The sequence below is a fragment of the Camellia sinensis genome, chromosome 13 (genome assembly GCF_055761805.1).
Source record: "Camellia sinensis isolate YWXY chromosome 13, ASM5576180v1, whole genome shotgun sequence".
Taxonomy (NCBI): Eukaryota; Viridiplantae; Streptophyta; class Magnoliopsida; order Ericales; family Theaceae; genus Camellia; species Camellia sinensis.
Genome location: NC_138973.1, coordinates 18,920,627 through 18,992,715, shown reverse-complemented (window position 1 = coordinate 18,992,715; position 72,089 = coordinate 18,920,627). Strand labels below are relative to the sequence as shown.

At 37.8% G+C, this 72,089-nt stretch overlaps 4 protein-coding genes across 10 annotated transcripts; 3 read left to right on the top strand and 1 right to left on the bottom strand.

Moving 5' to 3' along the window:
* The first annotated feature begins 30,260 nt into the window (after positions 1 to 30,260).
* Positions 30,261 to 35,482, top strand: LOC114306718 (serine/threonine-protein kinase AFC3). 3 transcript variants are annotated; one of them, XM_028252009.2, is made up of 13 exons: positions 30,261 to 30,308; positions 30,479 to 30,638; positions 30,745 to 30,862; positions 31,639 to 31,665; positions 31,753 to 31,906; positions 31,993 to 32,041; positions 32,443 to 32,557; positions 32,739 to 32,830; positions 32,925 to 33,072; positions 33,961 to 34,025; positions 34,113 to 34,210; positions 34,354 to 34,459; positions 35,124 to 35,482. In XM_028252009.2, exons 2-13 carry the CDS (start codon positions 30,543 to 30,545, stop codon positions 35,262 to 35,264), a joined length of 1,209 nt encoding a protein of 402 aa, XP_028107810.2. In that variant the 5' UTR covers positions 30,261 to 30,308; positions 30,479 to 30,542; the 3' UTR covers positions 35,265 to 35,482. The 3 variants fall into 3 exon arrangements, with proteins under 3 accessions (XP_028107810.2, XP_028107804.2, XP_082759596.1); XM_028252003.2 differs by having other exon boundaries at positions 30,266 to 30,378; XM_082903470.1 differs by lacking the exons at positions 32,739 to 32,830; positions 32,925 to 33,072 and having other exon boundaries at positions 30,266 to 30,378.
* A 2,175-nt stretch (positions 35,483 to 37,657) lies between these two features.
* Positions 37,658 to 71,801, top strand: LOC114306760 (uncharacterized). Of its 4 annotated transcripts, none has more exons than XM_082903472.1 (4): positions 37,663 to 37,899; positions 39,188 to 39,282; positions 39,388 to 39,673; positions 44,751 to 45,483. In XM_082903472.1, the coding sequence occupies exons 3-4, from the start codon at positions 39,474 to 39,476 to the stop codon at positions 45,184 to 45,186; spliced, it is 636 nt and encodes a 211-aa protein (XP_082759598.1). In that variant the 5' UTR covers positions 37,663 to 37,899; positions 39,188 to 39,282; positions 39,388 to 39,473; the 3' UTR covers positions 45,187 to 45,483. The 4 variants fall into 4 exon arrangements, with proteins under 4 accessions (XP_082759597.1, XP_082759598.1, XP_082759599.1 ...); XM_082903473.1 differs by lacking the exons at positions 39,388 to 39,673; positions 44,751 to 45,483 and adding exons at positions 62,836 to 63,236; positions 71,165 to 71,801 and having other exon boundaries at positions 37,752 to 37,899; XM_082903471.1 differs by having other exon boundaries at positions 37,658 to 37,899; positions 39,188 to 39,673; positions 44,751 to 45,523.
* LOC145806455 (FRIGIDA-like protein 4b) lies at positions 45,751 to 47,253 on the top strand. Its single transcript, XM_082903477.1, has 2 exons — positions 45,751 to 45,960; positions 46,360 to 47,253. The coding sequence occupies exons 1-2, from the start codon at positions 45,949 to 45,951 to the stop codon at positions 46,966 to 46,968; spliced, it is 621 nt and encodes a 206-aa protein (XP_082759603.1). The 5' UTR covers positions 45,751 to 45,948; the 3' UTR covers positions 46,969 to 47,253.
* On the bottom strand, positions 47,373 to 51,080 carry LOC114306747 (putative pentatricopeptide repeat-containing protein At3g15130). Of its 2 annotated transcripts, none has more exons than XM_082903469.1 (2): positions 48,579 to 51,080; positions 47,373 to 47,794 (listed from the first exon to the last, which is right to left on the bottom strand). In XM_082903469.1, the coding sequence occupies exon 1, from the start codon at positions 50,759 to 50,761 to the stop codon at positions 48,704 to 48,706; it is 2,058 nt and encodes a 685-aa protein (XP_082759595.1). In that variant the 5' UTR covers positions 50,762 to 51,080; the 3' UTR covers positions 47,373 to 47,794; positions 48,579 to 48,703. The 2 variants fall into 2 exon arrangements, with proteins under 2 accessions (XP_082759595.1, XP_028107834.2); XM_028252033.2 differs by having other exon boundaries at positions 47,442 to 47,794; positions 48,551 to 51,080.
* Positions 71,802 to 72,089: the final 288 nt, after the last annotated feature.

The window sequence follows — 72,089 nt, the reverse complement described above, 5'->3', positions numbered from 1 at the left end:
GAGAGTTCATGATGTATTTTGTTGGAGGAGTTGTGGGAATTGCTTCAAACACTTTGAGACCCAACGAAAGGGAGAGAAAAACTGAGAGAGAGATAGAGAGTTCAATCTACTTGACTGCTGGAGAAGAAAAAGGGTGCTGGACATTCAACAAAGAGTCCAAATTTTGAAGGCAGAACAAGAGAAAAGAAAGAAAAATTAACCAAATATGCTGGAAATAAAGTTTAAGATATGAGATCATGCTTGATTTCTTGTAATATTTATATTACCCTTGAAATTAAAGATAAGTTTGGAATCAACATCATGTAATTGGAAGAAATTAACAAATTGATAAAGAAATTGATCTAGGTTTTGGTTATTTGGTTATGGAAGTTAAATTGAGAATCAATTATGTTAAGTTTGATTTTTGTAGTCTTGCATGAATTTGAGTTCTATTTCTGCATGCATAAACAAATTTTGTAAGTTTTAATACTCTAATTGTACATGCATCATGGATTTTGAAGAATTTGAACTAATTCAATCTCATTTTTTTGAAGAGAAAAAGGAAAAGCTTTGAAAATTAGGAATTTGTTTGATTTTGATCTTTAATCCATGCATATAAATTAATTTAAAAGTTTTATTCAATTTAAACACATTTTAGAACATCTATGATTATAAATTAAGTTTTTGGTTAAAAATTGAGTCAAGCTGAATTTCTAAGAAATTGATTTGTGTAATTCATAGTTAAGTTGATTTTTGTTATTAATAATAAAATTGGGTTCTATTTTTACGAATATCATGAAATTTTCAAGAGTTTGGAAAGTTTAATTTATATTTTAAAATTTGTGAGTTTGATATAAAGAAAATAAATTAAATCTAAATTTGGACAATTGGAGCAGGATTTTGAATAAATGGCTTCGAATTGGAAGTATTTTCATTGCTACAATGTTTTTCCAAGTTTTTGTACCAAAAACACAAGTTTTGAGGCTTTAAATATCAACCTTGAAGCTCGAACACAATTGTGGAAATTCCAGAATTGGTATTGTCCGCTCGAGCGTGAAAATCGAGCTTCCAGGAGTTTTGCAAATTTTACAGTCCGCTCGAGCGACCAAAGCGGCGCTCGAGCGAGAACCCTATTTTCAGCAATTTTTGATTAATTCTTTTAGATGTATAATTGCATCCTTATGACATTCTAAGTATTCTTAGGCACCAATTGGACTCACATAGTCATGGGATGAGCTAGAAATACATAAAGAGAGTTGAATTAAAATGACATGAATATTGAATGGTATTTCTATTGTGTTTTTGTTTTATGATTCGTTTAGGTGGACGTCCGAGGCCTTATATCGACTTAACCCACTGTGAGTAATAACCTTATAAAGATATGTTCAAATTATCTTTACTTGCGAAAATGTTATTACTATCAAAATGAATATGTGATTGTTTGAATGAATTCTTAAAATGATTTGATAATTGATAGTATGATTTATTGAAATGTTATGTCATTTAATGAATGAAGTTCTGTTTTGAAACTGTATTGTGGCATCCATTGAATGTAGGCCCTTGCCTGGGGGTAATAGTACCATGGCTAGACCCTTGCCTGGGGGTAACAATACCATGACTTTTGGATTGTTTGACATACGGTTCGTTATTACTGAAATGTTATTACTTCATGGATGTACCACATAAATTGACATTGAAAGATCTTGATGATGAAGTTAATGAAATAATGAAATGCTATCGCATAATGGTTTTTATTATTGTAAGGGATTTGATATGGAAAATGTTTTGTTATAAATTTGATATAATATGGCAATGCCTTATTTTGAAAATGATTTAAGAATCGTTTCGAAATTGTAAAACAGTTTTTGTATTACCGTTGAATTTCATTCATTTAGCTTCTTTATTTTGTTATTACTCGCTGGGTTTTAACTCACTATTTATATATATATATATGTAGGTGAGCAAACTGAGCAACAAAGATAGAGAAAGTCTCGGAGTCTACCCGTGTCAACCTTTTGAAGAGCTTCCGGAATGGAGCAAGTTAGGCTCGAGTAGAGCCAAGAAAATCAGCCCTTAGCTTTGTCAGAGCTTTGAATTTTGCTGAGTTTTAAATGTATGTGTGTGAGTTATATAAGATTTGTATATAAATTATTATTGTGCTTAAATGTTTTAATTATTTTAGTCATTGCGTATGCACAAGCTCAATGGACATTGTTATTTTTGTTTTGCTTCCGCTTTAGGCCCCAATATAATTTAAATATTTTGAAATTTTGTCTTTGAGGCCGAAAGTAATCTCGGATTACTGGCCGGTTACGATATTAAACTTATAGGGCGGGTTTGGATCATGATAATGGATCTGCTGTAAGATTTGTGTAACAGCTTTACTGTAAAAGGATGGATCTGCTGTGGTGGGACAGTTTTTAAGATAATTCCAAAGACTATAGTAGTTTGTACCCTAAAAATTATAAAGGCTTGCAGCCCCAAATAAATTGTGTAACTAAATTAAAAAATATTTTTCAAGATGAGTTCTATAAAATATTTATCTCTTCTGTCTGTTATATGTGTTGTTTGTTATTACGTTTATATATTTTTTTGAGTTACTTCTATTGTTGGATTTGTTCTTATTTGTTATCATCCTTGTTTTTTGTTTGTATGTGATTTATGCTTTTGTGTGTACGCGCATATATATTTCATTTTCATTTGCTTATACCCTTGTTTTGTATTCATTCTTATTTGTTCATTGTATGGTATCAAAAATATTATCTGAAAATGGGAATATTGTTTATGTTTGACATGACATTCTTAAAAATGTGTTAATAAAATTTGATATTGTTCATTGAAACAAATTATCTTTTATATATAGATTGATTAGCATTGTGTTAATTTTTCTTGTTCTAGCTACGCAATAGAATGTATATTTTCAACCATGAAATTTGTTAAGATGAAGCTGCATAACAGGATGTAAGATGATTTTCTGATTAGTTACTTAATAGCATTATATATGAAATATATTACTTGAGGGTTTTGATGTTAAGCCTGGAATAGAATGATGTTTTTTATATTATTATAAAGTGTTGACTAGAGCACACTGTTTTTATATGGTGAACTTTTAGTAGTTGAAGTCTAGTTATAGTTATTGTTTTTTTAAGTTAGTGCAGACGAAAAATTATGTTGGATTATATTTTTTGAATTAAACTATGTTGACAAATGTACGGGAGCCAAATGTCTGACGTTATCCGTACTCTTCGTGCCCAAGCTACGCTTCCCTTCGATTGACTTGAGAACACAATGATGGCGAGCTACCCGGCGATGTACTGTCGGAAAACCCCTCCAACGGTCAAGTTAGCATACTCAGGGAGAGGGAGAAAAGAGAGGGGACAAAGTGGTAAGTGAGCTCCGATTAGAAGATGTTACAGACTTGAGTATGGAGGTGTAGTGTTGTTTACGTAGTTTTTGCGCGTGCTTTTGCGCCCATTCCCTTATTGACGCATGGACCTGCTCTCCTCTCACATTCCCTCACATGTCAGCGCTAATACAACTAAACGCCACCTAACGAAACTGCCAAACGGTATCGACGCGTACGAACAGCAGAATCTCCTTCCTGCAGTCATGCCGCACTGCGTAGTATTCCCCACCGAGCTATTCTTAGTGCAGCGCCACGCCATCGACTTATGACCGTACTACTTGTCTGGTTTCTTTGATGGTTCCTCATCGTGGGCTCAACCAAGCTTCCTCAGTCATGACCGAGCTACTACTCAGTCGATCTGATCTTCCGAGGACTAAACCTGTCTAACTCAACAGAATGCACATCTCCACCGGGTTAGTGGTCTATAGTTATTCCAACTTCACCAGACTGACCCTTTGGTCCGGCGCGCACCCAATGTCCGACCGAGCAAGGACACTTTGGCCCAACTTAGCTCGGCCCAACATAGCTCGACCCAATGTTAGGTTATGAATCTCCTTCTCAATTGTCCCTTAATTTTGTTCGCCCTAACGGGAACGGGATTACATTCAGAGGCCGAGCTTATTCCCTTGCTCAGTCATCGCCACCTAGCTGCACGCTTAGCCATCTGTGCTACCAGACTAGTTCACCACCTTCAACCAGGCTAGTTAGTACGCTCGGTCAAATAGCTCACCTAGTTGACGTTTTGGGTTTCCAACCTGTCTTCTCAAGATTGCAACAGTCCTATCATAGACACATGGCGTTCATTGATTGGCCTCGTGTCGCTCATCCTGCTGTCACGCGTCGTCTCTTTAGTTTCAAATTTTGCCGTCTCTTCTCCTCTAATACATATATCACTTGCCCCTTCTTATTTCTTCCTCCACTGTTCATCTTCTTCTCAGACAACCCAGCAACATAGAGCATCCAGCTTTCGATTTCCATTCATTGTACTCAGATGAGAGTCGATTCTGTTCCATCGCTATCGTAGGGGCTCCATCCCACAGATTGGAGCTACGATCCGTGCCCTAACCTGTAAGTTTCCAACCCCTTCCTATTTCATCATGAATTTCTCGTGTTCTTAAACTATAACTCCCATAGATGAGTCTAGAGCGTGATAACAGTAGGCTTCATAGCTTCAAATGAAGTTAGGCTAGGATTTTTGTCCCATTTTCTTTTTTTATGACATAAAATGTCTCTACCCTACGACCTCGACACTGTTCACCATCTTCTGTGATGAGCATGTGTGAATCTGAGATCGACCGGGCTACAAAACTTCATTTGATCCAAAATCATGATTTAACTGAGCAAGTTCCCTGTTTGTAGAACCTAGGGGAAGAACCGAGCTAATAAACGCGTTGGGCCGCTCGACTGGGCTAATATCTGATCCGTTTGAGCGATTGAGCTGTTGAGTTTACCCATCGAGACCAGGGTGCTATTGCGCCCAAAGTGACCAAGCTAAAGTTGAGCTCGTTTGTATGCCCGCGCTATCACCAACACAAGGGCTCTCAAAGACCGAGCAGCGACCGTGCAAAACTTTGCAAACTTAATACTGTCGTGCTGAATAAGCCAGCCTCCAATGGAGTGCTACTGCTTCCTTGTTAATACGCCGGGCGCGCTGGCCGTGTTCCGAGAAGAGTACGGCATTTCGCCCGATGTGCATCTAGAGCTCGGCGAGGAGGATATAAACCCATGGGGTAGGCTGGAGTCCTGCCCCTTCATCGTGCTAAGCATAGTTGAAGGAGGGTTGCTGTCACGACCTAACCCCAGAGGCTTAGGGCTGGAATCGCAACTTACTAATTTATTTGAAACAATTTAAATGGCGCAGGCGGAGACAAATAAAAATAATTAAACAGAAAATTTACTTTATTTGACTATTTTAATAAGAGAAAATACATTTATAGGGCTTTTATTTATTTATGTTTTTCTTATGCATCAATCGGCCTTCAGTAAAAGCAAATAAAAATAAAAATAAAATGAAGAAAAGGAAAAAAAAAAACAACAATAATGGATCAGCATCAATTCTTGTTCAGGTTCCATTACATGAGGTTACGGGTCTTCCTTACATCTCATCACCTGAAAGGGTAACGGCTATAAGTATACAGGAGAGTGAGAAATATTATGCCAAGAGTATGGGGAACACAAAATCACCATGGATAATTAGTTAAGCTAAAACATTTACATTAATTTGAATAGACAAATTATTCAAAGTGACAGAAACTGAAATACGAAAATTATGTAAATAAATAACAATAACCACGGTACAGAACAGAACAGAGGTCACAGAAGTGACAGTCAAAATAGAGGTCAATGGATCCATGACAAATAGAGGACTACAAAGTGACCAAACAGAGGCCAATGGTTATTTAAGTCCCCCAAGACGTGAGACTCCCGTGGTGGTACTTATAAAACATAATTGTTTATAAGGTCATAGTCAAATACTTTCTAAAATTTAAATAAACATATCTATGGGTTTCATTTTAAATAAATAGAGTTCAGAAATTAATCCACGTAATTGAAATATTAATATAATTTATAAAATATAATTGTATAAAATAAATTATGATAAATCAAACATACGTAAAATATATTATGGTGACTCAAGATATAATGTAACTCACCTAAAGATTGAGTCTTACTATTTCTTTCATATTTTTCCTATCTTTTCGAGACTCTCTCATATACAGTACCTTTGCTGATTTTCCTTCGTTTTAGTATCTTCAAATTTGTTGCTTTGGCTTGCTTATATACATAAGGCCTGTATCTTCACCATAATGACTAGATCAAAATTATGTATATTTTGTATAGGTGGCATAATCCTCCAAGGCCAACTTTCATCCTAATAAATTCACACAGATTTGTTATCTTGTTTAGATAACTATCCTATTATTATTATTATTATTATTATTATTATTATTATTATTACTTTTATATTTATTCGTTTCTATTTATTTATTTAACTTTTGGTATCATTTTACTTTGAACCATTTCTTCTAATAATTATATATGTTATTTATTTTTAATATATTGTCACATACAACCATAATTATATATATATATATATATATATATGTAGCTATAAATATTTATGTGGTATTTCATTAAACTTTCAGGGCATCACATTTCTCTCATCCTAAATATAATTTTGTCTCCAAACTTGACGTACCTTAATTTTCGAAGAGGTGTGGGTATTTGGCTTGCATTTGACTTTCCGTTTCCCACGTAGCTTCTTCGATACGATGATTTCACCATAAGACTTTACCAACGGTATGGTCTTGTTTCAAAGAACTTGATCACGACGATCAAGAATCTGCACTGGTTGCTCTTCATAAGAGAGATCCTCTTGAACTTCTAGGTTCTCATAATCAACAACATGTTCTGGATCTCGAAGATACCGTCGAAGCATTGAAACGTGAAACACATTGTGGACATTGGATAATTCGGGTGGTAATGCAAGGCAATAGGCTACAAGACCAATCCTTTCCAGTATCTCGAATGGCCCGATGTAACGTGGGTTTAACTTTCCTCGCTTTCCAAATCGGATAACTCCTCTTGTTGGTGAGATCTTAAGGAACACATGATCTCCTATTTGAAATTCCAAGTCCCGTCTCCGTGTATCTGCATAGCTTTTCTAGCGGTTCTGAGCAGTGCGAATTCGCTGTTAGATGAGTTGAATTTTCTCACTTGTGACTTGCACGATCTCGGGGCCTAGTAGTTTCCTGTCCCCAACTTTCGTCTAACACAGAGGTGATCGACATCTCCTTCCATACAGAGCTTCGTACGGTGCCATTCCAATGCTTGCTTGGTAGCTATTATTATAGGCGAATTACACTAAAGGTAGGTGCTCATCTCAGTTACCTTTGAGGTCCAACACGCATACACATAACATGTCTTCCAACGTCTAGATTGTTCTTTCTGATTGCCCATCAGTTTGTGGGTGATAAGCCGTGCTAAACTTCAGTGTAGCTCCCAAAGCTTCTTGCAATTTGTTCCAGAAGTGAGACACGAAGCGGGGGTCTCGGTCAGACACGATTGAAACTAGGGTGCCATGCAAACAAATAATTTCCTTGATGTATAAGGTGGCAAACTTATTAAAGGAGTACATGATTTTAATTGGCAAAAAATGCGCCGACTTCGTCAATCGGTCTACTATAACCCATATTGCATTATTCTTCGAAAATGACTGTGGTAACCTGACCACGAAGTCCATAGTAATGTGCTCTCATTTTCATTCAGGAATAGGAAGTGGTTGCAGCAGTCCTGCAGGTCTCTGATGTTCTACTTTAACACACTGACAATGCAAACATTTAGAGACATGGCTTGCTATGTCTCTTTTCATTCCTGTCCACCAGTAGTGTTCCTTCAGATCCTGGTACATCTTTGTGTTGCCAGGTTAGACTGCAAATCTCGAGCTATGAGCTTGTACTCTTTTGCTTCTCGTACTTTTTCTTCAAAAGTTTATCTTCACATTGGCGCGCTTTAATTTTTTCAATCAATGTAGGTTCCACGGTTATGTTAGCAAGCAGTCCATTGATCTTGCAGGAAACGAGAGTACATGCCAAACTTCTGGTCATCTTTCGGCTCAATGCCTCTGCCACCATATTAGCTTTGCCTGGATGGTGATGGATCTCTACATCATAGTTTTTCATAAATTCTAGTCATCGTCGTTGCCTCATATTCAATTCCTTCTATGTAAATAGAGATTTGAGATTCTTGTGATCAGTGTAAACCTCGCAGGTTGTACCATAGAGATAATGACGCCAGATCTTGAGGGCGAAGATCACCGTAGCCAATTCTAGATGATGAGTTGGGTAGTTCTTCTCGTGAGTCTTTAGTTGTCGCGAAGCGTAAGCAATGACTTTTCCGTTTTGCATAAGAAAGCAACCCAAACCATTGTATGAGGCATCACTATAAATTAAGAACCCATCAGCTCCTGTAGGGAGTGCTAGTATAGAAGCTGACACAAGTCGACTTTTTAATTCTTGGAAGCAACGCTCTTGTTTGTCAATCCATTCAAAGAGTGTGTTCTTCTGAGTTAGCTGGGTCAAAAGTGATGTTATTTTCGAGAAATCTTGCACGAAATGTTCATAATAACTAGCTAGACCCAAGAAACTTCAAATTTCTGACACATTAGTAGGTCGTGACCAGTCCACGATTGCTGCAACTTTTGGGGGGTCAACCGAGATGCCGTCATTGTTAATGACGCGACCGAGAAAGTGTACACTAGTGATCTAGAATTCGTATTTCTTCAACTTGGCATAAAGCTTGTGATCACGTAGTGTTTGGAGAATCGTTCGTAAGTACTGCTTATGGGCCTCTGGTGACTTGGAGTATATGAGAATGTCATCAATAAAGACGATGACGAACTCATCAAGATAGGGTTTGAACACTCGGTTCATGAGGTCCATGAAAGCTGCTGGAGCATTTGTGACGCCAAATGGCATAATGAGAAACTCGTAGTGCCCATAACGGGTTCTAAATGCAGTCTTTTCGATACTTTTTGTTTTGACTTTTAGTTGATGGTAGCTAGTACGCAAGTCAATTTTTTAGAATACTTGGGAGCCTTGTAGTTGATCGAACAAGTCATCGATTCGTGGCAGGGGTATCAATTCTTGATAGTGTCTTTGTTCAGCTCCCGGTAATCAACACATAACCTCATCGTGCCATCTTTTTTCTTTACGAACAATACTGGGGCTCCCCAAGGTGAGGTACTATGTCAAATGAAGCCTTTGTCCAGTAGTTCCTAGAGTTGAGTCTTCAGTTCTTTCAATTCTGTCATCGACATGCGATAAAGTGCTTTTGATATTAGTTGTGTGCCAGGTTGGGTTTCAATGCTGAATTCAATTTCCCGATCAACCGGGATACCAGGTAAATCTTTAGGAAAGACATCCGGGAATTCTCGAACCATAGGGATTACATCAACGATGGGGGCCTCTTTTTGTGTATCGATCACATAACAGATATAACTACAATAACCCTTTCTTAGAAGTCGTTGGGCTGTCATGGAGGATATAATACAAGGAGGGTTGGAAACTCCAGTCCCATTAAAGACAAGTTTGAGTTGGTTTGGTAACCTGAGGGAGACCTTTTTGGCTTTACAATCAATAGAGGCGTGGTTGGCAACCAACCAATCTATCCCTAAGATCACATCAAAGTTCCCAATGCGGACGGGAATCAAGTCTACGTATAAGGTTTTGCCTTTTAAGGATATAGTACATGATCTGTACACCTCAGTACTATAGGTAGACTTACTAGAAGGAAAAGACACAGACAATATATATCCTAAGGGTTCGGGTGTTGATGCCAACTTAGCAACAAAGCGTGGTGCAACGAAAGAATGAGTTAACCTAAAGTCAATTAGGACATGAGCTAAATGACCATAGATAGAAAGTATACCTAACACAAAGTTTTCGGTAACTTCTGGTTTTCCAAGTACCAAGGCAAAAGTCCTTCTTTGGCGTTTTTGGTCATTCTTTTCTCCTCCAGGTCTTGCGGGTTTTCTAACTGGGCCAGAGGGGTTGGCTGTAAGATTGGTCAGCTTTGGACAATCCCTTAGCAAGTGGCCAACTTGACCGCATTTAAAGCATGCTCCCGTGTCTCGATAGCATTGTCCCCAATGAGCCTTCCCACAAGTATGACAAGTTAGAATAGTGCTACCTCGGGGGTTGGTAGGACCTTGATTGCTTGAACTGGATATGTCTGCATTTACCTTTTTGGGAGACGCAACGCCAGGTCTTATGTTGTCTCTTTCCCATAATCACTTCTTTTGGCTTGGTTCCCTAGAATGCGAGGCTTTAATCCCCTTTTCTGCAATGTATGCTCGGTCTACCACTTCCATATAGGTTGGCAGTTTCAAAACCTTAAGCCTATCTTTGATTTCAGTATCCAATCCTGCTTCGAATTTTCTTGCTTTTTTGAGTTTCGATGGGGATGACATATGTCGCAAACTGAGCGAGTTGTGTAAACTTGCTCTCGTATTTGGCCACCGTGATAGTTCCTTGCTTTAGATGTATAAATTCCTACTCCTTCTGTTCCCACAACAAATCTAGGAAGTATTTTGCATAGAATACTTCCAAGAATCTTGCCCAAGTCACAATTTCTTATTTATCTAGAGTGAGAAACCATTATTCCTATGCATTATCTTTAAAGGTGAAAGTAACGAAAGTAACCTTCTGTCTTTCAGTACAGGGTAGGGCGCGAAAAATCTTTTCCTTGTCTTTAACCTAAGTGTCTGCTACCATTGGATTTGGGTCGCTGATGAATGTGGTGGCTTTCAGATCCTGGAACTGTTTTATGATAACCGGCTCTTCTCGCTATTCCGGCATCCCATTGTTGATGTTAGTCTGCAAGGCTTGCAAAAAGCTAGTAACCGCTCTTTCTATGATTCTTTTCATCGATTCAGTACCACTAACTGATGACTCACTTCCGTTACCATGATTGGCCATTCTACAAAGTAATAAACGAGGCATTATATCCATAACGCAACATATATATAAGCATATATAGTGTAATACATATAAAATACCAACTTTACTATTTTTACAATTAATATTACATCATTGTTCAAAAGTCAAAATATGTTAGTGTCTCATCCTTGTAGTACAAAAAAAAAAAAAAAACAACAACAACAAAAAAAAAAAAAAGGGATTAGAACACATCATGGTTAGCGTACAAAAAAAAGGTTTTCTTCTACCAAATCTAGAGTGGTGGGTCAAACGGGTCAAACAACCACGGGAAGTAGTGTTGCATAAAAAGCTCAAATTCCCATCCTAATTGGACCACACCAAAACACATCCATGTTGACTGGACTGTGAAAATGGGAACAGACTGTATGTATCCCAAAAATGCTTGATCAACAATACAGTCGGGTGTCTCAATATATGATAGGTCATTATTAAAATCAACATTTTGAATATTAATAATTTCCAACGGGTTAGGGACAGTGGTCAAAATGTAGTCCTCAGGGTACACATTTTTCCTTCTTGCCACAAAATTTGGAGGCAAAGGGCCTATAATGTAGTGCGGGCTTTCATATCCCGGGGCAATGCCTAGGACACGAGTGGGTTCGAGAAAGCGTCCGCGCGTATAGGCATGGCTCTACCACCAAAGTAAGTATGGGACATCAGTAGGATCAGTCTGTATATAGATTGGCCGACCCATCAATTGGGTAAGGCCTGGATGTAGTCTCTTAATTATATCCTCCGAGTCTCCCCATCCTTCAGGTGAGGCAGGGGCGGGGTGCTCTGCTAAAATATCTTCCAAGTTAATGGCCCCAAGCTCCTCCCAAAATGCCTCATCAAGGCTAATCTTGGTTATTCTTACATCACCAGAATAAACATGAGATTTTACATAAAAGGACTAACGTCGTAGGTTATGTAGTTCTAGGTGTATATGCATACATATATATATATATATATATATTTTTTTTTTTTGTTAAAACCGTTGCTCTGATACCACTTTTGTTACGACCCAACCCCTGGGGCTTAGGGCTAGAATTGCAACTTACTAATTTATTTGTAGTAAGGCGCAGGTGAAGGCAAATAAAAATAATTGAACGGAAAATTTACTTCATTCTACTATTTTAATAAGAGAAAATATATTTATAGGGCTTTTACTTATTTATGTTTTTATTATGTATCGACCGGCCCTCAGTTAAAGCAAATAAAAATAAAAGGAAGAAAAGGAAAAAAAAAACAATAATGGATCAACATCAATTCTTGTTCAGGTTCTATTACATGAGGTTACGAGTCTTCCTTACATCTCATCTCCTGAAAAGGTAACAGCTATAAGCACACAACAGATTGAGAAATATTATGCCAAGAGTATGGGGAACACAAAATCACCATGGATAGTTAGTTAAGCTAAAATATTTACATAACTTAATTTGAATAGACAAATTATTCAAAGTGGCAGAAACTGAAATACGAAAATTATGTAAATAAATAACCATAATCACGGTACAGAACAGAACAGAACAGAGGTCAATGAATCCATGACAAATAGAGGACCACAAAGTGGCCAAACAAAGGCCAATGGTTATTTAAACCCCGTTTGGGAACCCTCACATTTAGTTAAAAAGTCAAAAAGTTACTAAAAAAGTCAAAAAGCCAACAATCCATACCAAAAAGTCAAAGATTCTCTTTTCTCTCTACTTTTTGCACATCTTTTCGTAAAAAGTCAAAAAGTTATCCCAAACATATTAGTTTTTTTTAGCTCATATTTTAGCCAAATAGCCAAAAAGTTACTAAGTTAGCCTGTTCCCAAACGAGGCCTTAAGTCCTCCAAGGCATGGGACTCCTGTGGTGGTACTTACAAAACATAATTGTTTATAAGGTCATAGTCAAATACTTTCTAAAATTTAAACAAACATATCTATGAGTTTCATTGTAAATAAATAGAGTTCAGAAATTAATTCACATAATTGAAATATTAATATAATTTATAAAATATAATTGTATAAAATAAATTATGGTAAGTCAAAACATACGTAAAATATATTATGGTGACTCAAGGTATAATATAACTCACCTTAAGACTGAGTCTTACTATTTTCTTCATATTTTTCCTATCGTACCTTTGTTGATTTTCCTTCATTTTAGTATCTTCAAATTTGTTGCTTTGGCTTGCTTATATACACAAGGCCCGTATCTTCACCATAATGACCAGATCAAAATTATATATATTTTGTACAGGTGGCGTAATCCTCCAAGGCCACCTTTCATCCTAATAAATTCACACAGATTTTGTTATCTTGTTTAGATAACTATCGTTTCTATTTATTATTAGTATTAGTATTACTTTTATATTTATTCATTTCTATTTATTTATTTAACTTTTGGTGTCATTTTAGTTTGAACCATTTCTTCTAATAATTATATATGTTATTTATTTTTAATATATTGTCACATACAACCATAATTATATATATATATATATATATGTAACTATAAATATTTATGTGGTATTTCATTAAACTTTTAGGGTATCACAGTTGCGCTTCCCAGTGCAATCCCTAATGTGCGAGTTTTTGAGGCACACTGGACTAGCCCCCACACAAGTGTCCACAAACACTTTTAGGATTATAAATGGAGTGGCCGAGCTAAACAATCGGCTAGGGCTACAATTGGGTATGGCCGAAATACTACATCAATACACGCTCGATCGAATAAAAGACGGTTATAATTATTATTTGAAAATAAGACCGGCAGGGAACGATTAGTGACCGACATGCCAGACAAGGACATGCATGATGGTGATTTCTTCTGGGTGTCCGGTAACTATGAAACAGCTAACGTGCTCGGTTGGTACATCAGCAAGGACTTCGGTTCTTCTTGTAAGCCGACCTTTTTGACTGATTGATTTTGTCAATATTAATTGAGCCGAGCTACTTGTCTTCTTTTTGCAGCTATCGAAGAGTTACAAGCCAATTATCAATATCCGAACGAAAAGGCGATTAGGGTCGCGCTGAGATATAGGCATCGAGATTGCTATGAGCTTCTTGGTTACGTACCGACCTACCGTTATTTAGCTCCCCGCAAGAGCAAGGTCATAGATTTTCTGCGAGCGCCTTCTCCGCCTCTCGACCTACCACTTCTAGATGTTCCCCTCATTCGCTTAACCAAGGAGCAGGAGATGGCAAAGAGAGTCGAATTAAGAACCTCATCACCGCCACTTTAACCAAGCTACCGAGCTACTGAGTATCCCTCCTCCAGCTCTAGCGAGTTCAGGGACCGCGATTGCCCTGGCTTCTACTGTCGCTCCACATGCTGAGTCTCGCCATGCTAGTAAGCAGGCCCGTTCAATTGATCCTTTTGTCAAGCTCGTGGCCAAGCTAATCATCGAGCAGCCAGTGCAGGATGCTGAGCCCACACCTCCGTGGAAGCTAGAGTTCAAGCACCGGGGTAAAGAGATCCCGGCCAACGCATCAGTCAAGGAGGACAAGGGGTATCTTTTGGCTTTTGACTTATCAAAAGCATTGTTGCTGCTGAGCAACGTGACCGAGAGCGATCGTGTTCCTGACACCCGGCTCGTGAAATTAGCGATCAAGTCCATGACTAGCGTATGATTCAAAATTTTATCAAGTCTCTGCTTGGTTTACTTCTTTGCTTGGGCTAACTTTCTTCTTACTTCTTGCAGTCCATTCAAAAACAATATCTCATCATGGACTGCATTGTTAATTTGCGTCATAAAGTGACCGAGCTGAATAACGCCGGCAAGAACGCTTCAGTCGAGCTCAGCCAAGCTAAGGCCTCTCTCGACATCGCCAATGCTGACAATGCCAGGCTTCTTGGCCAGCTTAGTAGGGCCGAGCAAGAGAGGGACGCTTTGAAAGTTGAGCTAGAAAAGGAGAAAAAAGCAAGGCAGAAGGCCGTAGACGAGGCCAATAACCTCGGCTTCAAGGAGGCCGAAGAGAACTACACCAAACAAGTTGAAACCACCAAGGACATCTTCTTCAAGTCCGGTTAGAAGGCTGCTTATGAAAAACTTGGCCAAGGATCTGAAACCGAGGTGTTCACCTCTCTTCCCCCCGCCTTCTTGCCGGTCTATACGGTGCCTTATGCTAATGAAGTCTTCAACTCTTTGCAAGAGGAGGCTGAGGAGGAGGCCGGCCAGAAGGAGATCAGCGACAAAGAAAGGACTGCTGTGGTCGATCTGGAGACTGCCACAGAGGGAGCCGGAGACAAATTCGCCTACTTCTCCCCCCTAGCTTAGATTTATGCTCTTTCTTGTTTTCTTTTGGAAGTCTTTTGTAACCGGGTTGCTTGCCCTAACTCTTGTACTTACAATCTCAATCAATGAAATTTTTTCCAACTTGTCTCTTGTATTCTTGCCATGTATGTTGTGTTTCTTCCTTCAACTGCGCAATACGTGCTGGACAAAGTATCCATTAATTTAACCGGGCAAAGCATCTCGGTCATGATAAAAATGGAACAAAACATCAACATTCTTGGCCGGGAAAAACGGTTCACTAAGTGTTAGTCGGGCAAAAGTCCTCGGCGAAAAGCCTAGGGCTGTACAATTCATCAACTCTAGAGACCGAACAAAATCATCTCGGCTAAAAGCCTAGAGTCGAACAATTCGTCAACTCTCTAAGCTGGGCAAAATCACCTCGATTAAAACCCTGGAGTTGAACAATTTATTAACTCTGATGGCCGAGCTGAATCATCTCGGCTAAAAGTTTAGAATTGAACAAGCCATCAACTCTCCGAGCCGGGCAGAACCACCTTGGCTGAAAGCCTAGAGTTGAACAATTCATCAACTCTCATGGCCGAGCAAAATCATCTCGGCTAAAAACCTAGAGTTGAACATTTCATCAACTCTAATGGCCGAGCAAAATCATCTCGGCTAAAAGCCTAGAGTTGAACATTTCATCAACTTTCTGAACCGGGTAAAATCACCTCGATTGAAAGCCTAGAGTTGAACAATTCATCAACTCTCATGGCCGAACAAAATCATCTCGGCTAAAAGCCTAGAGTCGAACATTTCATCAACTCTAATGCTTGGCTAAAAGTCCAAAGTTGAACATTTCATCAACTCTCTAAGCCGGGCAAAATCACCTCAGTTGAAAGCCTAGAGTTAAACATTTCATCAACTCTAATGGCCGAGCAAAATCATCTCGGCTAAAGCCTAGAGTTGAACATTTCATCAACTCTTTCGACTGGGTAAAATCACCTCAGCTGGAAGACAGTTGCTTTTTGTTCTTTGCAATCCATTAACCACGACAAATTTTCTATGTACAATAATTCATTTCGATTACATGTAGCTTTCATAAATTCACATGGTGGCTGAAAGAATTACATTGGTAAATAGAGGGGAATGCTTGTCCCTTATAAAAAAATTACATGCAAAGATTAAAACTAAAATAATACAACTTTAGATTGGCTGCGTTCCATAGCTGGGGTATAGTTGTGCCATCCAAGTCTTCCAGATGGTATGCCATTTTGCCCGCCAAACTAGTTATCTTGTAAGGCCCTTCCCAGTTTGCCCCTGGCTTCCCTTCGCCCGGCACAAGAGTGTTGCCCATCACCTTCCTTACGACCCAATCCCCGACCTTGAACGGTCTGGGATGAACTGTTTTGTTACACTTTTTGGACAGTTCTTGTTGATATGCTGCGAAATGGATTAGCACATTTTCTCGGCGTTTTTCTGTAAGGTCCAATTCTAGGGCAATGGCTTCGGCGTTTAAGTCGGGCTCAAAATTTTTACTGCGGATGGTGGGCATACCAATCTCCAATAGGATGACTGCCTTCATGCCATATGCCAAAGCGAAAGGTGTCTCCCCAGTCGAGCGTCTTGGTGTTGTTCGGTAAGCCCAAAGGGCATTGGAAGTTCCTCGGCCTACTTTCCTTTGGCTTTCTCTAACATTTTCTTCGGCCCATCTAGAATGGTCTTGTTTGATGTTTCGGCTTGTCCGTTGGACTGAGGGTAGGCCGGTGTGGAATTATAAAATTCTATCTTTAGTTCCTCACAAAATTCTCTGAACAACCGTCCATCAAATTGGGTGCCATTGTTAGAGATCAAAGCCTTGAGGACTTTAAACCGCGTTGTCACGTTTTGCTAGACAAACCTTTTCACATCCTTTTCTTTAATTGATGCCAAGGGCTCGGCTTCAATCCATTTGGTGAAGTAGTCTATCGCCGTTATGAAGAACTTACGGTTGCCTGGCGCGATTGGGAGTGGTCTCATTAAGCCCCCACATTGCGAAAGGCCAAGGGCTCATGAGATGAAGGAGCTCTCTAGCCGGCTGATGAATTTGGTGGGCGAACTTCTGGCACTTCTCGCATTTTCTCACATATTTCTGTGCATTTGCTTGTATGTACGGCCACCAATATCCTTACGAAATAGTGCGGTAGGCTAAAGATCTCCCGCCGATGTAGCTTCCGCACATTCCTTTGTGAATCTCGTAAAGAAAAACATCGACTCTGTTTGGGTGAACGCACTTGAGGTATGGACCGGTGAATGACTTCTTATACAAAGCACCGGATGGAAAAAGCCAAAACCGCTTAGACTTCAACTGGATTTTGTGTGCCTCTTTCTTATAGGTTGGCAGGATCCTTTCTTTAAGGAAAAGGATGATAGGGTCCATCCAAGAAGGACCTAGCTCAGTGCAGAGAACTTTCGTTTGCTCTGAGTCTTCAATGCTGGGTCTTGGGAGGAATTCAATCAAGAGAAGGCTAGCGGATGATTTGTCGGCCATAGAAGTTAAACCGGCCAACTCATCTGCCTGGCCGTTATTTTCTCGGCCAATATGTTAGACTCTTATGGCTTGGAATTTCTTGATTTGCTCTCTTTGCAAAGTTTGGTACTTGGCCATTCTGTCATCTTCGGTTTTGTATTCCCCAAATACTTGGTTTACAACGAGTTAGGAGTCACTGTAGACCATCAACTCGAATGGTTACATGTGGAGTGTGCTTTTCAGTCCAGCTAGCAGAGCTTCGTACTCAGCCTCGTTGTTTAACGTAGGAAATCCTAGCGTGATGGAATGTTCAATGGTCAGTTCGTTTGGAGAGATCAAGACTACTCCCAGCCTGGCTCCATACCTGTTTGAGGCGTCATCGACAAAAAGTTTTAACATTTCGCCGATGAAAAGCTTTTAACATTCTGCGGGGTCCTAGGACGTTTGAAGGTTTAGGTGACCAGAGTTGCTCAGCTGCTTGGCTATTTCCGCAGCAAGCGCGCCGTTGACGATTGTAACAAACATGCCTTTATCCCCCCTTAGCGATGCGGCATTAGATCCAACAGGTTGTCCTGTTATTCCCAAATCCAACGGCGCATTGCTAGCTGAAGTGGGCCTTCAAGTGATGGGTCCGTAGACGGGTACGCAATTTTCGCATCGCCTTCAACGTTCGGTTGGATGGGAGGTTGTGCAGTTTTTGTCATGCCTACCCCCTGCAGCCCGGTTGCATCGGCATGATCCACTAGGCAAACCGGTGAATTCCAGGCGAGAATTCCACAACGAAGTCGGCTAATGCTTGGGCTTTGATGGCGGTTCGAGGTTGAAACTTGATGTCGAATTGCCCCAACTCAAATGCCCATTTCAAGATTCAGCCAGAGAAAGTCTGCCCGCTCAAACAAGGCTTTCAAAGGGAACTCGGTCAGCACCACGATCGTGTAAGCATGAAAGTAGTGTGTCAATTTTCTTGAGGCCATCATTAAGGAGAGTTTCTCCAGCGGCAAGTATCTCGACTCCGCCGAGAGCAAGGTTTTGCTCATGTAGAAGATCAGCAGGTGTTGGATACCTTCTGCCCGAACAAGCACTGTGCTCATAGCATGGTGAGAAACAACCAAGTAAAGATAAAGTTCTTCGCCTTGCTTCGGCGTGACCAATAGCGGAGCAGATGATAAATATGCTTTTAGCTCGGCTACAGCTCTGTCGCATTCTTTATTCCAAGAAAACTTGGACTTCAAGACTCAGAAGAAAGAACGGCAACGATCTGATGACTAGCTTATAAATCGGTTAAGCGCGGCTACCATTCTCGCAAGATGTTGCACGTCCTTTGTTGAATTAGGTTGTGTAGACGTCCCCGAACGCCCCGGGAGGGATGAGTCCCCCGTTCCGTTCGATATTGGGCTCACTACAGTTCGGACTCTCAAATGTCACGATTCTTAATCTGAACCGAAGAGTCCAAATCCGGCAAATCGTTTTGAGAAAACAGATTTTTAGAAAAGAAGTGCCAAACATGGACTGCTTTGCCAGATACAGAGTCGCCACCTAAATATTTTATTTTGGGAAATTTAGGAAACCCTGACTCGTTGCCTAAGGCCACGTGTCCGTCATCACCAAAGTTGCCTCAGCTCGGGAACTTGGGTACGATTGGGGAAGGTCACTTCGTGAGCACCCCCGCTCGCCCGATCAAAGATCGGCCTCTACTAACCATGATATCTATTTTTGAAAACATTATGCGTTCTTATTCTGGTTATTAGCCTAGATTTACTATGTGATGCGCACAGCATACAAGTATAGACTGGATCGTCTGAATTAGAACAAAACATTTCATGTTTATTTTTTAAAGTGGTTTGATGGTGCTACCCGCAAGTAGGCTAAGACGTGGATTTGCCACCCTCGGGTGGGCATAGAAAAACATGATTTTGCCACTATCTAGTGGGCTTAAAACACACATTTGATGAATTGTTCCAATTCAAATAACCCAACCTTCACCCACAGGCATTCAGGCAGTTATATCACATAAGCATATAGCCTCATGGTAAGCATGCTATTCATGGCAGTCACTCACACGCATGCAAGGATGCTAAAGCATAAAACTTACCGAGTACTCCAAGCCAAAACAGAAGCTAATTAGAAATCCATGCATGATCGTAATTATACGGAAATGCCTAATGCAACACATGCAAAAATGCAACTATAGCAGGCTCGGCTATTCTAAACATGGCATATGAAATGCTACAGCTAACATGCATTCAACTTGGAATTGAAAATACAATGCAGTTAGTATGATGCGCCGAGCCCGGTGTATGCAAAACAGATGAATGAATGCAAACATACTATCATACTGTATGCTAATTGAAACATGCCCTAATCTAACCATCATAAGCGGGTAAATAAAAGGGAGAAAGACGTGAGGTTGGAAGACATACATCACACACACGCACACTTATTACAACATTGCCCTCGCGCAGAGGGTCCGAATAAATAATATATAGTCCCAAATGAATAATACAGTCTGAATAAGTACAAAACCCTAATTAATTTACAAATTTAACTAGGAAAGTAATAAATTGGCATGTAAGCCAAGGACTGCCTCAACTCTGATCCGGATGATGAATGATGCATGTTCGGGTTGCCTTGCGCGGAAATCCATTGCGATGCCCCAATTAGCCTCTGTTTGCAATTGTTCTTGGGATGCGTGCCAAGCTCCGGAAGGCTGCTGACTCTTGATTTGCTGTAACAGAGAGCAAGAAAGGGGCATGGCAAAGTATTTTCACATATGTATGCATGACTACCCTTCGGGGAGTGTAGTCCTCGATCCTCGTGCCACCAATCACGCATCTCGATGCATGATGGCCAAGGAATCGATTTGCACGACTTGATATGAAATGAATGCACATATAAACATAACAAGACCGAGGCTCCATCATGGATAATCCGGAGTGTCGGCGACCAGGAATTGAGACACGTTCCGTCACTTGGAGTACGGAACGTACCTCGTTTCCCGTGCTTGGGCTAACCCCTATCCCAAACACAATGCAATATGCATGACATGCATGACATGCATGAATGCAACTAATATACAACCTAGCATGCACAATACTATGAGATGCCATACACAATGCACGATGTAACATGGCATACACGATGCTCTAACATACAACCTAGCATACGCAATGCTATGAATTGAAATGGCATACGCAATGTATAATGGACTTACACTAACACGAGTGGACCTCAGCCACACTCACATCAGTAGCCATACGATGAAAATGAGACAACTCGAAATGCGTGCCCACGTGCACGCGAACCGAGGATCGACCCTAAGGCACCAAATGCCACTCTAACAAGACATGGCAAGGCATGGAATATGGCATACTAGCATGCAAATTTCAGTAGCAAAATATGACGCAAAACAGCCCCAGAACATGGAAACATGGCACCCGATATATGGAATGAGACCCGAAACATGAAATTAGGTACATGGAATGACCTATGGCTATGCAAAGCATGCATTTTTTGAACATGAAGTGTGAAGACAGAATCAAGACAGTCCCAAAAAAAGCATATTTAAAGTTTTAAGCAAGGCCAAAAAGTGAACACAAATAGGGCTAAGTTAACATGCAAAAATGGCCCCAAAAGAGAGATAATGAAGCAAGTATCAGCTGCTGGCCCTAAATGGCCAAGAGCCCTTCAACAGAGTTGCCTAGGGGCTCAAAACATGGTATTTTACAATTAGTGACCAAACCCAAAACAGTGCACATGCAAGCTTAAAATACTATGCAAAATAAGGCCTAAAAAGAGGTTTAAACACAAAGAGCAAAAAGGGAGCTTCAAACAGAAAAATTCCCTTGATCAAACATGAATAGAGGGTCAAAATAAGGCTATTTACAGTTCAAAACAGAGCCCAAAAACACAAGAACAAGGGGCTAACAAAACATGCAAAAATAAGGCCAAAAGAGGGATGAAGAGGCAAGTGACAAAAGGAAGCCTCAAACAGTAAAGAGCCCTTTAACAATGTTGAATATGGGCTCAAAATAAGCCACTTTTCAGTTTATGACCAAGCTCAAAACAGTTTACAAATGAGCCTAAAATACTATGCAAGAAAGAGGCATACAAGAGAGGTAAAGAAGCAAGTGGTAGCTAGAGACCTTAAACATGGAAGGATCCTTAATCAATCATGAAAAAGACATTAAAACATGACTATTTTCAGTTAGGGTCGGAGCCCAAAAATGTAAGCAAGTATGGCTTAGATATAGAACAAAATAAAGCACAAAAGAGGGAGAATGAAGACTCACCCTTGTAGACCAAGCTTCAGTAGCTCTTGGCTTGAGAAAAGGTGCTCCTAAGCTCTGAAAAACCAGCTCCAAGTGTTGGAAAGGATGGTGGTGGTGTGGTGCTATGTGGTGGTGTAGAAAGGGGTGTGGGATTTGAGGGGTTTTGAGGGTTGGAGTGTAGAGAGAGAGAGATACAATGTAGGAGGCTTAGACAAGATTTTCTAACCCTTCAAAAGGGAGCTGGAGGGCCTGGATATATAGGCAAGAGTGTGGAAAAAAATGGGGGAAATGGATTTCAAACTTCCCCTCAAAAGTGCAGCCCCCCGGATACACAATCTAGGGGGAAACAAAATACAGATTTGTAATGTACCAGAGGAAGGGAGCAAGGCCGGCCTGGTATTTAAGTTGCAGGTGGCCGGCCGGCCCTCCCCATGGCCGGCCGGCCAAGGGTCAAAAGGTTCAAGCAGTATTAGTGGCCGGCCACCCCAGATTGGTGGCCTCTTATGTGTGCATAACACAACCATGTGGTCAAAAACTGGAGAAAGTAAACCAGGAGAGAGAAAAGTCCACTTTTTGGAGGGGTTCAAAAGGTTCAAACACAATTACTAGCCGGCCATGTGATATTGGTGGCCTCCCAGGTGTGTACAACACAAATATGTGGTTTAGGGCTGGAAAAAGTGGCCTTAGGGTGGTCAACATTGGCTTTCAAGTGAGAAAAACGGGCGATGGAGGGTGATGGAGGAATAAAACTGGTTGTCAGAACAATTACTGGCCTCCCACCCTTCTACGACCTTCTTAGCAGTGAAAATAAGGTCTCCACCAAAAATGAGTCCAAACCGATGCAAAATGAAGGTTCGGGGGCCGAAACGCGCAACCCGAGGCCCCGAAAACTGACTGTTAGGCACCGGAAGTGGTGTTCGACCACGAAGTTGGTCTCTCGAGCCACAGTGTCCCTCAAAAGGGAGCAAATAAGATGCATGCCAAAAACCGAAGCAAACGGAGGTGGTTAAGCGGTCCTGAACCGAGGCACACGACCAACGGCTTCGAAAAATCGGAAATCAGGCTCCAAACGGGAAAAATGGCCTACGACCACGAAACGTAGCCTACGGCCACTGAGAGATGATCTACGAGACCTCTCTCTCCCTTCGGGAAGAGAAAATAGAGAAAACGAAGCCTGGTTTGCAAATCGAGGCAAGACACGAAAGAGCCTGGAAGTCCGGAGGCAAGGCTCGCAGCCGAAACTCTGAAACTTCTGAACGAGCACAATATACACCATCACCGAGTGCTCAATCGGTGACGTCTGAGTCTTAAGGTCGGTCAAAAATGGGGTGTCTACAGGTTGCTTCAATTCTTATATGGCCTTGATTTGGGAGGGATCCGCCTCGATGCCACGGTTGGTGACTAGAAAGCCCAAAAATTTCTCCGACCCCACGCCGAACGCACACTTCAACGCATTCAGACGCAGCTTGTGTTTTGAGAATGGTGAACATCTTTGCTAAGTCAGCTAAGTGGTTGGCTGCGCATTTTCTCTTCATAACCATGTCGTCGATATAGGCCTCCATTGTGCGACCAAGCAAGGGAGCGAACATTTTCGTAACCATCTCCTGAAAGGTTGCTCCGGCGTTCTTCAATCCAAAGGGCATAACTCTATAGCAGAACAATCCTCTTGGAGTCGTGAAAGAAGTAATTTCTCGGTCAAGCTCATGCATGGCAATCTAGTGGTAGCCACGATAAGCGTCCAGGAAACTGAACCGGTTGTGCCTAGCCGTTAAGTCCACCAGTTGGTCAATTCTGGGCAAGGAGAAACTGTCCTTGGGGCAAGCTCGATTAACCGTCTTGTAGTCGACGCAAACCCGCCATTTTCTATTTTTCTTTGGTACCACGACTGTGTTGGATACCCATCGACGGTAGTGTACCTCCTGTATAGCCCTCGCTTGAAGCAAGTTCTTAACTTCCTCCGCCACGACCTCGGCATAATGATGTGCGGATCGCTGGGTTCTTTGGATGACGGGCTGGGCATCTGGAAAGATGTTGAGTTGGTGGCAAATAAAGTTTGGATTGACGCCAGGCATGTCGTAAGGCGTCCATCCAAACACTTCGATGTTCACCACTAAGAACTCAACCATCTCCAACCGTTCTTGGGTAATCAGGCTGGATCCCAACAGAAAGAAGTTCTCCGAATCATTCTCGTTGACCCGTACCTCCACCAAGTCTTCGACGACTTTTTCCTCAGCCTTGGTACCCTCGTCATCTAGGACACTCTGATCTTCCGGTCCTTCGATCATCTGTACGAAACCTTTGGCAGCACAGCTTCCGTTTATGACCACAAAACACTGCTTGGCCATAACTTGATCTCTCCAAACTTCATTTATTATCTCGGCGGCAGAGGGAAACCTCATGACTTGGTGATAAGTCGATGCTACCGTTTGCGTGGCATGAAGCCATCCCCTACCAAGGATGAGGTTGTAAGTAGAAGGCACCTTCAAAACCCAAAACTCGACTGGCTTCACAACGGGCTTTGCCTTGACTGGTAGGATTATCTTCTCGACTGGGCATTCTGGTTGCAAGTTGAAGCTGCCGGGGCCAAATCTTTATCTTTGAGCTTGAGCTGCTTGAAGGCGTCGTAATACATGATTTCGGCCGAACTTCCCTGGTTAATTAAAATTCATTTGACGTTGTAATCCTTGACACGCAACGTGACGACTAGCGCATCGTTGTGTGGGGTTTGGATTCGTTTGAGATCTTGGCTTGAAAAACTGAGCACATCTTTTGTCTCGATTCTACCCTTTTTGATTGTTGGTTAGACTGATAGAACTTCTCGCATGTGTTCCGCCTTCTTTGTCATTTCCCGGAGCTCACAAACTCGCGTCGGCTCAACAATTCCATAGATCACGTTGATTACACCTCGGGGGGGCGCATCTAACTCGGCCAACCCATTAAGTTCGACTGGAGTTTGGGGTGCAACCTTGACACCTCCGTCAATGTAACGGTCCAAGTGGCCGGCCGCCACCAACTCCTCCAGGTGTTGTTTTAGAGGCAGACAATCCTCGGTACTGTGCCCCTGCTCATATGAAAGGTACAGCGGTATCGCGGATTGAGGCCTCTTTGTGCATCACACAATTTAGCTGGAAACCGGACGTATGCCTCGTCACGAATTTCGCTAAGGATGCGATAGATTGGGATCTTGAAAACCGTGGTGATGTCTGTTTGGGTGTTCAACTTTTTGTTCGCATCTTCCGTGGCGTCACGAGGATAGTCAGCTCGGTCGCTACGACGACCCTTACCCCGGTAGCAATGACTTCGGTCTGACTTTCTCTCGTGGTTGCTCGAACGGTTTGTCTCTTATCCAATCGAGTGAACCTTTCCGGCCAACCTTTTGTCCGTTACCACCGGATTCGCCTTCACGGTGGCCACTATAACATTATCCTCTACTCAGATATTCTCGTTGATGCGCTGCATTAGTAGCTCCATGGTCGTTGGTTGGTTCATGGTAAGCGAGTCCCTCAGTCTATGTCTGACCGGAGATCGCGCTTGTATTGGGTGATTGCCAGGTTAGTCGGGCAATCAAGGATTTCGTTGAAGGTTTCCTAATATTTGGCGTTGTATGCTTTGAGGAAGTAACCTGGTTCCATCTTGACGCTCAGAAGGTGGTCGACTTCCTTCAGCGTTTTGGTGTTGGTTTTGAATCGGGTCACGAACGCTTCCGCCAACTGCTGCCACATTTCAATACTTTCCTCCGGCAGCCTCTCAAACCATTTCAGGCCCAACTCACCCAAACTTGGCTAGAAAATAAGGCACATAAGGGCGTCGTTGCGCTTGTATCTGGCCATGACTTGCCGGAAGTGGCTCATGCACGTATGGATCAGTTTTTCCGTCGTAGTGTGGTCTCTATCTCGAGGGAGAAGGGGGTGGCGCTCAGCCTCGCCAAGTCTCTGTCCAAAGGGACATGTACAATTGGATGTGGTGGCGGCATTACGACTTTTTCACTTGCGCGACCTCCGTGGGATAACCGCTGCAATGCTGGCACCCTTTGCGCCTCCTGCCGACACGCTCGTTCTTCCAAGACATTCCTCAGATCCTCCGAACGGGGCAGAGTAAGAATATCTCGACGTCGTCGATAAACGTGAAGGACGGTAACTGCTGTCTCGTTCGCAAGACTTTTCTGCTGGCGAGTCAAAGTCACCAACCCATAGCTTCTGGTGATGGAAAGGAAGGGTGTCCACCGCTGGTTCTAGCTGCTTAAGCGACGGGGTTGGATGCGCTTATTATGGTTACCCACTCCAGCAACACCCTTCCCTTTGACCTGCCACTTCAACGCCTTCATCTCCGTTGCTATCCTCGAATGATGGCGTCTTGGTCTCTTAGCTTGTGTTCTAGACACTGAGCGTGCGACTCTCTTCGTCGCCGATGTCTGTCGGGACTTTGCGAGTGCTCAATGCTCCTTGCGCGCTTGTCTCGTGTATTTTGGGGGAACCCTCTAGGAGAGGTCTCCAGGCCAGCCATGGTAAGGATGGCGGGAAAACCATCTCTTCTCTGAACGGACTTTGGAGTGATGTTGTCGATGACGAATAGTGGGACCTCGTTGTTATTCGCCATGAAAGATGATCAGAAAAGCTTAGAGGACAAGGTTTTGCCTGTCAGAGATTTCCCACAAACGATGCCAATTGTACGGGAGCCAAATGTCCGACATTATTCGTACTCCTTGTGTCCAAGTTACGCTTCCCTCCGAGTGACCTGAGAACACAATGATGGTGAGCTACCTCGGCGGTGTACTGTCGGAAAACCCCTTTGACGATCAAGTTAGCAAACTCAGAGAGAGAAAGAAAAGAGAGGGGACAAAGTAGTAGGTGAGCTCAAATCAGAAGTTGTTACAAACCTGAGTATGGGGGCGCAGCGTTGTTTATATAGTTTCTATGCGCACTTCTGTGCCCATTTCCCTCTTGACGCATGGACCTACTCTCCTCTCACATTCCCTTATATGTCTGCGCTAATACGCTAAACGCCACCTAACGAAACCACCAAACGATATCGACGCGTATGGATAGCGGAATCTTATTCCTGCAGTCACGCCGTGCCGCGTAGTATTTCCCACCGAGCTATACTTAGTGCGTCACCACGCCATCGACTTATGACCGTATTACTTGTTTGGTTTCTTTGATGGTTTCTCACCATGGGCTCAACCGAGCTTCCTCAGTCATGACCGAGCTACTCCTCAGTCGATTTGATCTTCTGAGGACTAAACCCATCCAACTCAGCAGAACACACATCTCCACCGGGTTAGCGGTCTATAGTTATTCCAACTTCACCGGATTGACCCTTTGGTCCAGCGCGCACCCAATGTCCAACTGAGCAAGGACACTTTGGCCCAACTTAGCTTGGCCCAATGTTAGGTTATGAATCTCCCTCTCATCAAATAATGTTTAGTTATTAATAGTAATATAATTTACATTTTTGAGATAGTAATATTAATTACACGGACTTCTCACGAGGTATCTGACAATTACACTAATTTTTCTTTTGTAATTTTTGAAATTACACTATCTCCTCTTCTAATAGTGTCGTCAATCAAACGGTGTTAACACTACCATGGAAATGACAAAAATATCCATCCATAGAAAAAACATGAAAAAAAATCCAAAATACTCCTACCATGGACATTACCACACACAATGTAACCTCCCATCTTCAAAGCCCAGCCATTTCTGCAAATTCTCAATCAACAATGCCTCAGTGGACCTTCACCTACCTCCACGCACCACCCAGACCAGCCCAAACCAGAATGGGTGTTCTTTTTTCTAGGCTATAGATATGTATATTATAGTGAGATTTGGGAGTTTTCAGTTACGTGTCATCATGTTTTTTATGCTTTTGGGTTAGTGATCCACAGTGAAGACAAATTTGATTGAATGAAAGAAACAGGTGGTGGTGTGGATGTATGATTTGATGATGTATACAACCATGTGGAGTGGCGAAACTAAGGGCTGGTTTGGTATCATCACAAAAATTTAAAAGTTCAACAAATTATTAAAAAAATAAAAAATTTATACTATTTATCTCTTTTTTAGGAAAATCTATTAATTGAAAAAAAATAAAAAAAACAAAACAGCGCTGCACAAACAGCGCTGCACAAACTGTGCAGCCATACATTCTAACAAAATTTTCAACGTGGCACACTTGTAGCCACACATGTCATATAAAAAAAAAATGAAAAGTGACAGAAAGTGCACTGCGCAGTGTCAGCGAGGGTAATTTCATAATTTTTTAATTTTATACAATATTTTAATATACATTTTTTTCGTAAAAAATCAAAAAGTTAACCCAAAACATTCATATTTTTTTCCTCTACTTTTTAGTCCAAAAAAAACAAAAAGTGCACTTATTTAAGACACCCCAAACAACTCCTAAGAAATTCAGAGGGGTACTTATTAATTATAATATTAAATTTTTTTATAAAAGTATTTTATATAAATTTTTACGATTTATTTCAACAAAAATAAATATGTGTATATATATATATACTATGGATAATGAATTATATCATGGACAATATAAAAAAAAGTTATGGATATAAGTTTTAAAATAAATTTATATAATGATAAAATAATTTTTTGAGCAAATTACACTAACGATCCCTATAGTTTGGGGCTTGTGTCATTTTGGTCACTGACTTTTCAATTGTGACACATTTGACCCAAAATTTTGAATCTTATTCCAAATAAGCACAATTGAATATACTATTGCTTAATTTCATGGACAAAATCATCAATTTGATAAAATATAAATTGTTTTGATAAAAATAAATGTCAAAAAAATATTTTTGAATATTTTTGAATATTTGATAAAATAATCAATTTTTTAATTGAAAATACTACCAAAGAAATAATTTTTTTTCAAAATAAATATTCTAAAAATTTAAATCATAAATATTTAAATAATCTAAAAATTTTAATAAGTAAAAAATTAAAATAAATATTCAAAAAATTTAAATGGTAAAAATTTAAATATTCAAAAAATTTAAAATGTTAATATTTTAAATTTAAAAAAAACTCTACACTTAAATCGTAACCAAACACATATAACAAAACTCAATTAAGAAATTGTTTTTAAAACTTATAACAAAATACATAACTCGAAACTCCATACTACTTTCATAACTCTGCACTCAATTTGTAACAAAATACATAACAAAAAAAATTAAAATATTTAAAAATATTTGTATAAAATAGAGTTTGAATTTATTTTTATAAAATATTTTAAAATTTGAAAAATTAAAATCGTAGTATTTTAAAATTAAAATATTTAAAAATATTCAAAAAATTAAAAAATCGTAACATATTTAAATATTAAAATATTTAAAATCTTAAAAAATTAAAATATTTAAAAAATTAAAATATTGATTTGAATTGATTTTTAAAAAGAGTTTTGAATGATATGTTTAATTATAAATTTTAAAAAATAATAATTATGTTTTAAATTAAATTTTAAAAAATTAATATAAAATTATAATTTAAAAATTCAAAACAATCAACCCATCAACATCAATCAGTGAAATTATAATTCAAAACTCTCCGAATGGAGTCAAACTATTTTACGAAGTTTTCAAATTGTCCCTGAATGATGGTGGATTGGTAATATTGTTGGGTAAAAAAACAGCGAGCGGATCCTCTAGAGTGAATTCTCTGGAGTGATCTCCTAAAGTGGTTGATCGAACGGCTCAGAATAAAACTCACCAAAACGACGTCGTTTTGGTGAGTATTTTGAAAAAAAAAAAAAAAAAAAAAAATCAGATTTTTTGAAGGTTTTTTTACATATCAACAATGGCTTCCATTGTTCATCATCATCACAACCCAACAACCTAAATCAGATTAACTCTCTCTCTCAAATCCATTCTCTCCATCACCCTCCTCATTCTCTCTCTCTCCTCCCCCACTCTCTCTCTCCATAAACGACTTCACCAAATCCGACAGATCCACCGCCGTCTCCGGTGGTGAGTACTTGCTTCCGCTACTCTCGCAGAGCCTAGCGCCACTTCATCAAACGCCTCCGTCACCCTCTTGAACCTCGCTGCCATTGTTGATCTGCAAAAAAAACTTCAAAAAATCTGAATTTTTTTTTTTTTTCAAAATACTCACCAGTGGGGGAGGAGGGTGATGGAGAGAATGGATTTGAGAGAGAGTTATTGCTGTGATACGGAGTTGAAAGAGAGTTTGATTGGGTTGTTGGGTTGTGATGATGATGAACAATGGAAGCCATTGTTGATCTGTAAAAAAACCTTCAAAAAATCTGATTTTTTTTTTTTTTTTTTTTTCAAAATATTTACCAAAACGACGTCGTTTTGGTGAGTTTTATTCTGAGCCGTTCGATCAACTACTTTAGGAGATCACTCCAGAGAATTCACTCTAGAGGATCCGCTCGCAAAAAAACATTGGAACATCGGCGTGGACATGTATGTCTATCGTACGGCCATTTATAACTGCAAAACCCTAACCCCCCTTTACCCACATCGACCACGACTGGTGCTCTGTTTTTGATATATTTCTCTCCCATCTCAATCCCATCACCAAACCTAACCCTAATTTTTTCTCAGATTTTGATCCAATCTCGTTGTTGTTGCAGAGAAACAGACATATTTCTATATATATACATCAATAGAGAGAGAGAGTTTTCGTGGATTGCGTGTATGGTGCTGGTTGAAACAGGAGAGATGACAGAGAAGGAGCATACCAGGAAACGCCGTCGTCTTGCCTGGGATGTCCATCCATTCGACCAAACAGAGGTTAGGGTTAGAGTTAGGGCTTTCAGGGAAGATTGAAAATTAAAGCTAGGGTTTTTCTTGAATTGGGTTTGAATCTGACATGGTTGGGAATTGGTGGTTGTTGTAGGCTGACGATCGGCCGGGTAATAATCAGGTGTTGCGTCGGTATATTTCGCCGCTGAGGAGGGACGATGATCGTGAAGGCCACTACGTGTTTAGTCTTGGGGACAATCTCACTCCAAGATGTAAGGCCTTTCACTCTTAACCCTTGCTTTTCAATTCACGTTATTTTATTTAGACCATTCCATTTAGAACTACAAAGACAAAGACAAAGAAAAAGAAGAAAAGATTGTAAATTCAAATTCTTTGAAAGTAATTTTGTAACATTTCCAGTAGAGTCATTATATACATCAAATGAAAAGAAGAGAAATGAAAGTGGTGAAAATGAAATTTTTTGAGTTTTTGTAAATTCATGTCTGTGCTAAAAAGATTTATAACAAGAACAAAAATATTTTCCTTTACCAGAAATGTGATAAGATTTAACTGTGTACATGGGTTGTGGCCACCCTTTCTATTGTGTTTTAGTGAATGAATACTTGTATTGTACTTTGTACATATGTATACAGCCCTAGTGTACCATGAATTGTTCTGCTTAAATAGTGAAATATCACTTTCCGTCATGTTGGTGTTTAGGTTTCTACTTGTATAGTCGAATGGATCTTCCTGATTATGGCTTTGATATTGTTCTCCATGGACAGAGTGAAGTTTTTGTGCATAACATCTGCACTTCTTATGTGTGCCTGTTTTCAATCTCTTTTTCTCTGTGCTGCACAAGTTAATAATTGTTCTTGTTAGAGACTTGCTTATTGTTGTCCTTTGTACAAGTTACAAAGCTGGTTGCATTTTTTGCCCTATATATATGTATTTTCGTATGTATTTATTTTTGAGGTGTGTTTTTTCCAGCCTTGTTTTATGTTGTAAAACTGACTGGTGCAACTTTTTTTTGCTTATGTTTAAACAGATAAAATTCTTAGCAAGATGGGTGAAGGTTAGATGTCAAGTGCTCTGCTGTCTACAAGATCTTATATTTTTGTGATTCTGCTTGTGTCATATCAGCGAATTGCTAGTCCTGTAGGCACATTTGGCCGAGTTTTGGAATGTTGGGACCGTCACACACGAGAATATGTAGCAGTCAAGGTAGTTCGAAGTATACGCAAATACCGTGAAGCAGCAATGGTTGAGATTGAGGTACTTCAACAACTTGCTAAGAATGATGAAGGCGGATCACGGTACGTTTTTACTGGTATTAAATGAGAAAAGCTTTTGATTTTTGTTGTGATATTTCCAACTTTGTCATTTTTGTTTTGTTATGCAGCTGTGTGCAAATTCGAAATTGGTTTGACTACCGTAATCATATATGCATTGTGAGTATTCCAGTGGAATTTATTCTATTTGTTTGTCTCTTAATTTCTTCTTCTTTGCTTTTTGTTGCTAATTTTACCAGGAAGTTGTGTTACATATTGCCATTTAGTGTGGACTTTCTATACAAGTTAGTTGATTTATTTTTCTTAGGACCATGTTTATCTTCCTCTAGGATTCGTGCAACTTGCTTCTGGGATATTTTATCACTTATTCTCTATTTTTTCTCATTCATTATTGCTTGTTTTTACTATTTTTGAAGTTCTGGTGCACTAAAATTCTAAAACAAATATGGCTGGTAAAATTGCTTCTGGTACTTTGAATTGATTTGTGAATATGAACTTCATTCATGACTCTGAAACTAAACAAAAACCTTCCTTTGTATGCATTTCAATGGTGTTATCAGGTGTTTGAGAAGCTTGGACCAAGTTTATTTGATTTTCTAAAGAGAAATAAATACTGCCCATTACCTGTGGATCTTGTTCGGGAATTTGGACGTCAGCTTTTGGAGTCTGTAGCATGTGTGTGAATTGTTCCTGGGCTTGCTTTATCTCAGATTTTCTATTTGTTTTTTTTCCTTTCTAACCAGTTACCCCAGTTCTCTCTTTTGGCCTGTTTTGTTTGTTCAGGAGTGTAGCACTTTATTCTTAATTGGGTCCTTTTTTGTTTAACATATGTTTTATGGTTTATTATATTCGGCAGATATGCATGATTTAAGCTTAATCCACACTGACCTGAAGCCAGAAAATATACTTCTTGTGTCTTCTGAGTATGTAAAGCTTCCAGGCTGCAAGGTATTTGGCCTTCTATAATCAGAAGATCATGCAATTTTGTAGTTGGGTATAGGCTCAGTTATAATATTACATAAGTTTTTTTGGAATGATACAGAGGATCTCTTCAGATGAAACACATTTCAGGTGCTTGCCAAAGTCAAGTGCCATTAAGCTGATTGATTTTGGTAGTACTGTAAATGATAATCAGAACCATAGCTCGATTGTTTCCACAAGGCATTACAGAGCACCTGAGGTTATTCTAGGTAATTAGTTGTCAAGCAGAAATGCAATGCTTCTGTTTGTTTATGTTCATGTGAATTGTCCTATATCCAAGTGGGACACCGTTGGTAGCTTAACGAAGAATTCCAAATTGTTACCTGAAGTTAGCTTTTCTTGCTCGTTCCTTCTCCCTTTTTTCTGACTATGGGAACACCAGACTTTGGTAAGATGGGAGAATACCAGAGATAAACATAAAGATAGATGAGAATAATTAAAGCCACATGTGACAGCTGCAAAAAAAAAAATGCTATTGTGTAATTCCAAATGACTTTAATGGTGTTAAGATAGGCTGCTTATCAATTAGAAACATACACCTAAGCAATTGCAAATGTGTCAATGTTAAATGAGATATATGATCTTCTTTTCTGTGATGAGTATTGAGATAAGAAGCTTTGGGGAAATGTTTCTATGGGTGATCCTTGTTTATGCATGATCTGGATTGAATTTGGTTTGAGATGTGTGTTGTATTTTCTACAAAGTATGTGTTCTTATAAAGCACCGACTCAATGCATCTGCTGATTAAAAACAAAAAAAACAAGATGATTCAATGCATCTAGATATTCACAAATCACCACATAAACATTGTAGTCTTTGTTGTTGTCTTCTTTTTCTTCTTCTGTTTGCCCCTCCCTAAATGCCTTCATTTCCACCCTTAATATGTAATCAATCTCGAAGGGCTTAATAAATTAATTTTAAATGTTAATATAATACCGTAGAGGAAGCCCATTTTGAAGCATCAACGCAGTGGACAATCTCACATTGATTGTTAGAGGAGTTGATTAGAAAATAGTTTTTGATGGGCTTTACACTGTAATGCCTTTGATTTTTCATGACTTATACACTAATCATTCATTTAATAAACTTTGTTTCAGGTCTAGGATGGACTTATCCGTGTGATTTATGGAGCATTGGTTGCATACTCGTTGAACTTTGCTCGGTTGGCTTTTTTATTATTTTTATTTTCAGGTCTCAGAATTGGAACTTATTACTCAGAAATGCTTAAGCCATGGAAATTTTGTTTCAGGGTGAAGCATTGTTTCAAACACATGAAAACTTGGAGCATTTGGCAATGATGGAGAGGGTTTTGGGACCTCTGCCAGCTCATATGGTTCGAAATGCTAAGTAAGTAAATTTGTCGAATTTAATTGATGAACCTGGTACCTTGTTCCATGAAGATTGCAGCACATGTGATGTGTCTCATGTATCTTTTGAAATTGAATTATTTGATTTTGTATGATGGCCCACTCATTACTTCTGCTGTGTAGCCGTGGTGCTGAGAAGTATTTCAGGCGAGGATCACGACTGAACTGGCCTGAAGGAGCAGTCTCTAGGGAGAGTATCAGAGCAGTGAATAAGCTGGACCGACTGAAGGTCTTGACCACTGCCCCTCCTCTACCTCTTGCCCCTTATACTCTTTTTATATTTTATTTTTGTTGGTCAACCCCCTCATATATGGTTCCATTTATTTAGTAAAACCTTTTTGGGTAAATTACACCAACCTCACTTGAGGTTTGAAAAAAAAAACACCAAGCCCTACAATTTGACATAATTACATTGTGCTAATACGTAACCCTTTTTTATCAGTCATTCAATAGTTGTTTGGATGAAAAATGTTGTCATCTTTTTTACACTAAAATATTATATACCCTTGATGATCCTATGTTTACACACCACCTGCAGTAGTTTTGTTTGCTTTAACCTTACTAAACCTTACTAAAAGGGCAGTTTGTGTATTTATAAAAAAGAAAAGGGCAGTTTGTGTAATTATGTCAAATTTGTAAGTTTTGTTGTATTTTTTTTTTTTTTTAGGTGGTAGCCTTTTAAGATCATGTTTTGAAAATAGTTTTCGACGTATTTGCTTTTTCAGCTCAAAATAAACTCAAAAAACAAATTTCTGGGTTTGGGGATTTTTAAACCTAATGTTAAGTTTTACCAAACAAGATAGTATTGCGTTATTAATTTATGCTTTTTACTGTATTGTGGTACTTTGTTTTAATGCCCTCTATTAATTGTCAGTGTGTAATCTGAAATGCAGAAACTGGTTTTGCAACACGTAGAGTGCTTCAGAGCCTCCTCCCTTATTGACTTGTTGCATGGTTTATTGAAGTTTGATCCATCACGTCGTCTCACAGCCCGGCAAGCCCTTGATCACCCTTTCTTTAAGAATCCATCATGAGGAGAATTACAATAGGAATATATGTATATATATATATATGTTTCACAATGTTGGTCATGTGGAATGGAATGCTGAAGAGCTGGTTCAGGCCAAGGAAGGGCTTTGCCTTACAAATGTAATTGTACAAATGTTAGCTTCAATGCAATACTTACAATGTTTATTCTTTGTTGTGAAGTAATGTTTTGTGCAAATAGAAATAAGATGCTGTGAATCAAAAATGTTGTATGCTTTGCTTCATAGCCAAATTTGCTTATGCGATCCTTTTGAAGTGTTTTGGGGAGGGATTAACGAGTTGCAGTTTTACCAAAAAAAAAAAAAAAAAAAAAAAAAAAAAATCACTAATGCCGCACACGGACATATATCAAATATAGTCCCCGTGTGGGGCACACGGACATATATCAAATATAGTCCCCGTGTGGGGCTCACACTCTGAAGATGATCGGTGTGTAGATCATCCAGCAGCCCCACACCGAAGATGATCTGTGTGTAGATCATCCTGCATCTGAGAGCATCTCTAAGGTTTATTTTATTTTTTCATAAATTTGAATAAAGATTTAATGAAAAGTTACATCTTATATCTCGCGTTCTAATGTTAATTTTTCAAGTTTCATCAAATAATTAGTTGATCGGGAGGATAACTGGTAATGGACAATTTTGCGAGCAGCAATTGGCAACTTTGCAAGTAGAAGGATGTGGATGATAATCGGCTGGTTGTCTAATATACGATGAAGTCTCAATGGGTATCTGTAAAAATTTGATAAACTCTGAAACCTCTTTCAATTTGATAAAAGTTTTGGATTTCTTTTTATTTGATATGGATTTGATATTATAGTTGGAATAGAAAAAATGTACTTATTTTATCAAATTTAAATTTGAAAAAAAAAGAGAAAGAATAAACATGGAAGACGCTCTAATGGTGATAATTTGTCATAGCTAATTGTTTGATAAACTGTAACTATGCGAAGTAGGGGCTTTGTGCTTTGGGGTGATTTGCAGTTTTCATTGAACTATATAATATATATTTGACTTGCGGCTAAATTTAAGTTGGATAAATAACAAAATGTTTTGAGTTTGAATTAAAACAATTTTTTTTTTTTTTTTATTACAGGAAAATCCTCTCACTCTCCCGCAGGTCCAAGCGAGGGAGTATTAAACCCGATCACCAGGGTGTCCTGTTGTCCGTTCCGAGTAAGAGACTATAACCTAGAAGATCACCAGGGTGTCCTGTTGTCCGTTCCGAATAAGAGACTATAACCTAGGAGATCACCAGGGTGTCCTGTTGTCCGTTCCAAGTAAGAGACTATAACCTGGAAGCTTGTCCCGACCTCCCAAGACAAACTCCGCTTAAGTCAAGACTCGCACAGCGGGGGAACATTAAACCCACACCAAGCTGCTGATTAGGCATCCTAAGGTCAACTTCCTAACCAACTATGCTACGCCCAGAAATTTGGCCCAGAGAGGAATCAAACCCAGGACTTAGGGGCATAACCCAGGCCCTTACCAGGTTGGCACCCATCCCTCGGTTTAAAACAAATTTAACTTGGTAGAAATCAACTTGATTTTTACAAGTACCTAAAACAATATTATGCATATATATATATATATATAATATTTAAATAATTTATTTGTTTTCAATTGTTGAAGTGAATTCGTACTTGATTATTTTTTAATAAGTGCACTCATTTGCAACTTTAAATTAGTGAATTTAAATCCTATCCATTAAATATTTAAAATTATAAAATATGTACGTAAAGTTAAGTACCTAAAACAATGTTATGTATATATATATATATAATATTTAAATAATTTATTTTTTTTCAATTGTTGAAGTGAATTCGAACTTGATTATTTTTTAATAAGTGCACTCATTTGCAACTTTAAATTAGTGAATTTAAATCATATCCATTAAATATTTGAAATTATAAAATATGTACGTAAATTTATCATTATTTTAAATTAAAAAAATTACTATTATACTCATTGAAGTGACTAATGTTGAGGGTTACAATTCGGCTATGGAAAAAGAATTAATTTAGGAACTCACAATAATTCACTAAAAATTTTGAGTGGATGATTGTGTGATGTAAATTAATATATATGGAGTGGGGTCATGTAAGTGTATGGTGTGAGTAGAATTATAAGATGAAAATTTTGAATAATTTCTGAGTTGATAAAGGTGAATTGATATGAAATTATAGAATCCTACTATTAAAAATAATTTTTGAAAAATAAAAAATAAGAAGTAACTTGAAAAACGCTTTCACCAAATTATTTTTTAAATTTTTGTACTGTTTTTATTTGTGAACAATCACCAAAACGACGTCGTTTTGGTGTGGAATTTCAAAAAAAAAAAAAAAAAAAAAAACAGATTTAGGGATTTGAAAACAACGATTACTCTATTGAAATGCAGATCTGAAATTAGAGAGAGAGAGAGAGAGAGAGAGTCTGAGAGTTTCCGACTCGCCACCGTCGCCGCTGCCACTCGCCATGCAGATCTGAAATTAGAGAGAGAGAGAGAGAAAGGCTGAGAGTTTCCGACTCGCCACCGTCGCCGCTGCCACTCGCCACCGTTGCCGCTGTCGCTGCCACACCGCTGGGTCACCATCCTCCAACAGATTGAAAGAAAAAACCACAGGTTCGTTCATCCTCTAAACTTCAAATATTAGGGCTTTGATTCCAAAAATTAGGGAAATAATAAAAAAATATGATCTTACGGTTTGATTTGAGACTTTTTACATGATTTATTTCAAATCTATGCTTAGAGGAACCGAACTGTATATATATATGCATCTGTGTGTAATTTAAATCAAAGAAATGGGCATTTTTATATATATATATATATATGCATCTGTGTGTAGATAACAGTGAGTATGTAACAAAAATTTATGAATATATATTTATATATATATATATATTTATCAAAGAAATTTATGAATATATTTATATATTTATATATATATGCATCTGTGTGTAATGGGCCTGAAATGGGCATTTAATCTGTGTGTAATTTAAATTATATGACACACAGAAATGTAGTATTTAAATTCCAAACATGGGCATCTGTGTGTAATTTGAAATGACCCTCTATTTGTATAATTTAATCTGTGTAATTTAAATTTAGTATTTCTCTGGTTGATCATAAAATGGGCATTCTCAGTTTGGAAGACAGAGGAATGTAAGAGAAATGTAATTGAGTTTTTTTTTTTTTTTAAACCAAACCCAAGTCATACCAACCAGCCCTGCTTGCACACTGTTTTTCAATTGTCAGTTTCCTTCCAATATTTTAACTCTCTCAGCTACCTCTTCCATAAGAAAAAAACCTCCCTTGTATCCTGTACTATCCATTCTTCATTAGGTTCTTCTCAATAAGATTAGTTTCATACACAGCTTTTGCTTAGCCCACTGAAGAAACATCCTGCACTGTCATCTACTCTGGTAACTTCAGATACTCATTCAAGAATCACACTAGGGACATTTCTCCTATGCTTGTGTTTTACATGAAATGCATGTTTGATTGCACTATAGCAATATTGTTGCTTAGTCAGGTAAATGCTTTTTATAAATGCTTATTGCTTTATACACAGCAGGTAGATACTCATTCAAGAATCACATTAGTTTCATACACAGCTTTTGTTTTTTCTTTTTTCAATTTTCTTTTCCTTCCCCCCCCCCCCCCCCCCCCCCCCTCTTCTACAAACCCAATATCCTAAGTATTGTTCCACACCCAAACATAAAATAAAATTAAAGATGAAAACAAGTAAAAGTAATGGACAGATTACACATTGCAAAATCCTATTGCTTTCAACACTAACAAAATTACACTTAGGAAGAATAATAGGTAAAACAACTTGAGAGATAAAAAAATTGGAAGAACGTCATCTTCTACTAATCAGTAGTTGAATCTGTTGGTATTTTTTATGCAGATAAACAAATGGCTTCATCTTCTACTAATAATACGAACTTTACATTCAAGCCAAGGTTTTGTAATTGTGGAAGAATAGCTGTATAGTAGCAACAGGTACAATACCATTATACAAGCCTCCTCTTCCTCCAAAACCCTGCTCTGCGACTCTGAACGAAGTGGATTCTAAAGCGGATCTCTTGCTCCATATGAACATTGCAGACCAGAGAGAGAAGTACACAACTTGTTCTTCGTAGCAATTCAATCTCTTCAAAACCCTTACAATTGAAGAGAGAGTGAGAGAGAGAATGGCGTTCAGGTCGAAGGAGATGATGAAAAAGATAATGAAGAAGATAGGGGGAGAGAAGAACTTGGGTCCTGGGGTGAAGGAATCACTCAAGAAATGCGTACCTGACTCCAAGGTCGTCATGGGCAGGGCCCATCGCGGCATCTTCGCCGGCCGCCACATCCAGTTCGGTAACCGCGTCAGCGAAGACGGTGGCAACAAGTCCGTACTCTCTCTCTCTCTCTCTCTCTCTCTCTCTCTCTACATATATATGTATATCTATATATGTGCATTCATGAATGTGGATGTGGTTGCACCTGTTTGAAGGTTTGTAATTTGGTGTGTTTTTGGTTTTTATAATTATTGGTAATCTTTCATGGCATATCTTTATCTCTATATATACAAGGTTTAGGTGGTAGTTATAGATTGGTAACTAAGGAGGTTTAGGTGTGTTTTTATTTATTTATTTATTTATTTTTGTAATGATTGGTGAATCTATTTAGGTATACCTTTCCAAGATCTAGGGGATTTGGTATTCAACTGGAATTTCTTGCCTTTGATGCAAGTGAGGTCCTGAGGCCTTTTGTTTGCACTTGGTGGTTAGTTCCTTAGTAGGCTTCAAGAATCAGTTTCTAGCTGATTTGAAAATCTCCATCTTTTCTATGGAAGCAATTTTGGGGCACTGGGAGGAGGCTTGGTAGAGGGTTTTAGATAGAAAGAACAGTTTCGGAGCAAGAGAGATATTGAGAGTGTGAAAAAGAACAGTGCTATATATAGACTTATATAAACAGTCAACATGGAGATCGAGTAGGAGAAAGAGAACTAGTAGAAACCAGTGAAGAAGAGAAGTTGAAGGGGAAAGGGAGGCAACCAAAGAAGTTGTCTATTTGACACCCAAGAAGGAGGAAAATGCACTAGAGTATTTGGTTAGGCTCTAACTTCTGGTATTCTAGAGGACTTAAATCTACCCATCTAAATTAATGAATGAAAACGGAGTTTGATCAAGTTTTTTATTTACTAGAGTTTGATACAGTATGAAATTTGGAAATTATGTACCCTCAACTTTTAGAATAATCACAATTTGATGGAGCAAAAGAAAGAGGTGATTTGAAAAGGTGAACACATTTGGTGAATGATGAAAGTAGGGTTGAAATCTCATGTGGTGGAATGCTTCTGTTCATGGAACAAGTGACAGGCCACATATAGAAAGCTTTCAATTGCCTTTAAGTTACGTGAGGAAAGAGGCCATTAAGTGGAGATGAAGAACAGATAGAGGAAAAATTAGAATGAGAAGAGCAGTATAAAATAGAAAAGGGGTAGTCATCAAATGTTGTTTGCAACTTCAACCAACCTCCGTTCTTTACTTTTTACTTTTGTTTTTAATTTTAATTGTCATTTTTTATCCTCCGAATAAAAGGTGAAGCTTACTATATAAAGGAAAAAATAAAAACTGGGAAGAGCTGATTTGCTCTTCCCTTTGGTTTGCTAGGTTATTTGCTCTTCCCAGTTTTTATGATGGGGTAGCCTCTCTCTCTCTCTCTCTCTCTCTCTCTCTCTCTCTCTAGGGACATGATTCCTTTGTATTCATATCCTTACTGGTATAGGAGGCATCCACATCTACTTAAATTGTTGTATGCTAGGCACATACCAACTTGCATTGTCGCCTTTTGTTTAGTTGGGTATTCTCTAATGTTGCTTGTATATTCTTTTGATGTGATGAGTGACCCCATTGGCATAAGTGATCACATGCTAGGTTACATGGAAACTTTAAGTGTTGTTAGTGTGAGGGCACTTGTGGTGATGTAGAAACTTAGGGAACAATAATCAGGATCTTCGGATCTTTTAGGAAACAACAACCAAAGCAGGGTGCCTACGTTGTACACTTAAAGTATACATTATATTTATACCCCTATATCTCTACATAGAATTATTTAAACACTCGATGAGTAATATAGAATCATTCTCTCCTAACAATGAATAGGACTCTCATCCTCAAATTCTATTTCCTGTATATCCCATTCCCCACAGAGCATATCTTTTGTTGAACTTGTTTTACAACAGTGTGAAACAGTAGTATTATGAGGATAAATAAACGAATCACATTAGTTATAAGAAGTGGGGTAGGTTGGTTGCAGAAGGAATTAATAATTAAACTTAAAATCTTATTTTGATATGCCCATGTACATTGAGAGATGAATGGAATATTTTGACGCAGTGCCCTTTTCATACCACCAGGAACCAAAAACTCTAAGAATCCAAAAAATAATGAAAATTTGAATCTATGTCTAATAGGTCTCCAACCAAAGAAAAAGTATTTTGGTTGGAGAGGAATTGACGGACGTTTCTCGAGATTACTCATTCGGTGTCTTGGCTTGAGAATTGATTGTTGCTTACTTTATGCACTTGGTTGGAGTCACAGGCCGACCCGGATATATTTGTTTTCATAGATTTCTTGGATAATGTTATTGGTTAGAAGTTCTAGGTTCATTGTATTCTTTGCATCTTTTTGATGCTTTTCTAATAAATTTAACTACTTATAAAAAAAAAAAAGAAGTATTTTGTTTTGGCTTTAAGTAGGCAAGGAAAATGATTGCTACACTTCAAATGTGAAGAATCTTTCTGGAGAAAAGTGATGGTCATTTCAAGGTTTGAAAATGTTTGAGAGATAAATCTACCCTAAACTTTTTCATTGTACTTGTCGCCTTCTTCTCCTCTGTTTAAATGAAAAAATACCGATAATTCTTGTTTCCTCCTATCACTAAATACAATTGCTTTTAAAATCTTGGATTTGGATTTGAGTTGTAGATTTTATTTGCTTGCTTCGATTACTATTCAGAACCATCCAAGAGTTTAGTAAAATCAAACATTTTGTGTGAACATATTTTAAAATGCATTGTTTGGATGCTAAAAATTGGTCTATTGAATTTAGATATGGATTGGAGTATGATTTACATTTCTGTAGGTGCAGCTATGCAGTCAAAGGGAATGTGCCTAAACTGACCCCTTTCTTATTATTGTTTTTCCCAAATGTTTTTTGGGAACTATGACAATCCTCTGCTTGTGGGGATAGTATAGATATATTGAAACATCTATTATGCATGTATCGTTTTACTACTGACAGTTAAAACTGGCATCTACTGACAGTTAAAACTGGCATTAATAGAGCATTTATTCAGTTCTATAAAGAATCCAACAAACATTTGTGTATGTATTCGTATGTACATATATATATATATATATATACATATATGGGTTTTAGGGCTAGGCATGGGGTTTTTTTTTATTTTTTTATTTATGATGCATAAGATCACATGCATGCATAGTGTATATACATACATTTGTATATGAATAGTGATAGACAGGACAAGAAGCACTAGATTTTCTAGTGTCTGGACCAAAGTTCTGAAAGGCAATTGCGGTCGACGTAACGGTGGCGGTGGCGGTGGCGTGGTTGCGGTTACGGGATGTAAAGGTCATAGCGTAACGGTTGCGGTAACCGGAACCGTGAATTTTTTTATATTTCCCACAATTTGAAAAAAACTTACCGTTACGCATATTTTTTTTCCATGATCATATTTATTTTATTGGCTTTAAAATAAATATTGATCAATTTTTGTAAATTTTTAAGTATGATCCAATATATTTCATATTTTTAAATCACTATAAACTAAGTTTTTTACATTTAATTTTAATAATTAATGACTTCATATTATACAAAAAATCAATCACTAACTATTATATATAAGATAAACAACGACAAAAGTAAGAGAATAAATAAAAACCTATATATATATATATATATACATATTTTAACCAAGCCAAATAGATAATGACCACACTTATTATTATTATTATTATTATTATTTTCAAACAATATATAGATAAACACATACAAACAAAATGGTTGAGTGATAGCAGTTGATAAAATAGCATAAGTCTTACAGTTTAAACAAATTAATAACATGTTTTTCATTTTCCCTCTTCTTTCTCTATCTCTTGCCCCTCCATCTTCTTTCTTTATCTTCTCTCTTCTCTCTATCCCTCTTCCCCCATTTTTAATCTTTTTTTTGTGTGTTTTTTTCGAAAGAAACAGTTCGGAACCGTTACGTAACCGTGCGTAACAGGCTGTTACGGCACCGTTACGACCGCTATGGCCGACACATCTATGAATCTCAATCACACTGCAAAAGCGGCCGTAACGGGTGGCGGTAACGGTTGCAGTCGCTTTTTAAAACCTTGCTCTGGACAATTCACAACATGTGTATGTGTATTGGAAGGAATTTTATACTGGCAACCTGGATTTGAATATCTACCCCAAAATTGCTTTCCTTGGTGCCCACATATATTCAATTCATGGATCTAGAATTGGTGATCATCCATCATCTTTTTGTTTGTTGGATAGATAGTTCTCTTTCAAATATTTTAATTAGAGAAAAAAAAAAGAAGAAGAAGAAATCAAGAGTTCCCTTGAATAGCTCTCTACTAATAATGAAATTAGTAATGTTGGAACTATCGAAGTTTTTTTTTTTTTTTTGCGAAATCCCATTTTTAATATTCTTTAAACCCAGTAAAGAGATCAAATCCTTTGCCACTAGTTGACTTGTGTGAATAAAATGGACTTTTAGCTGTCCTTTCAAACACCTGCTGCTCCCACTTGCTCAGAATTCCCGTGGGTGCTTTCTGCCCAATTTGACTTTGCATAATTTATGTGAGGGTGTAGCAATTCATGAAGATGGAGGAAAAGATGTGACTGCCAATCTCATAAAATCAGTGCCACTAAGATTAGAAGAGCCAAATGCCTAGAAAGAAACTGAGTTTTCTCATGTCAGATTTCACGGACCTGCAAAAGTATTCCAAGCCGTGTTTGCTCTGCTATACCAAAATAGAATCATAGATGGTACCTTCTAACTCCCATTTGCCATGAAAATTCTGACATGCCTGTAAAGAAAGAGTATTTAACTGAGGAGATATTCTTTGGAGGAATTGAATGTAAACAACATACTCCTAGAATCCATCGATTACCCATTTCATTTAAACAAGAATTAGACAAGTTACATATGATACGTAATGACTTGCACTATATGAAATCATTGCTAGTTTCTATATGCACTAGCCTCCATGGATGATACTTTTGGAAGAAACATTGTTTAGTCTCTTCATATTTTGTGAAACTTATGAGACAGCTTAGACATGTTCTCCTTGGTTATTTTTATGCTTCAAATTCTCTTGTCATTCATTGATTGAAAAAGAAAACGAGTGGATTATTCTTCTCAAGGCTTTAATGCAATGGTGGTAACAGGACAAGGAGGAACTGGAAACCAAACGTACAAGAGAAGCGACTCTTCAGTTACATCCTAGACCGACACATTCGTGTAAAGGTAACAACCCATGCCCTCCGTTGCATAGACAAGGCAGGTGGGATCGATGAGTACTTGCTGAAAACGCCATATCACAAGATGGACACAGAGATGGGCCTCTTCTGGAAAGCCAAAATTGAGAAAATGTACGAAGAGCTTGGGGAAATGGAGGTAGTTTTCTTTTCACCCGAGGATGAAGCTAAGTTTGAAGAGGGCTTTAAAGAATTGAAACTAGCTGAGAGGGCGGCTCGTAGGGATGCAAGAAGACAGATGTATGGATGGTCGGGCAAACAGAAGCAGATCGAGCAAGGTGTTGAAGATACTGATGGGGAGGGATTGCATAGTGATGTTCCTGAGCAGCTGATTGCTAATTCTTAAGTGTGAGCCGTGTTGAAGGCCTGGTCATAGCTGTGTTGAAGCCTGTCATGTCGGGTTTATTTTTGGTTTTTGTGTTTTTTTTAGTACTGTTACTGCCTGATTTTGCAGTTTTGTAGCTCTTATACGTTTTTGTAATTTTGGAGCTGATATCCTAGTATTATGAGTCATGGTAACTTGATTGCTTTTATTTTCATCATGGATATTGGTTGAATAAGAACTACTCTGATCAAAAACAAGAAATGAAATCAGTATTTTGCTGATTTATGAAAAAATGAGTGAGGCTTAATCTTCACCTTGAAATTATTATTATTACTTTTTTGTGATCTTGGTGACACCATATCAAACTTGTTTATATTTGAGACCTTTTTTATAGTTTAATTTCTTTGTGATTATCAACACACACTTGTATATTTTGGTGAATAAGCATAAATTTGAAAACTGGCAAAGAATTGGTGGATCTAGCTTTATACTTTCTATTAACAATCTTGTAACCTTAAACCCCTATTTTAGGGCACTGTTTTTAGTTTTTGAAATTGAAATTGAAATTGAATTTGATTGATTGAATATCGTGATGAAACTCATCTGCTTTCTTGCTCAGATATAATTGATGAGTTAGTGAAGAATGGGAAGGAGATTGAGGCTATTTATTTTGTGTCCGAGTCTGGCTTAACAGAGCAGTTTCCTCCACTTGCGCTACTAAGGACATGTCTCAGAAATTGCAGGAAAAATGCCAATAACATATCAAAGAAAGGAAACTTTGGCATGGCTGCAGTGGTGCGTTGAACTGAATCTTCTTTATTTATTTATTGTTGAAAGCCATTACTGATAAATAATGGAAGTTTTGGACTCCATAATGACATTTTCCTTCTCATTTGAGACAAGTCTATTTTTTTCTTTTTTCTTTTCTTTCTCCCCTCACAGCATTTTGCAAAAGACTACTTTTGATTTTTTCATTCTATAAATTTTAGAATATTTAGACATGATGCTGTAATTGAGGATCAAATTTGTGCCACAATTCACTTCATTAAAACAAATGGAACACTTTATATGCATAGGTTGTACAAATGCCCTAACTGTTTTGTGTTTTTGGCATTGTCATCAACTATATGGACTGTGCATTGACACTAAATTTGAAAGTCATTGAATTCTTTTTATATATCTCTGATTTTTCAGGAAGAGGCCAACAACTTGGAGTTGAATGCCACCAAAGCTATCATAAAATGTGTGGAAGACCACAAGCTTGAATCACAGTTCGGCATTGACAGCCTAAGGAAGCGAGTTACGCAGCTGGAGAAGATCAAGGCAGAAAAGAAGAAGAGTGCGACATCCACAAGCAAGCCCTCTAACAAGCGGGCCCATGGAGGTGGCGGTGGCAGCAGCAGGGGTGGTGGTCCACCGTCTCACCGGCCACCCAAGGCGGGGAGATTTTCTAATGCCTCCCCATCTTTCCGGCCCAGGAACCCCCCTCCCCAGCCACATCACACCGCAGCAGCTGGCAGATTTTCCTCACCATACAACTATGCCGCCAGCCACAGCGTGTATGAGGGTGGTCCTGGCACAGCAGCCTCGTATGGACTGGGATATGGTGGGGCTCTCACTCAAAGCCCTGCTGCTGCCCTTCCTCAACAGTACCCATTTGCTACTCAAGACATCGGAGCTACTGGGGCTCGGGCAGGTGGATCATATGGATTGCAGGGACCGTATGCAGGACAGACGAATTATGGCGGTACGTATGATTATAGTGCTGCAGCTGGACCTGCATACCCACCATACCCCCAATAGTGTGTGGTAGGGATGAGGATAATTTATATATTCTCTGCTCAGGTTTTTAGTTTTACTATTTCAAGAACTCGAGGCTGAGAATCATAGCTATTTCCTTTTCGTTCTTTCTTTCTTTCTTTTTTTTTTTTTTTTTGGTAGAAATAATGACTTTAACCACCGTCATATAGATGGTGTTTCTCTAACATCAGATGTTTTGTGATCTTATGAAATGCTGTTGCTGGATATCTGCTATTGCTTCACTGGGTTTTGAATTGTTGGCCTTTATCTATAAATTGCATTGCTTTATTGTGCCCTGTTTGGATAATAAACAGAAACTCTATTGCAGGATCACAAGTAAACTTGAAGTTGGTGTATTTTATTGGGAAAATATAACCTGCTAGTGCTTTGAAGATTTTTTCGTCCCCTTTGTGGAAACAGAAAATTATATAACATTATGTAGTATCAGCGTTTACAGATTAGCTAGCTCACGGACTGGCAGAATTACAGATCTAGAAACTTTAGATATACATAAAAACATTAAATAACCTACAGATAGTTTTGATGTGCTCAATAATTAATTGTGCAACTAATATTCCAATATGGTTCACATTTGACATTCAAAATATTAACCAGGACTTGGCAATCTGTGAATGCCAACACACATGTTAGTCAATGATCATTGTGGTGCATCCACACAAGCTTTAGCTTCTGCCACCAATGGAGAGGGAAGATAGTGTATTGTGACTTCTTGTTGAACATTTACTTGTTCTTCATTGTGGCAAACCCATGCTGCACCAGCTCTACACTTTGCTGCTGTCCGAGATCCATCAACCACAAATGTCCACACCTGAGGATCTGCACTGTTAGTACTAGATATTCATATAATTTTTATGTAAAATTATATGGATATCTATATGTGAAAATATGCTTTTGCCTTTTTGATTAATCAAAGCAATCAAAATTGAGTTGATATATACGTAATGTCTTGACAGTTAGATATATCTGTGCAAGGAAAAGACATTCAAATTTCTAAAACAAGTAAGTCGAACAAACCAATGCACAAAACATACTCAGGAAATATATTTGATTTTGTCACCAGTATACAGAGATGCGAGTCTTTAGTTTAGATGTTACAGCCATACATATTTCCCACTTAGATTACCATGATCAATATCAAAGCAATATTCTTGGTCTTTTTATATATTGATCAGTGTGAGATGGATTAGTAGACAAATCTTACATGGGTAACCTATAATGTAATGCACACAATTAAAGATGGAGCAATGAAAGGGGGTGGACAGGTGTTTAGTTATGGTTTGTTCTTATATTTTGAATTTTTTTTTACACCTGAGCATCATATTGATCCATGAATAAAAACAAGGCATTTATTTGCAATTTCATTGAAGCATCAAATTTCTTTAAATATCTGGTCCGTTAATATCATTCTTCTGTTTCAATGGATTGAAAACTATAAATTAAGTTGTAGACCAAGTCATAAGCACGTTATTCTGATCTGATAAATTGGGAGCTTAGGATGGAAATGCATATGTGATTTGTGTGTGTATTTGTGCGGACCTGTGCAAGAGAGGGAGAGAAGGAATACCACTGGCATCTGAGAGAAGTTTCCTCACCTCTTATAATTTTTGAGCTTTCTATTCAATCTCTCTTTGCTACTTAACATGGGACTGTATCCGTCTGCAAAACTGCAAGGCTTCCCCATAGTTGCATTTCAGCCATTGGACAAGCCAAATCCGAATCACCAATAATCTCTGCAAGAGCAAAACCCATCCTCAAACTTGTGGAACCTATTGGCATCTCTTACCAAAAAGACCTTGTCCAAAATCCTGGACAAGCCCTTGATGAACTCATGACAATCCCCACAAACTCTCAAGTTTTTGAAAACTCGAATCATTCTTCCCCCCTTTTGTATCCCACTGTGAACTAATGCCAACCCAATTGCCAGCTTCTCACTGTGAAATCTCAAGCTCTCCACCTTTGATTCCTCTTCAACATCGTGCAATGCAAATCTCATTTCATAAGCATAACCCGTCTCTTCTTTTATCCTTCTCTCCATTTCCTTCAAAACTTCATGGATTTCTTCTGTAAGCAGGTGCGTGTCATCTCCATTGTAAAAGAAGTGAACCTCCTTGTCAATCTCAACCCAACTCTGTCCTGCTTCTTTCTTCAACCCTTTCAACTTCACCAATTCTCTCACGCTCTCACGCTCTTTCCAGTAGCCAGCATCAGCATAGATATTTGACATTAAAACGTAATTGACTGGATTGTTACCATCCAATCTGAACAATAACTCTCCTACTTCTCTCCCCATTTCCAACTCCCCATGTACTCTACAAGCACTAAGCAATGTCTGCCATATCCCAACGTTTGGTTTTAGCGGCATGTTCTCTATAAGTCTCTTAGCATCTTTTAAGCGTCCAGCTCGACCAAGTAGATCAACCATGCAAGCATAGTGCTCTACTCTAGGTTTGATTCGACAATCCTCACACAATCTTGAAAAGAATTCTTGACTTTCTTCAATTAGTCCAGAATGGCTACAAGCTGAGAGGACAGCCAAGTAAGTCACTCCGTCGGGCTCAACATTATCTAGCCGCATTTTCTTGAAGAGTTGTATAGCTTCTCTGCCATGACCGTGTTTGCCATACCCCGTAATCATAACGGTCCAAGAAACCACATTTCTTTCAGGCATTTCACTGAAATGACTTTCTGCTTCCTCTACTAACCCACATTTCAGATACATATCAACAATTGAATTGGCTACCGATATGTCCAAACCAGATGGAACTTTGATTGTGTAACAATGCATTTGCTTCCCTTGCTCTACCAGAACAAAATCAGCAAACACGCCTATCATGCTCGAGAGAACAAAACCGTCTACCCGAATGCTACTTTCCCTAAGCTGCCCAAACAAATCCATGGCTTCCATTAGATTTCCTTTTTGACCATAACCCACAATTAGGGCAGTCCATGATATCACACTCTTCCGTTCAACTTGATCAAATACTTGCTGTGCTTCAAATAAGTGCCCACTTTTCACATACAGATCAACAAGCGCACCTGCTATAATTGTCTGAACAGAGAGCGGGAATCCTTTTGCGATCAAATAAGCATGAATTTGACTTCCTTCCCGAATCGCACCAATACCACTACAAGCTTTCAAAGAGCTTGTAAGTGTAAATTCGTCTGGCACTTCTCCTTGTTCTTGCATTTTCTGGAACAAAAGTAATGCTTTGTCTCCCATTCCTTCAAGGGCATATCCTGCTATCATCACATTCCAACTTATGAGGCTTCTAACTGGCATTAGATCAAACATTTGCTCTGCTTCGCTAATTCTTCCACATCTCGAGTACATGTCCACAATAGAATTTCCCACCACAGGATACCATTCAAATCCAGTTCTAACACAGTTGCCGTGAATTTGCATTCCATTCTCAATAATACTCAAAAACCCACAAGCTTTAAAATTTGTCGAGAAAGTAAACTCGTTGGGATCAACATCAGAATACCCCATTTGACAAAAAAGCTGTAACGACACTTTGGGATTACCCTGCTGCAAGTGACCACACATCAATGCAGTCCACGAAACAACATTTCTTTCAAGCATTCTATCAAACACAGCACAAGCAATGTCCATTCTACTACATTTTCCATACATGTCTATAAGGTCATTGCTTAGCATCATGTCAAACCCATATCCCAATTTCACTACAGCTGCATGGGCTTGTAGTCCTTGATCAATAAACCAATTTTTTGAACAGCTCCTCAGGAGCTTAGCTAATGTTTGCCTCTCAATCATCAATGAAACAGAAATTCAGTGTATTATTAACTAACAATTATAAAATCCATCGAGACCTCGGTGGCAATCTTTGTTGATCAATGGTTTCGCTTTTGTGCAGATAGAAATGGGTTTTTGCAGAGGACTTTGTATGGGTAATCCGGAAGAATGTATCAAGCTTGGCAGTTGTTTGATAAAATGTCGGAAAGAGATGGTATTTGATGGAGTAGAATGATTGGAGGATCAGCGAATCATAGTAGAGCTAGCGAAGCAATTGAGCTGTTTCGAGAGATACAGAGGTTGAACCAAATGAGTTGCTTGAACATTGCTAGTTGTAGTGAAAAAGTCATATACGTTTTTATTTTGTGTGAAATTAAAAATTTTAAAACAAGTTTTTCATGTTTTCTGAAAACAAAATAAAAATAAAAAATATAATCAAACACCAATCACACATTTTTAATTTTTGATTTTTTTTTTTTTTTTTCAATTGACACCATTTACTCTCCATAATAAATTAATTTTCAATATTCTAACCCTGACCCTAACATATTGCTTAAAACCACCTGTAACTTCCTGCCGCCATTTCCACCACTGGCGCCCTTCCCTCCTAACTACGTCTCTTACCTGTTTCCATGGTGGCATGCTGGTAGAGGGTTGGGAATGGTGGGGGCAAAGGCAATTTTCGGCATCGTGAGGATGGGGTGGTTGTTGGGTTTCAGGTAGAAGATGATGGGGATGTGGGAATAGAAGATGAGGGCATTTTAGAAATTCGTTCAAGGAGCATGATCATAATTAGTTGAAAAAATGATGTGAATTGAGAAGATATAAATATCATGTCATTGTCTATATAGTAATCCCAGTCAATAAAAAAATCATAACACACTAACTAGGTAATTGGTTTAGAGTATCACGTAAGCAATGTTATATTGTGCTTCTAGACTACTAAATAAAGCCCGAAGATATGTGGTATGCAAATAGAAACTCCGATTATAACATAGATAGATACAAGTTGATTTACAAAACTGTCCCTTCAAATCCGAATTCAACACAAAGTTGAAACCTAAAGAAAATTACATAAACTTGAATCCATGCCTAGGGGGGGAAATGTACAGAAATTGAAAAATAAAGTGCATTCAAAGCAGAGTTGAACTAGGGTTTTTTGAACAGAAGAAAAGTAAATAGTATTAAAGATAAATGTTATACATGACTAGGCCTAAAAGGAGGTGCCTTCAAATCCTTATACAAAATATATTACAAAAAAAGGAAGACACCTGAGTGAAAGTACATTCATTAGACAAGGAGTTGAACTAGCTCATCAAGGGCCAATGATTCAAATTATTCAACCAAATATCCTACCAGCCGAATTTGTGCACAAGAGAGAGACCGCATACAACAACGACCGCATACACACTACAATCCATGAACATTGCACCCACTATGTTCTGCAACACCAAACCTGACTCCAATGCCTTGCCTACTTGTTCAGCAAAACCGTACCCACCAATCAAAGGGACACTATTTGCTTCTTGCTCAATCCGCTCCAACCGTCTCTGTTTTCCTAAAAGTAGCTGTGCTAGCACAATCGATACATTGGTAAGCAAAACTAGATACAAAGGCCCAAAAAATATGGTGCTCTTCACGATGTGGCTGCCCAGTACAGGAAGTCCAACATGAGAAAGTACTACTAAAATGGCTGCTGGTAGAGAACAATAGATGCGGGTACTCTTTGACACTGCAATGGCACAACTTATTTGATTCGGGGTGAAAAATTTACTCCGATAGACATGTGGTTCAACGTGATGATCTGAGTCAGAAGTGGAAATCGATGTATTTTGAGCTGTCGATGAGACACGGGATGATTCTACTCTGCCATCGACTTCCCAAGGAAGAACTCTCAAAGCTTCAGTGTTTGTCTCACATTTGCGCAAAAATGGTTGCTCTTTACTTCCACGATCAATGGTGCCAGATTCATTGGCAGAGGCAACCTTCAGCAACAAAGAACTAGAGGATTTATCCTCACCGTTGTATGAAACTGCAATATCAACAAGATTAATGACTGAAACCGAAAGTGGATTAAAAATATATTAAAACACAAGTCAAAGAAGTACACAACATGCCCCAGCATGACGTTTGAAATTGAATTCCAAGCATAAACTATACTCCACGCAATCTAATGCATGAAATCCTAAAGATTTTCTATTACAGCCTGCATAAAAATCCAGATATTAATCTCCCACAACATTTGTGAGGCATATTTCAAATTGTAAGTAACCAGCGGCCAAATGGATTGCAATTATTTTAACCAATAAAATTTAGTTAACAACTGCTATGCAATCTATACAAATTCATAAGATACTTCCCTACCACACCAAGCAAATAATTTACACATGGTATAATATACAGCTTTCAACCCAGCAAAAGAAGCAAACTGTAGCTACTAAGGAACATCATAAACATTAAACTCATTGATTCATAGTCCATCCAGAAGTGGCCCCACCAAACACAGTTTCACTACCTCAGTGATTCAACCTTCATTTGATTCACAAGCTATTAGTGCGATGATTATATAATATAAGCACTTGTTTTTTGGCTCCATGTGGGATTTGCACCCGTACAAACACAAAATTTACTTGGTTTTTCAACCAATACCGTCATTTTTTGGGTCATGGTTTCTGCTCTTAGATTTAGTGTCTTAAAAGGTCTAAGTAATCCTGTTGTTTCTTATTCTCCTTTTGACCAAAGGAAACTAGCTATAAGGCCATAAGAAAGTACTAGAAACATTAGCATCTAAATTCCAAAATTCTTGCAAACCATGCGAATATCAGCGAACAAGTTCAAATTTGAAAGTACGGGAACTGTTGAACTTTGAAACCACCTGTTACGTCCAGGGCATGTCTCAAAATATAGACTTTGCTGCGACAACACAAAGGCTTGCAGTTTAGTTGCAAAGTCGGTGCAATAAGTTGCTCAATTTAGGATTGCCAAGCATTCAAGCAGTTTTCAACTAGAAAAATCATGATTTTAGTAAAAGCAAACTAAAGTCCTCCATATTATTAGCATTTGTGTGTTGGAATATAGAATGCTCCCTTATTAAGAATTTCATTGAATTGACCATGGGTTCACCACCAACTCTTCTAAAATGGAAATCACAATTGCACAATAACTTGGTTTCTCTTAACCAGTTTGGCAAGTGTTCATGACCCATCAAAATTATAACTAAAATAATCCCCTGCGAAGCTGAAAAACAAAAAATAAAAAATAAAATCACAAATTCTAAACCATTTTTGGCCACAACTTACTTTAGGCCTCAAATAATTACTATAAAAATCATATAGTTGATTTAGATCATCTCCAATCCTTCATCAGATTAAATTTGATGAAAAATCGATGAAAATAGTACTCAAACTGTTTCATCAGTTTGGTAAGTGATACTTTTTTTCATCAAATAAAGAGAACGTTTATTGTTTCATCAAATTTGTAGGCAAGTGTTGGTTCCTAGACAACCAATTTTGAGATGAATTTATTGAAAATTTACTTTAGCCGGATGACCAACTGGTCGAAAGGCCAGATTTTTACTCAAATTTAATGAAATATGGGATGAATGATTAGAGATGTTTTTACATAAGCAACTATTCTTCTTTCTCTTTGCAACATATTAATTATCACAAGGACATCAATTTTATGCAACAAATCCATAGAAGAAAAAAAAAAAGGATCATTTTTTTTCGTTTTAGTTAAAAATTAAGCTAACAATCTGATAATTAGACATATATAAATATATATACATAGAGAGAGAGAGAGAGAGAGAGAGAGAGAGGGAGGGAATACTGATGGATTGATGTGGCGAAAGATTTGAATGATGAGATTGAGAGGGCGAAGATGATGAACAAGGCAGGGTTTGGAAATGACAAGCGATCCGAGCCTCTATCCGCAATGCGACGTCGTCATCCCCGCAATGTAGTTTGAGAACGAATACACACGCACACAAGCTTATGATCATTTATTTGTTAAAAAATTTAAGATTTATAATATTTTTCATCAAATTATGGTTATCATGTTTTTAAATAAATAATCACAATTTGTCAGGTTTGTATAATATTTTTGTAAATTTTTGTCTCTTTGGCTTCGTTTGGAAAGTGGGTTGGTTTTTTGGGTTTTTAATTTTTTTGATTATTTTAGTCTGGGGTTAAAAACCTGGTTTGGAAAGGACTTTTGGTCTTTTTAGATTTTTTTGTGAGAGAAAGAATGCAATGATTATAAGTTGAATGAGATATTTTGTCTTATTGAGCTAAAAAGTCTATTTTATTTTTTGTGACTATTTTAACTAAAAAAGTCACAAAACCCACTTCCCAAACATAGGCCTTTGTATATTTTTATTTATTGCAGTGATAAATGGATCAAACAATTTAAATTCCACTTTTATTCAATTTATTAAAAGTTCATGTGTAATTAAACTTGAATATATTGTTAGAATTCATTAAAAATTGTAAATTAAATTTAAATAGTTAATAATTCGTTCAACTTAATTAGACTGTCTTAACATTAAATACAAATACCAAATTACTTGAGGTGGACTCGAAAAAAAATTATTTGAGATTAATTTAAAAGTGTAATAAATAAAACTTAAATTTTTTTAAAACTTTGTAAGTTGTCGAACCAAGCTGCTAGTTTACCACCCCCAAATATTGAATTTATAATTAGTTGGGCTCAGCTTTTTAAACGATATGTTTGTAAGTGAACCCGCAAAACTAATTGGACCTCATCCCAAGCCCAAATAATAAGGTAGGCCCTCATCTCAAGTCTAATAGTAAGGTAGGCCCAAAAAAAGCTCCAAATGAGTCTGGCGCCTTAGACCACTCAGCCCTCCTGACACCTCTATGCTCTCTCTTCCTACTTTTAAATTTGGGCGTCTGACCCAAAGGTCCAAGCCCAACATATCATACCCCATTTAGACCCAAAACAAATTTAATACTTCATTAAGTCCTTAAATTAACAATAAGACGAAAATACCCACAATATATCATCCAATTTACACGCGCGCAACCATCTCCCACGTCCCCATCATCTCAGTCCGATCAGTACACTGTCACGTCTCCGCCGCTCGAAATCGACTCCTCAGTCCTCCATCTCTCTTCCGTTCAACTCCATTCCCTCTGAAACCCTAACCCTAACCAGAAAACGTAACCGTTCATCTTCATCACCCACAATCATCTCAGTCTGATCAGTACACTGTTACATCTCCGCTGCTCGAAATCGTATTCTCAATCCTCCATCTTTCCTCCATTCGACTCCATTCCCTCTGAAACCCTACCCTAACCACAAAACCAAACCGTTCATCTTCAACACAACACCAAGCCGTTCATATTCTCCAATCGGCGACTCTCAACAACACAAAGAACCATCACCACTCTGAAGAGATTTCATAGTTCCTGACTTCCGATTCACAAAAATGGGGAAAAAAGTAACATCTCTCTTCACCTATTCATTATTTTTCATTCACATTTGAACATCATTCTTTCATATTTCGTATATACACATTTTACATTCTTCCAAATGTATAAACCCTCTTTTATATATAGTCCCCTGTTTTTCAACATTCTAAACACTGTTTTTACACATAAATCCCTGTTTTTACACATTCAACACCTTATTCTTATTCTTATTGTTCAATATTGGCTTCTCTTATTCTTATTTTTGAATTTTTAATCTTCTTGTTGTTATTGTTGCTTTTTACAAAATACAATGGGCTGTTCCTATTGTTCATACTGTTTCCTTATAAAAACTGCAACATCATAGTGTTTCATTTCATCACTATACAAGTAACATATCTAAATTTATTCAAACTGCAAAATTACGCAGTTTAACCACTACTCAAAACAAATAGCTAACTTATTATAAAGTGCAAATCAAACTGTCAAATTATACAGTTTCGTAACTGTTACCAACAAAATACATATAACTTCATATTAAACTGCATATAAAACTTCAAAATTATACAGTTTTGTCACTATATTACTCATACCCTGCTGTCACTTTCATTTTTTCAGAAATAGCTGATATTGGAAGAAACAGGAAGAAACAAACCCATATGCCCACAAATCCAATCAGGGATTTAACCATCTCCCATTTTGAAAGTCCATCTCCTGTATCCACTAAAATGCCACCACCATCTCCCCATCCACAAAAAACCAAACCACCACACTCAAAAACAACCAAACCCAACAGACCCCACCAAAAAACCCACAAAATAACCACACCACCTACAAGAAAAAGCCCAAGAACTACACCACAGACCCCACCCACCCAACAAATACCAACCACACCTCCAACCACAACAAAAACAAACAAAAGAAAGCCAACAAAAAACCAAGAAGCTCCTCCAACCAAAAAAGAAAGCTCCAAGAAAGCCAATCAACTCCCAAAACAAAAATCAAGGCATCAAAAGAAAAAAAAGCAGCAGTCCCTGCAAAGAGAGTCCAACAATTTAATTATCGTTCCAACATCGGAACGGTAATCAAACTGTTGAAGGGGGTCAAATTCACAAAAGCCCAACAGACAGAGCTGCAAAAAATCCCTTTTTGGCCCCTTATAAATGCTCTCTCCTCAACACAACTGAAGGCCTCTTGGTGCAGATGCTACAATTCCATTGTAGCAGAAATGACAACACTCTACAACAAAAGAAAAAGATCATTTGTACTTGGCAAAAAGGAAATGAAACTCAGAAGCAGTGATGTCAAGCTCATTTTTGGTATCGACTGTGGAGAAGACAGTATCACCACCAAATCCTATGCAAGACCAAAGGATTTTCAGCTTCCATTTTACAAACGAAGATGCAAATCAGTCAAGAGATTGGATGGCAAGTCTTTGACCAAAATGTTTCAACAAACAAAAAAAGGAAAATCAACCAATGATCGTCAAGATCTTGCAAGGGTAATCACCCTTTACTTGTGCTTGAAACTTCTCATGCCCACAACAGGCCATACACTCAGTTGGAGTTTCCTCAACTATGTTGACAATCTCAACAACATCAAGAAGTACAATTGGGTTGAGGCAATAAAAGACACACTGATGAATTCAATGGCAAATGCAAACAACAACCCAAGGCACGTCACTGGATGCGTCATGTTACTCTTGGTAAACACATTACTCAACTACTTTCCACAAAAATATCAGACATCCACCTATTTCTAACTATCTAACATATTTCAACTTCTTTTTTTTTTTTTTTTTACAGTACTGGTACTGTGAGTACAGTAAACTCCTCCGACCATCCAACAAAGAAGGCTTCCCAAGGTTTATGAAATGGAACCTTGGCAAAATGTACTCAAAGTGGAAACACATCAGCCTTGCTCACTTTGAAAAGGTATTCAAACTCTTCTATACTATCATAGCACAAATCTATTCAACACTCCTTTCATATTCATTGTAGTACAAATCATATTATGAAACTGTGAAAATTTTCAGTTTCAAAGCACACACTTCTTTAACATCACTCATGTTATGAAACTGTAACATTTTTCAGTTTCAAAAAACATATTTCGACACTTAACCCACATTACTCACAGTACAACTCATCTTATGAAACTGACCAAATTTACAGTATTACTGATATATGCCACATTGTTCCAATGCAGGTTAACCAAAGTGCTTTAACCCCAACTGAACAAGAAATACAGTTATTGCATATCAATCAAAGCACATCAACAGACTCTTCAGCAAAGAAACAAGACCACAAAAAGGACAATAAGCAAAAAAAGAAAACAAAAGTAACAAAAAAAAGAAGACTTCTAGACAGTGATGAGGATGACTTTCTCAAAGAAGAACATCATTCAGAATCAGAATCACAATCAGAACAAGAAGAACAACAAAAAAAAAAAAAAGAAAAGAAAGCAAAAACCACAAGAAGAACCAGAAAGTGATGAACAAGAAGAAAAGAGTGATGATGAAAAAAATCAAGTGACTGATGAAGAAAAAACTGATGAAGAAGAAACTGAAGAAGAAGAAGAAACTGAAACTGAAGAAGAAACTGAAGAAGAAGAAGAAGAAGAAGAAGAAGAAGAACAACAACAACAACAACAACAAGAAAAAGAAGAACAACTTGATGAACAACAAGACAATGACAAAGCAGAAGAAAGACAACAAATAAAAGGTGATCAACAAGAAGACCTTGATGAAGAAGAAGACCAACAACAAGAACAAGAAGAACAACAAACAAACCAACAAGAAGAAGTCAATGAATAAGAACTGACAAACCAACAAGAAGAACTGCAAGAGAAATCTGACATATTTCATGCGCAAGGTAAACTATTGTCTAATACTAAAGCATACTGCAAAATTTCATTAAACTAACCAAAACACAATCCAACATTTTTATAGGTCATGACCAACCACAAACACCAACCAAAGAGGACGACAAGGACAAGCTCATATCAGCCATGAGAGCACAAATGCAAGAAATGGAACAAAAATTCATGGCTGAATTGCGTAAAAAAGAAGATCAATTGAAGGAAATGTCCACCAAAAAAACTGGCAGTCCCCAACAAAGATCCATGGTCAAGAGAATCAAACAAAAATCAAGAAAACAAGCACATGACCCAGATTTTGAATACCAACCAATGACCAAACCCAAAGAAGATGCAAGAAACAAGACACAAACTGCTGCTGATGTACCCAAACCAACACAGGGTACCGATGAAGAAAAAGAGAAGAAGAATGACAACAAAAAAGAGGGTGCTCATGAAGCAAAACAACAGCAGAAAGAAAAGATGCAAGAACATATTGGCCAAGAGAAAGCAGTTGCTGCTGAAACAAACCCAAAAGAGCATGCCAATCAAAAGAAGACAAAACTTCAAGTATTGGAAAGTGATGATGATTTCCAGGAAGAATCAATCCCAAACAAGCCACTCGCCATTTCATGCCGCAAAACAAACAAGGTTTGGCATAGCCTATCCAAAAAAGACCAAGACCAAATTCAACTCATCAACAACACACAATCAAGTGCTTGTGTCTGGTCTGGCAGCGAAGATGAAAACTGCGTATACTTTTCAGATATATGCAGATTGACCAACAGGGAACCCTTATATGGGAATGTAGGTCTCCAACTACACAATTTTACAGTTTCTGTACATATTCAATAACCTATTCCACAAACCTAACACATTCTCATATATAACATGTTTCAGGTCATTGATGCCTTCTCACAGAAGCAATTGGCACTCCAGCCAACCATTGAAGAATTTGAGAAAAACGATCTAGTCTTTGCAAGCAATCCATATGCAGGAAGATCTTACGTTTTCTCAACACTCATCAATGTAAGCAAAACTTAACATACCTTACAACTGCAAAATTTTCTACTTTCTCAACATGTATTACTACATAGTTTTATAACATATTTCAAACATATATATAACTTACAGACTCCACTACAAAACCAAGATCAAGCACTGAGAGAAAAACTGATGGACAACCATTTTCCAGAAGCAATGAAAAACAGATATATCCATTTCCCAATCAACCACGACAACCATTGGACAATTGTGGTCTTTGACAATGCTGATGGAATATGGAGACACTATGACTCTTTGAGACCAGCAAAAGATTGCCACAACAAGTACTTTGAAATTGCAAAGCAAATTGTAAGTTAAAATGAAATATCATACTTAGTTCCATTCCTTTACAAACATCTCAACTCATCACTATAACTAACAAAAACACCCACTAACTATTTTGTAGCAACAACATCAACTAAGATGGAATAAAGCATTACTCAGCAAACAGGGAAACATCTAGGGGAAACAGGTGGTAGTTATAGATTGGTAACTAAGGAGGTTTAGGTGTGTTTTTATTTATTTATTTTTGTAATGATTGGTGAATCTATTTAGGTATACCTTTCCAAGAACTAGGGGATTTGGTATTCAACTGGAATTTCTTGCCTTTGATGCAAGTGAGGTCCTAAGGCCTTTTGTTTGCACTTGGTGGTTAGTTCCTTAGTAGGCTTCAAGAATCAGTTTCTAGCTGATTTGAAAATCTCCATCTTTTCTATGGAAGCAATTTTGGGGCACTGGGAGGAGGCTTGGAAGAGGGTTTTAGATAGAAACAACAGTTTCGGAGCAAGAGAGATATTGAGAGTGTGAAAAAGAGCAGTGCTATATATAGACTTATATAAACAGTCAACATGGAGATCGAGTAGGAGAAAGAAAACTAGTAGAAACCAGTGAAGAAGAGAAGTTGAAGGGGAAAGGGAGGCAACCAAAGAAGTTGTCTATTTGACACCCAAGAAGGAGGGAAATGCACTAGAGTATTTGGTTAGGATCTAACTTCTGGTATTCTAGAGGACTTAAATCTACCCATCTAAATTAATGAATAAAAACTGAGTTTGATCAAGTTTTTTATTTACTAGAGTTTGATATAGTATGAAATTTGGAAATTATGTACCCTCAACTTTTAGAATAATCACAATTTGATGGAGCAAAAGAAAGAGGTGATTTGAAAAGGTGAACACATTTGGTGAATGATGAAAGTAGGGTTGAAATCTCATGTGGTGGAATGCTTCTATTCATGGAACAAGTGACAGGCCACATATAGAAAGCTTTCAATTGCCTTTAAGTTACGTGAGGAAAGAGGCCATTAAGTGGAGATGAAGAACAGATAGAGGAAAAATTAGAATGAGAAGAGCAGTATAAAATAGAAAAGGGGTAGTCTTCAAATGTTGTTTGCAACTTCAACCAACCTCCGTTCTTTACTTTTTACTTTTGTTTTTAATTTTAATTGTCATTTTTTATCCTCCGAATAAAAGGTGAAGCTTACTATATAAAGGAAAAAATAAAAACTGGGAAGAGCTGATTTGCTCTTCCCTTTGGTTTGCTAGGCTATTTGCTCTTCCCAGTTTTTATGGTGGGGTAGCCTCTCTCTCTCTCTCTCTAGGGACATGATTCCTTTGTATTCATATCCTTACTGGTATAGGAGGCATCCACATCTACTTAAATTGTTGCATGCTAGGCACATACCAACTTGCATTGTCGCCTTTTGTTTAGTTGGGTATTCTCTAATGTTGCTTGTATATTCTTTTGATGTGATGAGTGACCCCATTGGCATAAGTGATCACATGCTAGGTTACATGGAAACTTTAAGTGTTGTTAGTGTGAGGGCACTTGCGGTGATGTAGAAACTTAGGGAACAATAATCAGGATCTTCGGATCTTTTAGGAAACAACAACCAAAGCAGGGTGCCTACGTTGTACACTTAAAGTATACATTATATTTATACCCCTATATCTCTACATAGAATTATTTAAACACTCGATGAGTAATATAGAATCATTCCCTCCTAACAATGAATAGGACTCTCATCCTCAAATTCTATTTCCTGTATATCCCATTCCCCACAGAGCATATCTTTTGTTGAACTTGTTTTACAACAGTGTGAAACAGTAGTATTATGAGGATAAATAAACGAATCACATTAGTTATAAGAAGTGGGGTAGGTTGGTTGCAGAAGGAATTAATAATTAAACTTAAAATCTTATTTTGATATGCCCATGTACATTGAGAGATGAATGGAATATTTTGACGCAGTGCCCTTTTGATACCACCAGGAACCAAAAACTCTAAGAATCCAAAAAATAATGAAAATTTGAATCTATGTCTAATAGGTCTCCAACCAAAGAAAAAGTATTTTGGTTGGAGAGAAATCAACGGACGTTTCTCGAGATTACTCATTCGGTGTCTTGGCTTGAGAATTGATTGTTGCTTACTTTATGCACTTGGTTAGAGTCACAGGCCGACCCGGATATATTTGTTTTCACAGATTTTTTGGATAATGTTATTGGTTAGAAGTTCTAGGTTCATTGTATTCTTTGCATCTTTTTGATGCTTTTCTAATAAATTTAACTACTTATAAAAAAAAAAAAAGAAGTATTTTGTTTTGGCTTTAAGTAGGCAAGGAAAATGATTGCTACACTTCAAATGTGAAGAATCTTTCTGGAGAAAAGTGATGGTCATTTCAAGGTTTGAAAATGTTTGAGAGATAAATGCAAAGGTTAAACCACAAGCTTGAAAATGAGAAATGATTTAGGGTACAACATATAGTAGCAACAGGTACAATACCATTATACAAGCCTCCTCTTCCTCCAAAACCCTGCTCTGCGACTCTGAACGAAGTGGATTCTAAAGCAGATCTCTCGCTCCATATGAACATTGCAGACCAGAGAGAGAAGTACACAACTTGTTCTTCGTAGCAATTCAATCTCTTCAAAACCCTTACAATTGAAGAGAGAGAGTGAGAGAGTGAGAGAGAGAATGGCGTTCAAGTCGAAGGAGATGATGAAAAAGATAATGAAGAAGATAGGGGGAGAGAAGAACTTGGGTCCTGGGGTGAAGGAATCACTCAAGAAATGCGTACCTGACTCCAAGGTCGTCATGGGCAAGGCCCATCGCGGCATCTTCGCCGGCCGCCACATCCAGTTCGGTAACCGTGTCAGCGAAGACGGTGGCAACAAGTCCGTACTCTCTCTCTCTCTCTCTCTCTCTCTCTACATATATATGTATATCTATATATGTGCATTTATGAATGTGGATGTGGTTGCACCTGTTTGAAGGTTTGTAATTTGGTGGGTTTTTGGTTTTTATAATTATTGGTAATCTTTCATGGCATATCTTTATCTCTATATATACAAGGTTTAGGTGGTAGTTATAGATTGGTAACTAAGGAGGTTTAGGTGTGTTTTTATTTATTTATTTTTGTAATGATTGGTGAATCTATTTAGGTATACCTTTCCAAGATCTAGGAGATTTGGTATTCAACAGGAATTTCTTGCCTTTGATGCAAGTAAGGTCCTGAGGCCTTTTGTTTGCACTTGGTGGTTAGTTCCTTAGTAGGCTTCAAGAATCAGTTTCTAGCTGATTTGAAAATCTCCATCTTTTCTATGGAAGCAATTTTGGGGCACTGGGAGGAGGCTTGGTAGAGGGTTTTAGATAGAAAGAACAGTTTCGGAGCAAGAGAGATATTGAGAGTGTGAAAAAGAGCAGTGCTATATATAGACTTATATAAACAGTCAACATGGAGATCGAGTAGGAGAAAGAGAACTAATAGAAACCAGTAAAGAAGAGAAGTTGAAGGGGAAAGGGAGGCAACCAAAGAAGTTGTCTATTTGACACCCAAGAAGGAGGGAAATGCACTAGAGTATTTGGTTAGGCTCTAACTTTTGGTATTCTAGAGGACTTAAATCTACCCATCTAAATTAATGAATGAAAACTGAGTTTGATCAAGTTTTTTATTTACTAGAGTTTGATATAGCATGAAATTTGGAAATTATGTACCCCCAACTTTTAGAATAATCACAATTTGATGGAGCAAAAGAAAGAGGTGATTTGAAAAGGTGAACACATTTGGTGAATGATGAAAGTAGGGTTGAAATCTCATGCGGTGGAATGCTTCTGTTCATGTAACAAGTGACAGGCCACATATAGAAAGCTTTCAATTGCCTTTAAGTTACGTGAGGAAAGAGGCCATTAAGTGGAGATGAAGAACAGATAGAGGAAAAATTAGAATGAGAAGAGCAGTATAAAATAGAAAAGGGGTAGTCATCAAATGTTGTTTGCAACTTCAACCAACCTCTATTCTTTACTTTTTACTTTTGTTTTTAATTTTAATTGTCATTTTTTATCCTCCGAATAAAAGGTGAAGCTTACTATATAAAGGAAAAAATAAAAACTGGGAAGAGCTGCTTTGCTCTTCCCTTTGGTTTGTTAGGTTATTTGCTTTTCCCAGTTTTTATGGTGGGGTAGCCTCTCTCTCTCTCTTTCTCTCTCTAGGGACATGATTCCTTTGTAGTCATATCCTTATTGGTATAGGAGGCATCCACATCTACTTAAATTGTTGCATGCTAGGCACATACCAACTTGCATTGTCGCCTTTTGTTTAGTTGGGTATTCTCTAATGTTGCTTGTATATTCTTTTGATGTGATGAGTGACCCCATTGGCATAAGTGATCACATGCTAGGTTACATGGAAACTTTAAGTGTTGTTAGTGTGAGGGCACTTGTGGTGATGTAGAAACTTAGGGAACAATAATCAGGATCTTCGGATCTTTTAGGAAACAACAACCAAAGCAGGGTGCCTACGTTGTACACTTAAAGTATACATTATATTTATACCCCTATATCTCTACATAGAATTATTTAAACACTCGATGAGTAATATAGAATCATTCTCTCCTAACAATGAATAGGACTCTCATCCTCAAATTCTATTTCCTGTATATCCCATTCCCCACAGAGCATATCTTTTGTTGAACTTGTTTTACAACAGTGTGAAACAGTAGTATTATGAGGATAAATAAACGAATCACATTAGTTATAAGAAGTGGGGTAGGTTGGTTGCAGAAGGAATTAATAATTAAACTTAAAATCTTATTTTGATATGCCTACGTACATTGAGAGATGAATGGAATATTTTGACGCAGTGCCCTTTTGATACCACCAGGAACCAAAAACTCTAAGAATCCAAAAAATAATGAAAATTTGAATCTATGTCTAATAGGTCTCCAACCAAAGAAAAAGTATTTTGGTTGGAGAGAAATCAATGGACGTTTCTCGAGATTACTCATTTGGTGTCTTGGCTTGAGAATTGATTGTTGCTTACTTGATGCACTTGGTTGGAGTCACAGGCCAACCCGGATATATTTGTTTTCACAGATTTTTTGGATAATGTTATTGGTTAGAAGTTCTAGGTTCATTGTATTCTTTGCATCTTTTTGATGCTTTTCTAATAAATTTAACTACTTATAAAAAAAAAAAAGAAGTATTTTGTTTTGGCTTTAAGTAGGCAAGGAAAATGATTGCTACACTTCAAATGTGAAGAATCTTTCTGGAGAAAAGTGATGGTCATTTCAAGGTTTGAAAATGTTTGAGAGATAAATGCAAAGGTTAAACCACAAGCTTGAAAATGAGAAATGATTTAGGGTACAACATATAGTAGCAACAGGTACAATACCATTATACAAGCCTCCTCTTCCTCCAAAACCCTGCTCTGCGACTCTGAACGAAGTGGATTCTAAAGCAGATCTCTCGCTCCATATGAACATTGCAGACCAGAGAGAGAAGTACACAACTTGTTCTTCGTAGCAATTCAATCTCTTCAAAACCCTTACAATTGAAGAGAGAGAGAGAGTGAGAGAGAGAATGGCGTTCAGGTCGAAGGAGATGATGAAAAAGATAATGAAGAAGATAGGGAGAGAAGAACTTGGGTCCTGGGGTGAAGGAATCACTCAAGAAATGCGTACCTGACTCCAAGGTCGTCATGGGCAGGGCCCATCGCGGCATCTTCGCCGGCCGCCACATCCAGTTCGGTAACCGCGTCGGCGAAGACGGTGGCAACAAGTCCGTACTCTCTCTCTCTCTCTCTCTCTCTCTCTACATATATATGTATATCTATATATGTGCATTTATGAATGTGGATGTGGTTGCACCTGTTTGAAGGTTTGTAATTTGGTGGGTTTTTGGTTTTTATAATTATTGGTAATCTTTCATGGCATATCTTTATCTCTATATATACAAGGTTTAGGTGGTAGTTATAGATTGGTAACTAAGGAGGTTTAGGTGTGTTTTTATTTATTTATTTATTTATTTATTTTTGTAATGATTGGTGAATCTATTTAGGTATACCTTTCCAAGATCTAGGGGATTTGGTATTCAACTGGAATTTCTTGCCTTTGATGCAAGTGAGGTCCTGAGGCCTTTTGTTTTCACTTGGTGGTTAGTTCCTTAGTAGGCTTCAAGAATCAGTTTCTAGCTGATTTGAAAATCTCCATCTTTTCTATGGAAGCAATTTTGGGGCACGGTGAGGAGGCTTGGTAGAGGGTTTTAGATAGAAAGAACAGTTTCGGAGCAAGAGAGATATTGAGAGTGTGAAAAAGAGCAGTGCTATATATAGACTTATATAAACAGTCAACATGGAGATCGAGTAGGAGAAAGAGAACTAGTAGAAACCAGTGAAGAAGAGAAGTTGAAGGGGAAAGGGAGGCAACCAAAGAGGTTGTCTATTTGACACCCAAGAAGGAGGGAAATGCACTAGAGTATTTGGTTAGGCTCTAACTTCTGGTATTCTAGAGGACTTAAATCTACCCATCTAAATTAATGAATGAAAACGGAGTTTGATCAAGCTTTTTATTTACTAGAGTTTGATATAGTATGAAATTTGGAAATTATGTACCCTCAACTTTTAGAATAATCACAATTTGATGGAGCAAAAGAAAGAGGTGATTTGAAAAGGTGAACGCATTTGATGAATGATGAAAGTAGGGTTGAAATCTCATGTGGTGGAATGCTTCTGTTCATGGAACAAGTGACAGGCCACATATAGAAAGCTTTCAATTGCCTTTAAGTTACGTGAGGAAAGAGGCCATTAAGTGGAGATGAAGAACAGATAGAGGAAAAATTAGAATGAGAAGAGCAGTATAAAATAGAAAAGGGGTAGTCTTCAAATGTTGTTTGCAACTTCAACCAACCTCCGTTCTTTACTTTTTACTTTTGTTTTTAATTTTAATTGTCATTTTTTATCCTCCGAATAAAAGGTGAAGCTTACTATATAAAGGAAAAAATAAAAACTGGGAAGAGCTGATTTGCTCTTCCCTTTGGTTTGCTAGGCTATTTGCTCTTCCCAGTTTTTATGGTGGGGTAGCCTCTCTCTCTCTCTCTCTAGGGACATGATTCCTTTGTATTCATATCCTTACTGGTATAGGAGGCATCCACATCTACTTAAATTGTTGCATGCTAGGCACATACCAACTTGCATTGTCGCCTTTTGTTTAGTTGGGTATTCTCTAATGTTGCTTGTATATTCTTTTGATGTGATGAGTGACCCCATTGGCATAAGTGATCACATGCTAGGTTACATGGAAACTTTAAGTGTTGTTAGTGTGAGGGCACTTGCGGTGATGTAGAAACTTAGGGAACAATAATCAGGATCTTCGGATCTTTTAGGAAACAACAACCAAAGCAGGGTGCCTACGTTGTACACTTAAAGTATACATTATATTTATACCCCTATATCTCTACATAGAATTATTTAAACACTCGATGAGTAATATAGAATCATTCCCTCCTAACAATGAATAGGACTCTCATCCTCAAATTCTATTTCCTGTATATCCCATTCCCCACAGAGCATATCTTTTGTTGAACTTGTTTTACAACAATGTGAAACAGTAGTATTATGAGGATAAATAAACGAATCACATTAGTTATAAGAAGTGGGGTAGGTTGGTTGCAGAAGGAATTAATAATTAAACTTAAAATCTTATTTTGATATGCCCATGTACATGAGGGATGAATGGAATATTTTGACGCAGTGCCCTTTTGATACCACCAGGAACCAAAAACTCTAAGAATCCAAAAAATAATGAAAATTTGAATCTATGTCTAATAGGTCTCCAACCAAAGAAAAAGTATTTTGGTTGGAGAGGAATCGACGGACGTTTCTCGAGATTACTCATTCGGTGTCTTGGCTTGAGAATTGATTGTTGCTTACTTTATGCACTTGGTTGGAGTCACAGGCCGACCCGAATATATTTGTTTTCATATATTTTTTGGATAACGTTATTGGTTAGAAGTTCGAGGTTCATTGTATTCCTTGCATCTTTTTTATGCTTTTCTAATAAATTTAACTACTTATAAAAAAAAAAAAAATATTTTGTTTTGGCTTTAAGTAGGCAAGGAAAATGATTGCTACACTTCAAATGTGAAGAATCTTTCTGGAGAAAAGTGATGGTCCTTTCAAGGTTTGAAAATGTTTGAGAGATAAATCTACCCTAAACTTTTTCATTGTACTTGTCGCCTTCTTCTCCTCTGTTTAAATGAAAAAATACCGATAATTCTTGTTTCCTCCTATCACTAAATACAATTGCTTTTAAAATCTTGGATTTGGATTTGAGTTGTAGATTTTATTTGCTTGCTTCGATTACCATTCAAAACCATCCAAGAGTTTAGTAAAATCAAACATTTTGTGTGAACATATTTTATAATGCATTGTTTGGATGCTAAAAATTGGTCTATTGAATTTGGATATGGATTGGAGTATGATTTACATTTCTGTAGGTGCAGCTATGCAGTCAAAGGGAATGTGCCTAAACCGACCCCTTTCTTATTATTGTTTTTCCCAAATGTTTTTTGGGAACTATGACAATCCTTTGCTTGTGGGGATAGTATAGATATATTGAAACATCTATTATGCATGTATCGTTTTACTACTGACAGTGAAAACAGGCATTAATAGAGCATTTATTCAGTTCTATAAAGAATCCAACGAACATTTGTGTATGTATTCGTATGTACATATATATATATATATATATATACATATATGGGTTTTAGGGCTAGGCATGGGGTTTTTTTTTATTTTTTTATTTACGATGCATAAGATCACATGCATGCATAGTGTATATACATACATTTGTATATGAATAGTGATAGACAGGACAAGAAGCACTAGATTTTCTAGTGTCTGGACCAAAGTTCTGAAAGGCAATTGCGGTCGACGTAACGGTGGCGGTGGCGTGGTTGCGGTTACGGGATGTAAAGGTCATAGCGTAACGGTTGCGGTAACCGGAACCGTGAATTTTTTTATATTTCCCACAATTTGAAAAAAACTTACCGTTACGCATATTTTTTTTCCATGATCATATTTATTTTATTGGCTTTAAAATAAATATTGATCAATTTTTGTAAATTTTTAAGTATGATCCAATATATTTCATATTTTTAAATCACTATAAACTGAGTTTTTTACATTTAATTTTAATAATTAATGACTTCATATTATACAAAAAATCAATCACTAACTATTATATATAAGATAAACAACGACAAAAGTAAGAGAATAAATAAAAACCTATATATATATATACATATTTTAACCAAGCCAAATAGATAATGACCACACTTATTATTATTATTATTATTTTCAAACAATATATAGATAAACACACACAAACAAAATGGTTGAGTGATAGCAGCAGATAAAATAGCATAAGTCTTACAGTTTAAACAAATTAATAACATGCTTTTCATTTTCCCTCTTCTTTCTCTATCTCTTGCCCCTCCATCTTCTTTCTTTATCTTCTCTCTTCTCTCTATCCCTCTTCCCCCATTTTTAATCTTTTTTTTGTGTGTTTTTTTCGAAAGAAACAGTTCGGAACCGTTACGTAACCGTGCGTAACAGGCTGTTACGGCACCGTTACGACCGCTATGGCCGACACATCTATGAATCTCAATCACGCTGCAAAAGCGGCCGTAACGGGTGGCGGTAACCACCACAACCGTTACGTAACAACGTAACGGTTGCAGTCGCTTTTTAAAACCTTGCTCTGGACAATTCACAACATGTGTATGTGTATTGGAAGGAATTTTATACTGGCAACCTGGATTTGAATATCTACCCCAAAATTGCTTTCCTTGGTGCCCACATATATTCAATTCATGGATCTAGAATTGGTGATCATCCATCATCTTTTTGTTTGTTGGATAGATAGTTCTCTTTCGAATATTTTAATTAGAGAAAAAAAAAAGAAGAAGAAGAAGAAATCAAGAGTTCCCTTGAATAGCTCTCTACTAATAATGAAATTAGTAATGTTGGAACTATCGAAGTTTTTTTTTTTTTTTTTGTGAAATTCCATTTTTAATATTCTTTAAACCCAGTAAAGAGATCAAATCCTTTGCCACTAGTTGACTTGTGTGAATAAAATGGACTTTTAGCTGTCCTTTCAAACACCTGCTGCTCCCACTTGCTCAGAATTCCCGTGGGTGCTTTCTGCCCAATTTGACTTTGCATAATTTATGTGAGGGTGTAGCAATTCATGAAGATGGAGGAAAAGATGTGACTGCCAATCTCATAAAACCAGTGCCACTAAGATTAGAAGAGCCAAATGCCTAGAAAGAAACTGAAAGTTTTCTCATGTCAGATTTCACGGACCTGCAAAAGTATTCCAAGCCATGTTTGCTCTGCTATACCAAAATAGAATCATAGATGGTACCTTCCAACTCCCATTTGCCATGAAAATTCTGGCATGCCTGTAAAGAAAGAGTATTTAACTGAGGAGATATTCTTTGGAGGAATTGAATATAAACAACATACTCCTAGAATCCATCGATTACCCATTTCATTTAAACAAGAATTAGACAAGTTACATATGATACGTAATGACTTGCACTATATGAAATCATTGCTAGTTTCTATATGCACTAGCCTCCATGGATGATACTTTTGGAAGAAACATTGTTTAGTCTCTTCATATTTTGTGAAACTTATGAGACAGCTTAGACATGTTCTCCTTGGTTATTTTTATGCTTCAAATTCTCTTGTCATTCATTGATTGAAAAAGAAAACGAGTGGATTATTCTTCTCAAGGCTTTAATGCAATGGTGGTAACAGGACAAGGAGGAACTGGAAACCAAACGTACAAGAGAAGCGACTCTTCAGTTACATCCTAGACCGACACATTCGTGTAAAGGTAACAACCCATGCCCTCCGTTGCATAGACAAGGCAGGTGGGATCGATGAGTACTTGCTGAAAACGCCATATCAAAAGATGGACACAGAGATGGGCCTCTTCTGGAAAGCCAAAATTGAGAAAATGTACGAAGAGCTTGGGGAAATGGAGGTAGTTTTCTTTTCACCCGAGGATGAAGCTAAGTTTGAAGAGGGCTTTAAAGAATTGAAACTAGCTGAGAGGGCGGCTCGTAGGGATGCAAGAAGACAGATGTATGGATGGTCGGGCAAACAGAAGCAGATCGAGCAAGGTGTTGAAGATACTGATGGGGAGGGATTGCATAGTGATGTTCCTGAGCAGCTGATTGCTAATTCTTAAGTGTGAGCTGTGTTGAAGGCCCGGTCATAGCTGTGTTGAAGCCTGTCATGTCGGGTTTATTTTTGGTTTTTGTGTTTTTTTGTTTTTTTTAGTACTGTTACTGCCTGATTTTGCAGTTTTGTAGCTCTTATACGTTTTTGTAATTTTGGAGCTGATATCCTAGTATTATGAGTCATGGTAACTTGATTGCTTTTATTTTCATCATGGATATTGGTTGAATAAGAACTACTCTGATCAAAAACAAGAAATGAAATCAGTATTTTGCTGATTTATGAAAAAAAAATTGATTGCGCTGATTTTTTTTTTTTTTTTTTTTTGGGACAAGTAAGTCATATTATAACTAAAAAAGAAAAATATATAATGAAATTCAATACACTTCTCTTATAGAGAGAACAAACATAAACAAAAACAAACTACTCCTTCAAAAGAAAAAACAAGGGTAAACTACTAATAGGTCTTAATAGTTGAGCTTAATTCCCATTAAGTTCT

What these genes read in the sequence shown, in the direction of transcription:
- LOC114306747 (XM_082903469.1), bottom strand. Translation starts at nt 50,761, where the DNA reads ATGATTGAGAGGCAAACATTAGCTAAGCTCCTGAGGAGCTGTTCAAAA.
- LOC114306718 (XM_028252009.2), top strand. Translation starts at nt 30,543, where the DNA reads ATGGTGCTGGTTGAAACAGGAGAGATGACAGAGAAGGAGCATACCAGG. An exon ending in GCTTTTGGAGTCTGTAGCAT is followed by an intron (nt 32,558 to 32,738) that starts GTGTGTGAATTG and finishes TATATTCGGCAG; the next exon opens with ATATGCATGATTTAAGCTTA. An exon ending in CATATGGTTCGAAATGCTAA is followed by an intron (nt 34,211 to 34,353) that starts GTAAGTAAATTT and finishes TCTGCTGTGTAG; the next exon opens with CCGTGGTGCTGAGAAGTATT.
- LOC114306760 (XM_082903473.1), top strand. Translation starts at nt 63,037, where the DNA reads ATGGCGTTCAAGTCGAAGGAGATGATGAAAAAGATAATGAAGAAGATA. An exon ending in AGCGAAGACGGTGGCAACAA is followed by an intron (nt 63,237 to 71,164) that starts GTCCGTACTCTC and finishes TGGTGGTAACAG; the next exon opens with GACAAGGAGGAACTGGAAAC.